The sequence below is a fragment of the Antechinus flavipes genome, chromosome 5, assembly GCF_016432865.1.
Source record: "Antechinus flavipes isolate AdamAnt ecotype Samford, QLD, Australia chromosome 5, AdamAnt_v2, whole genome shotgun sequence".
Taxonomy (NCBI): domain Eukaryota; kingdom Metazoa; phylum Chordata; class Mammalia; order Dasyuromorphia; family Dasyuridae; genus Antechinus; species Antechinus flavipes.
The window spans coordinates 85,663,232-85,735,320 of record NC_067402.1 but is presented as its reverse complement, the minus strand read 5'-3'; the positions used below and the strand labels follow the sequence as shown (position 1 = coordinate 85,735,320).

The window sequence follows — 72,089 nt, the reverse complement described above, 5'->3', positions numbered from 1 at the left end:
GGAAGACAATCAACTAACCTTCAGAGCTTCTGGAGGGGAATCTTTTTTTTTTTTTTTTTTTTTTTTTTTTAACTAGTGATTACATAACATAACTGCTGGTGGGGAGTGAGTTTTGGAACCCCCACTTTTACAGAAAATAAAACAGAAGCATATTTACTTGACTCAACTAAAAGCACATGGTCATTTAATGGCCAAGCTGGGATTAGAACTCTGGCTGAACTGCCATCCATTTGCCTGTCTCAAGCTTCAGGGAGGGGGGGCGGCGCGGGGAGGGGGGCGCACTTGGAGATGTGTGCCCCATGATTCATTTCCTCTCTTTAACACTCTTCCCCTTGCCCCCCAACTTCTGAGGAAACATCAGATCCTAGTACCACAAGGCTAGTTTGAGAGAGGCCCCGGAGTCCAAGTTCTTACTCTCAGCCATGAGGTCATGAAGACCCAGAGAAGGTACGTGACCCTGGTCACAAAGATAGTGAGAAGTGGGGCCCATGACAGATTCAGGTCTGCCTGATAAAGTGTTAAAGTCAAAGCCAAAAACTAACCAACCAAACAAAAACCAGTGGCCAGCTGTTCAGAATTAGCCTCTGTTTAGCCAGTTCTTCAAAATTCAATTCAATTGAACAATCTTTTTTTTGTGACTACATGAGATGCAAAGACAAAAGCAATAATTTCTACTCTAAAGATTACTTTCTCCTGGAGCTGGAAGGGTGGATGTAGAGGAGATAGGACTTATTTGCAAACGAGAAATCCAGATGAAGTGCTTTAGGAATATTTGAAGAGGGGGAGAATCCTCTCCGATGGAGGGATCAGGAGCACTGTCACCCAAGCAAAGCATTGATGAGTATATTCTGAAAGGTAGAGCTGAGGAGGACAATGTACTCTAACCTGAGGAGTTGGGGGAGGAGGAGGACAGCTCCTGAGAACAAACAGAAGTAAAAGCTAGGACACTGAGTTTGAGAATAATTTACTAGCCCAGCAGGAGAGCAATGTGAATGAAAGTTTAAAGTTTAAAAGTAGGTTGGAACCAGCCACCAATTACCCTCTAGAGTTTATTTTACTTAAATGACAATAGAGAGCTACTAAAGGTTTCTCAGCATGAGAATGGCATAGTAGTGTGTCTTAGTGAAATTATTTTGGCATCTCTGTGAAAAGTGGATTGGAGCTGGAGAGAGATGGAGGCAGGGAGATCAATGCGGAAGGGTGATAATGGTTAGAAAAGGATGGTTGAAATGTTAGAGAACATAAAAGGTGTGAAAGATATCTTTAAAGTAGAGGAGACCGAACCAGTCAGTTAGTTGATTAGATATGGTTTGGGGAGCAGGGGGAGTCAGAGACCTGGGCGATTGGGAGTATAGTGGTGCTCTCAAAAGAAACATCAGTACTTGCCAGCTAGGGGAGAGGGTGAGAGGAAGGGAGGGAAAAAATTTGGAACACAAGATTTTGCAAGGATCTTGCTGCACAAGAAAAGTTAGATCAAAAGGGGGGGAAATGAGATAGAAAATAAAATGCAAGCACACAACAACAAAAAGAGTGAAAATACGATGCTGTGATCCACACTCAGCTCCCACAGTCCTCTCTCTGGATGTAGATGACTCTCGTCATCACTAGGTCATTGGAACTGGCCTGGATCATCTCATTGTTGGAAAGAGCCACATCCATCAGAATTTATCATCATGTAATATTGCTGTTGCTGTGTACAATGATCTCCTGGTTCTGCTCATTTCAGTTACATGCAAATGTTTTGAAAATAAAAAGGCTTTAATATTAAAAATTTAAAAGAAACATCATAATTTGAAGGAGGACTAGGTTTTTGTTCTTTTGGGGGGAAGAGGGAGGTAGAGAAATGACAAACTCAATTTTAGATATGTTGAAATTGAATTAGCAAGGGGCAGCTAGGTGGCGCAATGGATAGAGCACCAGCCCTGAAGTCAAGAGGACCCAAGCTCAAATATGATTTCAGATCATTTCTAGCTGTGTGACCCTGGACAAGTCACTTAACCCCTTGCCTCAGGGAAAAGAAGAAGAAGAAGAAGAAATTTAATTAGCAAGCAGAATAACGGGTGAAGCTGTCTAGCAGGCAGTTATCGATGCAAGACTAGGGTTCAGGAAAAAAGTAGGACTATAGTTCTGTGAACCAACTGTATAGAGGTTCAAATTGAATAAGTGAAATCAAATGAGAAAGAATGAACATACTTGTAGAAGCAGATAAGGTGTCAGAAGATGAGAAAGAGGGAGAGAGGGAGAGAGGGAGGGAGGGAGAGAGAGAGAGAGAGAGAGAGAGAGAGAGAGAGAGAGAGAGAGAGAGAGAGAGAGAGAGAGAGAGAGAGAATGAACAAGAGAACAAGAGAACAAGCTACATGAGCCATGGCAAGTCTCAGTTTCCTCATTTATAAATGGATGCTCACTCAGCTTCCGAGGTCCCTATCAGCTCTAAACTTATGATCCTATGTTCCTATAAATAAGAGATGGAGCAAGTTTCTTATGGAAAAGAGAGAGATGGGATCAAAGGCAGAAGTATAGAAGTGGAAAATCCAATACATGATCCATTACTGGAGCCCATGCTCAAATTCTTTCTAGCTTGGATCTATCAGAACTGTCGTTCTGCATTCAGACTTCCAGAACGTGGTTATCCCACCACAATGATGCATCAGAACATTACTAGAGTGGGTAGCAAACCTCAACTAATGTAGTGTGGAGGGGTTTATCTACTGTTCTGCATCAGTGTCTATAAAACCATGGATGCTTCAAATAAGAGAACAAAGGGACTTATCTTCTTTGGCTCAGCACCTTGTGAGGACTAGAGGGCCAGACTTGTAGTCAGAAGGATCTACCCCTAACTGTGTCACTAGTTGGGTGACCCTAGGCAAGTCACCTAATCTCAGAGGACAGTTCCATATTGGAAAGTCCCTACATTGATATGGGAGGTGGGGAAAGGGAACAAGAATTAACTAATCACCTAGTCTGTGCTCAACACAGTGTTAAGCATTTTACAAATATCAGCCCTATTTCAGGCTTAAACAGATACTCAGTTCTAATACTTAATTCACTAATCCCTGAAAGAGAGATCCATGTTTTATGAAGATTGTCAACAAGGGTGGATCTCCATAAGGTTTCTAGATGGCCCCAAGTTAATCCAGAAGATTCAGTTAACCAGAATTTCCTATTTCCCTTCATTATAATTAGCCAACCAAGATGTGACTATACAAAGGAAGTGGGCCATCCCTGGAAAGACTGGTGAAACTGTGACATCACTTGGAAGATTGCAGATTAATCCCAGTGCTGAGATTTGAGGGCCCACCACCCCCTATGTGATGCTTCTTCCTCATTTCTTTCAGGCACTTTGACTGTAATTTTTCTATGATTCTTAGTTCTTAGAGCAAAGGCATGGAAAAACAATGTCTGACATTGCTTTATTTTTCCCCACTGGCCCAAGCCATTAATCAGTCAAATCAAATCAACAAACATTTATTAAGTGCTTCTAGTGAATCAAATAGCACTGTTTGAGAGGCTAGAGAATGGAGGAGCATGTTAGAGATCTTGGGGAATGGGAGGGTTGGGCTAGAGCTTAAACTCTTCTTCCCCACTTTTATCCCTGGAGACACAATCTTAAGCATTCCAGCTGCATTCCTTCCCCCACACCTTTCCTCTTTTCCTTTCCTTCTACTTCCATGTCAACCAGTCTCATGTTTCCCATAGTCAAAAATATCAGACTCAAGAAAAAGAAGAAATGAATCAACAAGCATTTATTAAGTTCATACCATGGAGTATACACTGCACTTTGCTGAGGAATATAAATAAAAAATGACACAGTCCTTGCCCTCAAGGAGCTTACACTCTACTGGAAGAATATGTGTGAGTAAACGGGTATATACATGCAAGTAATTACAAGATATATACTAAATAAATATATTGTGTTGGAGGATGGGATCCTAATAGTGAGATATTTAAGAAAGGACTCTCCAAGGTAATGGCCCTAGAGCTGAGCTTTGAAGGAGCCTGGGAGCTCTGAGAGGTAGAAGTAAAGAGTGAGAGCACTTCAGGGATGAGGGACAGATGGCCTTATGCAAAGGGGATGGTAGCTGGAATGTCCGGTTCAAGGAAGAGCTGGCCAATGAGGCCGGAATATGGAGGAGTCTGTGAGATGGAATAACACGTAATTCACCAGGAAAGACAAGCAAGAGTCAGGTTGTGCTTTAAATGCTGAACATGGGAGGCTGTATTTTAATTTAATGGTGCTGGGGATCTTGGGAAATTTCTTGAGTAGAAGAGTGAACTAATCAGACCTACACTAGGAATATCAATTTGGCAGCTGAATGAAGGAGGTTTGCAGAGGGGAAGGGCTGGATCCAGAGAGGCCAATTAGGAAGCCATTGCAATAATCCAGGTGAAAAATATTAAAGTCCCTGGACTAAGAGGATTACGGTGTGGGGACACAGAAGCGACTGAATGTGAGAGGAGACATTGAGGAGTCAGAATCCAGGAGACTTAGCAACTGACAGGATGTGGGAGCTGAGTCAAGAAGGATTCCGAGGTTTCTAATTTGGACATCTGGAAGAAGGGTGGTGTCCTTGACAGAAATAGGGAAGGAAGGACAGAGGTGGGTTCAGGGGAAAGGAAACAAATTCTGGATAATGTGAGTCTGAGACTCATAAGGGACTTTCAGGTGAGATATCAAGCCGGCAATTGAAAACGTGGAACTGGGGAAGAGAGATGAGGGCTAGATATGTAGATTTGGGAGCTGGCTATATATTAGAAAGGATTCTTGAATTCTTGGGAGCCGATGAAATCACAGATGAGCAAGAGAGAAGAGGAGAGTGCTCAAGATATACACACTCACAGTGGGTAAGATGAGATCCTACCAAGGATTCTGAAAAAGCAGAGTGCAATAGATCAAAAGATAATAACCATGACCAAGCACTATAATAAAACCCATGGATGTACAGGGACTGAAGTAGTTAGCTCAGAAATAGGAAAGGAGAATGATTAAAAACAGCCAACTGAGAACTATTGGACACAATGGACAGCAACAGAAAGGACCTTGGATTTAGACTTAGAGGATCTATGTTTAGCCCTTCACTGACTCAGAGACCTTGGGCAAGTCAGTGTTCCCTGCCTTCATTTCCTAATTTTCACAATCATAAAGCTCATATCTCAAATGGTTGTTGTTATGAATTAGGTTGTTCTGAGTTAGTATACATAAAACAAAATGAATATCTAAACATCAGCAGTCACCATCATCATCCTTGTTTGAAAAGGCCCACCAGCTACTATTCACTCTTTATACTCCAATTGAGGAGTTAAGAGAGGGGGAGCTGCAGAGTGAAGGGAAAGCCTGCCTTGGAAGCAGGAAGCCTGACAGTATAACCCCAGGCAAGCTATTTGACTTTACAGTGTTCTGGGCAACTTTCAAAGACTTTAAATTATAGAGAAGTTGCCAATCCAAACTGGTAGAGGAGAATTCTTTCTCTGCTCTGCCTACTGATCTCAGTGACTGCTATTCAGTCCCAACTAGAGTCTCATCTTTTTCCTGGAAGCTTGCTCCAATTCCTCTTAATTCTCCATGTCTCCCTTCTCTTATTTACATATACTGGACTAGTTTACCATCTCCTTCTCCAATGGATTAAGGCAAACAGAGATTAAGTGACTTGCCCACCATCTCACATCTAGTAAGTGTCCAAGACTGAATTTGAACTCAGGTCTTCCTGACTTCAGACCCCCTACTATCCTCTGAGCCCCCTAGATGATTCCTATGGTTTACATATGGTCTCCCTCATTAGATTGTAAACTCTTTGAGGGCAGGGTTGTCTTTTGCCTCTTTTTATATCCCCAATGCTAGGAGTGCTTAATAAATAGTGATTTTGATTGGTGGGAGTTTCCTCAACCAATGAAATCACAGGCTTACTGCCTATTGCTAACCTAGGGCAAATGTGAATGGCCTCCGGGGAGTTGGTAACCTCCAAAATCAAATATCCTGCTAGATTTAGAACTACTGTGGCCATTTTTTTTTTGACCATGGAAATGTGTTACTGATTGGCATTTAAGGAAAAATATTACATAAATAAGCATTCACAGCTTTCTGGACTAAGACTTCTTTAAGGAATTAAAATAAACTGCTCCATTTAGATTAAGTAATACCAGTGAGAAAACTCTTGCTTCATAGCCCTAAATGAGGCTCACTTACTAATGGGTCTTTTCAAATCTCCCAATCCCAAGATTTAAGACCAATGCTGGGTGACAAAACTGGTCCACTCTAAAGAGAAATCTCTCTTAGCCACTGGCCATCTACTGAGGTCTGGCTCCGATGCCTAATTTTGACTAATCCCTCCCAACTAACAGTGTTCTCCCCTTCCTCTGATTATCCTAAAATACCTTATCAGGATCCCTTCTTTCACCCATCAGAATTTGTTGTCATTAAGTTGCTTCAGCTACATCTGACTTTTTGTAGGGGTTCTCTTGGCAAAGATATTGGATAATGGTTTGCCATTTCCTTTTCCAGCTCATTTTACAGATGAAGAAGCTAAGGCAAACAGGTTTAAATGACTTTTCCTGGGTTATAATGCTAATAAGAATCTGAAGCCAGATTTAAACTTAGAAAGAGAAGTTTTCTTGACTTCTGGCCCTTCTTTTCATTTTTCTTTATTATACTCATTTAAGTATCTAACACAGCAAGGTGTTACACTGGATAGAATCCTAGACCTGCAGTCAGGGAGATTTGAATTCAAATCAAGCCCCACTAACTTTCAGGGCAAGCCACTTAACTTGTTTGTTTTGTTTGCCACATCTATAAAATGAAGATAATTATAGCATTTACTAACTTGGGCTGTTTAGTGAGAATAAAATGAGCTAATATTTGTCAAGCATTATATGAATGTTAGCTATTATTATTCTGTGAAACCCTGTGTGAGGTTCTGGAGATACAAAGATAAAATCATTCACAGTCCTCATAGAGGACTCCATCTCAGGGTATCTTGGGCACTTAAATGTTTACTGAATTACCAAAAGCTAGGATATCAAGAAATTATTGTTGTTTGTCCTTCCTTCTCAAAGAGGACATGACATCAGGGAGGAGATGCTATGACATGCAAGTGAGCTGGATTTATGGGAGGAAGGGCTGGGCAAGGTCACCTGCTGCACTTTCCTCCCCAGAACCATCTGGGTCCACTGACCAGAAGTAGATCAGGACAACTGGAGATGGTCTCAAGCAGGACCAAGAGGGAGCTTAGACCAGCAGAGGTCAGCATCCTCTCCTTGGTCTTCTCTAGTAGTATCTCACCCCTGCCTTATGTAAAATAACTCAGCCACTACCCAAGAGATTTCAAGTTACTCCCTTTTTTTGGCCCAGATTTAAAGAATAAAACCTTCTATCAAGTGCCTTCTCTTGCCACTCCCCTTCCACTATGTAATTAGGAGCCTTTATCAGTCTCCTTTCTTCTGAACCTAGGCCTACATTGTTAAAAGGGGCTGGGAGGGACCTGAGAGGCCATCCAAATTCTTCACTGTTACAGAGGAGCAAGCAAATGCAGAGATGAAGTGACTTGGGCAAGTTCACACAGAACTCAAAATAGCTGAACTTTCTCATGAGCTTCCTGGGTCCCCAGGAAGTGTCTTCCTGGTCCCTAATTCACCCCTTTTGGCCTCAGCCCTACCAGCCACCACATCCTTGATGTCCAAACACAGAACAGCCCCAGCAATCAACCTAATTCAGTTTCTTTGAGCCTCCCCATATCACAGAACCTTTTTCTATCCAGTTATTTTTCTTACTACTTTTCTATGTCTCAGTTCCAACACTTAGGACCAGCTCAGCCCCCTTCATCTCCCTCAGTGAGCTGGATGACTCATTTAACCCTGTTTACCTCAATTTTCTCACCCATAAAATGAACTGGAGAAGGAAATCCCAATGGAAAGGAAACAACTGAAATTAACACCCTCAGTGAACCCAGTATTTCACCAAAACAAACTATTTCTTGGGAGGGAGAAGTTAAATCACACCAGCTTACCTTATCCACCCAGTTGAAATGGGGTGCTTTCATCATATGAAAGAATGAGGAAGTAATTTTTATTGTTTTCTTTTAGATTAAATATATGTAATTTAAACATAATTTCATTTTCCATGTTGTGAAGAAAAATCAGACCAAAAGGGGAAAAAAACTAAGCAAACAAACAACAAAAAAGGTGAAAATATTAAACTTGATCCATATTCAGTCTCCACAGTTCTCACTGGATGGGGATGGTATTTCAGGAAGTAATTTTTAAAAGGAGTGACAGAGAAACCTACAGAGCAAATGGAAAATAATTACCTCAGTGGAGCAGATCTGGTTTGGAAAGACCTCCTACAGAAGGTGGTCAAGTATGCAACAGGTAATGATGAAAAGCGAGAGCATTTCAGGCTTAGAAAGCAACCATGATGACAAATGAAGTTAGGAGCTGGAATGTCAGCTCTGAGGAACAACAAAGATCCTAGTGATTAAAATACTTGGTGGAGAATGAAGAATTAAAATATTAGAAAGGTAGAAAGAAGCAACTTATGAAGGGCTTCAGATGTCAAGCAAAGAAGTTTATCTTGGATCTTGGAGGTAAAAAGGAGGTACCCTGGGAGTTGGGGAAGGGGAAGGCTGGGGAAGAGGGAAGGAGTGGGGACAGATGGGTGGCCAGATCAGCTCTTTAGGAAAAGCACTTTGTTTGGAGATACCGAAGTTAGGGAGGAGGGCCTTTGGAGAGAAGAGTAGGACTGTGTGTCTGGGGAGATCTTAAATGACCAAACTTTGCAACAATTGGATGTACTATTTCTTTTCTTCTTTGTTTCTACTTCTTCTCTTCTTGCCTAAAGAATCTTTGTAAAAGATGGCCTAGGTGGTTTTATAGATACCCTTAAAATATTTTTTATTCTTTCTTTTTTTGTTTTATGAATCATGTTGGGAGAGAAAATCAGAGCAAAATGGAAAAACCATGGGAGAGATTAAAAAACATTAAAAAGAAGTGAACATAGTCTGTGTTGATTTATATTCAGTCTCCTTAGTTCTTTTTCTGGATGCAGATGGAATTTTCTGTCCAAAGTCTATTGGGATTGCCTCGGATCACTGAACCCCTGAGAAGAACCCAAGCCTTTCATAGTTGATTATTGCACATTCTTGCTGTTATTATGTACACTGGTTCTGCTTGTTTTCCTCAACATCAGTTTGTATAAATCTTTCCAGATCTTTCTAAAATCAGCTTGTTCATCATTTTTATACAACAGTAATATAGTAATAATAATATTCCATTACTTTCATATGTCACAACTTGTTCAGCCATTCCCCAGTTGATGGACATTTATTTATTTTCTAATTCTTTGCTACCTGAAAAAGAGCTGCTACAAATATTTCTGCATGTGGGTCCTTTTCCATCCTTTATTATTTCCTTGGGTACAGACCCAGTAATGACACTGCTAGGTCAAAGAGTAGACACAATTTTAGAGCCCTTTGGGCAGATACCCTTAAAATATTTTTTAAAAAAAAGTCACTGGATCTCATGAATTTGTTTGCACTTTATACTCTTCAGATTTAGCTTGGCCCTATCCCATGTCCTACTGCCCTGCCCCTTGATGTCCCCATTTTGACCTTGTTTCTTAGAAAGAAAACACAAGTTTCTGTCTAGAGCACTTGGCTGCCTCAAAGCAACATTTTAAAATCCCCCAAGTTGTCTCAGCATCCTCATTACTGTGGCTATAGCTCTGGTTGGTGCAGAAATCTATCACACTCTTTCTGAAGCAGGTTTTGCCTATGTCCTATAATAGATGCTATTTCTTTTAAGGATATGGTGTAGGTCTGGGCCATTTCTGGTATCACATGTGCTGTTCCTGGAGCATTGCCCCTTCTGTTCACTTTTCTGTCATAACTGACTCTGTGACCCTAATTGGGGTTTTATTGGCAAAGATACTAGGGTGGCTTGCCATTTCCCTCTCTAGCTCATTCTACAGATGTGGAAACTGAGGCAAACAGGGTGAAGTGATTTGCTCAGGATCACACAGCTGGTAGGTGTCTGAGGTCAGATTTGAACTCACGAAGATGAGTCTTCCTGTCTTCAGACGCAGGGTAGAATACTGGCATAAAAGCACAGACAGAAGTTTAGGGTTGGTCCCAATATGTTGTTTGTCTCTTAACCTTGTGATGGGACAACTGTGTCAAAGGGTACTTGCCATGGAGCGGTGAGCTGACCACTCAGACTTTAAAAGGAGAGGCAATTTCTGGTTTTATTCTCTTCTGAATGTGTGGTTTGGGACTCTCTTAGATATTCCATGACAGGAGGAGAAGGGCTCCCCCACAGACCTGGCAGCTAGCAAGGCTCTTTATACCAGTTAGTTAAAGTATGCTGGCATTTAGGGGAGCCTGAAAGTGGATCTCAGGGCCCCGGCTGTCTCCTCTTCTGTTTTGTGCTGCCCTCATCCCCACCCCAACCCACATGACTGAACAGCAATCCTGAGATGCACAGTTCCAGTTTGAGTGTTAGTTTTATGGACTGAGAGGTCTGCAGTCTCTGTCCAGTTCAGGACATGCATCCCAAAGATATACAATAATTTCCAAGAGATGTTCATTTGCAGGAAGACAACTCAGAGCCAGATAAAATTATATGAAGAAGTTGCTTGGACAAAGCAGAGCCAAGATAGGTAAAACAGTTGCTTAGAAAAACCATAAAATGTTTCAAGTTTTGATGTATAAAATATCATCCTCCGGGGAAGTGCCTTATAGGAAGTATGGGTTACTGTTTCATGTTTTAAGTCTTTGTCAGTATACTTTGCTTTTCTCTTTTGTGGGAGAGGAAATAAACAGCTGCCCTATTTCTCTACCTTGTATAATGACTGCCTTTCTAGAAGAAATTCTGATAATCTTCTGGGGAAGACCAGACAGAAGGCAAGCTCAAGCCTGGTTTAAGGGATCATCCTTATCTTCTACCCCTACTCTGGGGAGGAGGAGGGAGCCAGAGACAAAAGAGAAAGAGCCAGTCTCCTTGCGGACCCAGAGCTGGGGAAAGGAACACCAAATAGCCTGTGGCCAGCCTGTCCCTATTATATAGGGATGGCTGAACTGAGGGTGTAGGAAGAGTTTGTGGAAACTGAAAACTGCAAGACACAGAGGCCCTAACAGACGAAATTTCCTAGCACATCCCTGGGAAAGGAAATACCTTCAAGTTCATGGTCTCATTCCTCTTAGGCTTCCCTCGAGTCCTTTAGGCCCCTCTGCCTATTTTCAGAGCTGGCTAAGTGCCATTTGGGGCAGGCCCAGGTGTTCTGGACCCCTTCCCATTTCCTGCTTCTGTTCTCACTTCGTCAGCTCTCACACCCTTCTCCTCCCCCAGTGGCCTCTTGCCGTCCACTGCTTTACCCAGATTCCCCGTGCTCAGTCTTGCCTTTGACCCAAGGGCAAAGGCTCTGGGCCAGATTCTTTCTGTTGTTTCTAAATCCTCTGGCAATTCAAGGGGTGGAGCTCAAAACAAAGCATTTAAAGTTTAAACCTCCGAGTGGCTGGAGCCCAAGGAGCCAGAAGAACGTGAGGGTGCTACTGTGCTACTGTGCAGACGCCCATCCACATTCTCAGTTGTCTATGGCGGAAGTTCCTGGCTCCTTCTGACAGACCCAGGTTTAGCCACCTATCAATTCCCCTGTTCCCTGACTTTGACTCTGTGTTCCTAGTCTTTACACTGTCCAGATCTTGATTGTAACACCCTCTGCTGTTTACTCTCAGAGTAAAATCTTTGCTATTATTCATGTTGATTCTCAAATCCAGGTTCTTACTTTTCCAATCAGAAACTGCAATCCTTTCTCTAGAGGTACATCTCAAGCAATTGGGTGTTGGTAAATGTTTAGTGACCTATTGGAGGGGAATCTACCTAGATATGTTTTAATTTAATCTGCATAGGATGAATACAAAGAGACTTGGAGAGACTTACATGAACTGATGCTAAGTGAAATGAGCAGAACCAAGAGATCATTATAAACTTCAACAACGATACTGTATGAGGATGTATTTTGATGGAAGTGGATTTCTTTGACAAAGAGAAGATCTAATTCAGTTTCAATTGGTCAGCAATGGACAGAAGCAGCTACATCCAAAGAAAGAACACTGGGAAATGAATGTAAACTGTTGGCATTTTTGTTTTTCTTCCCGTGTTATTTTTACCTTCTGAATCCAATTCTTTCTGTGCAACAAGAGAACTGTTTGGTTCTGCACATATCTATTGTATCTAGGATATATTGTGACATCTTTAACATGTATAGGACTGCTTGCCATCTGGAGGAGGAGAAAAATCGGAACAGAAGTGAGTGCAAGGGATAATGTTGTATGTAAAAAATTACCCTGGCATAGGTTCTGTCAATAAAAAGTTATAATTATTTTAAAAATTTTAATCTGCATAATTAACATCATTGCCATGGCTTTTTAAAAAAAAGTTTAGACAATCAATAAACAAGTCAAGCCCAGATTTGTGACATTTGCTTATTTCCATACTGTAAATGCACACATTGAACATTTAACAGTTGACTCTTGGGAGATGTCTGAAGTGGCTCCAGGTGCAAGAGGTGCTCAGAAGTGAGAAAATGCACTTTTCTTGATACTTTGTGGAGGTGAGGAACAATAAGTGTAGAACACTGCCTACATTTTCAGCCTTGTTGATACATTAGTTTTGAGCTGAATTATTTGTTTGTTTGTTTGTTTTTTATTCTTTGTTACAATGGATTGTTCTTGCGCTGAGGAACTGGAGAGAGAGAGATATTGAAAATGAAAATGGTGTAAAAGACAAAAAAAATTAATTAAAAATTTAAGGAATATTTTTGTGTTATCTATTAAAATCCACATTCCCAATTCCTGTAGATATATTTTAATACCAAATAAAAGCATTTCTTCTGGTATTTAATGCAAGTTATCAAGGTAAATAATCAGGGGTCACAACACTCACACACCAAGAACTACTGCCATCATCTTCCCCCTTCAATCCATCCTTCCTCCAAAATTTCCTGCAGGCATGTCTCTCTCCACTCTTATCTACACTCCACTCAGCTGTCAAAGTAATCTTCCTAAAATTGGTTGGTTAGTGGTTGTTCTTCATTCTTTTTTTTTTTTAATTTAATTTTATTCATTATGAACTTAAATACAAAATGACATAAAAGCAATAGTCCTTCATTCTTGAAGAGGACCAAAATGAATCATTATATTGGAGTCAAGTCATAGTTTCTTCTGAGCTTATTCAATTCTGCTTTGTTCACAGAACACAGCCCTTTCTCAATGAGGATATGCTTGCCATGCTGGGCAGTCCTGTGCCAGTATCTCCCATATTATACAATCAATTCTAAAGTTCTTAAGGCAGACCTTGAGAGTGATCACCTTGTGAGTGCTCACCCTGTGTAAGTTTTCTATAAAATAATCTTTTTTGGCAAGCGTACATTCTAACAATGTGACCAGCCCAATGGTGTTGCTCTCTCTGCAGTAAGTTGGAATGCTTGGCAATTTAGTTCTAGAAAGGACCTCAGGGTCTGGTCTCTTATCCTGCCAGGTGATCTTCAGAATCTTCCTAGGACAATTCAAAAGGAAATGATTCAGGTTCCTGGCATGGGGCTGTATCCTGTCCAGGTTTCACAGATCAGCACAAAGGCTCTGTAGACCTTCAGCTTGATAATCAGTCTAATATTTTTCCTCTCCTATACTTTCCTTCGCAGCCTCCCAAACACTGAGCTATCTCTGATAATGCTTGGGTCGGTCTCATTGTCGGTATGGTCACCCTGGAAAGTATCCTGCCGAGGTAAGTGAATTTATCCACAGCATTGAAAAGGGTATCATTTGCTGTAACTGATGGTTCCACAAATGGATGGTGTGGGGTTGGCTGATGGAGGACCTATGTTTTCTTATTGTTAATTGTTAGGTCAAAATTAGCACAAACAGCAGAGAATTGATCCATATTTTGTTTCACCTCAGCTTCAGGAGTCTCTATTGAGTATACAATCATCTGCAAATAAAAAATCATGCACCAACACTTAATCCTAAAGTACAAGTCTGATCCAATCACCTCCCTCTCCAATAAACTCCAGTGACTCCATATCACCTTCAGGGCCAAATACAAAATCTGTTTGGTATTCAAGCTTGTCCCTACCCTCACCTTTCTGGTCTTCTTAACACAAAAAATCTCCTCCCACCTTTATCTTCTCCCTCATAAGACGCTTTGTTCTCATTCCAGACATTTTTCCCCTCCTCTTCTTATCTCTACCTCCTGGCTTCCTTCAAAACCCTGCTAAAATTCTACCTCCAGTAGGAAGCCTTTTCCAACGCCCCTTAATTCTAATGCTTTCTCTTTGTTAACTTGTATCTAGCTTGTTTGTAAATACCTGCTTACATGTTGTCTCCCCTATTACAGTGTGAGTTCCTTGAGAGCAGGATCTATTTTTTGCCTTTCTCTGTATCCCCAGCATTTAGCATAGTGCCTGGCACATAGTAGGAATGTAAGAAATATTTGATGAATGACTGAATCATTAAAGTTAAATACAAAAATACTTAACAGCAATGCTTTTTGTAGTAGCAGAAAAGTGAAACTGAAGTATATGCAATTAAGAATAGATCAACAAAATAATGATATACACATATATGTATATAATGAAATACTTTTGTGCCCTAAGAATACATGAACATAAGGAATTTAGAAAAATGTGGGAAGGACTTTATGTAAAAACTAGAGCTGGGAAGTAAGCAGAAAAGTAAGCAGAAACAGGGGGAAAAATATATTTAAAACTCTCCTCTGAGTGTGTGTATATATCTTTATCTGTCTCTCTCCCTCTGTTTTATTTATATACATATATATCATATATACAATAATTTGCCTTTAAGTATAAGCTTTTAAATGTATATTTAAAATAGATATTAAATTATAATTAAATGTATTGGGATAATTATTAAAATAATGTGTAAATGTATTTCAATATATATTTAAAAGCTTATAGTTAAAGACAAATGAATTAATTGGTTGTATAATTTTAGACCTGAAAAACAGATGTTGCAACATACTTCTTTTTTCTTGGTAGAGAAGGAAGAAACGAGGGATGAGGGATCTGCTCTAACCTGTTACATGAATTTACAGTTTTGGATATTTTTGCCTACTTTTCTTCCACATAAAGGAGGATTGACCTAAGGAGAAATGAAGGTTAACAAGGCATTTAAAAAATCTTTTTTTTTTTTTTTAAATGTTAAGACTTCTTCAATGAGACTGTAATCTCCTTGAGGGCAGAAATAACATCTACTCTACCTCCCCCCCCCCCCCAACAATGCCCAGCATAGAACTCAACACATAGATCATATATCTCAATAACAATAAAAAAAAATGTGATGAATTGAATTGACTAGATCTTATCATTATTATTCTGTACACCCACAAAGTGCTTTTTAATGTGGTTTTCCAATTTGTAGGAGCTGTAACATTCAGCTACGTGCCCAAGCCTCTGGGCCTGTGTAGAGTGAGAATACTATTAGCCTGTTAGGAACATAAGGGATCCCCTGGTCTATAAGAGCCTCCCAAGCCAATCAATCAGGTCAGAGCCTGTTTGAACAGATGGGCCTATCTCTGTGGCCTGAAGGGCAACAGACTCTAACTCGAGGAATGAAGGAGAGGGAATTGGAGAGAAGAGAACTTAGTCCTTCAGAATGCCCTACAGGGCTGGAGAGTCTGTTTCTTCTTGCTCTTCGATATACTGTATTATTCCTGAAATAGCACAGCAAAAGAGTTTGCCTTCTTTTGGGTTTTATTTTCTTCATAAAACTTTCATCAGCTTGTTTTAATTGAAGACAAAAGACCAGTGTATTCCAAAAGAAAATTGTTATTATTGTTGTTATTATTAGGGGTAGAGATGGGGATTGAAACAGTGATTTCATTGCTATAGGGAACTTCCAAATATGGGAGTTTTCCCTACCAATGCTGATTGACATCTCCTCTGCAATTCATAATCTTTGAAAATTGCCTACAGCACTGAGAAGTTGAGAAATTTGCTGAGATTCAGACAACTCGAATGTAAAAGGCAAGATTTGAGCTCAGTTCTTGCTGTCTTTGAGGCTGGCTCTCTTTCCACAATATTATTATTTTCATTACTGCCACATAATAAAATAAGCAATGTAAGCTGTTTGCCCTTAATAAAAAGAAGGAAGGAGTATGGTCCAGTAGATCGAGTGTTGGACAGAGAGCTTGGAAGAACGGGGGAATTCTACCTCTTAATACTCACTGATTGAATGTACATGGTCAAGGCATCAAACTTTTTTGAGCCTCAAGTCTCTCTCTTGAGTTCTTAAGTATGGATGATTTTTATTTACTTCAGTGAAAGGGTTTGTCACGACCTCTGCAGATGAAATTATACATCCTTAATGTTGACTTAAGATTTAATGATAACTTATGTAAGTGTATGTAATGTTTTATATACATCCAAAGCACTTTCAAAAAATATTTTATTTGATCATAGGAACTATTCTGGCAAATATGTCAGAGGATAGAAAATAAAACATCCCTCATTTTTAGCAGAGTGCTGAGGGATAAATGCATACAATGAATACTGTTTATACTGTCAAACAAAGTCCTCTGATAGGTTCTGTTTAAATTCTTTTTCTTTGTGACAAGGATGGATTCTAATTGGTGAGAAACGGAAGAAAAGAATATGCAGGAATTGTCTGTACTGTAAAAAATAAGCAATTTTTAAAAGGGCAGATTTTATTATCCCCATTTGACAGATGTGAATATAAAGGCACATAAGATTGAAGAGACTTTCCTAATACACAATTTATTATAGGTGTAGAGGGCCTGAACTCTGGAGAAATATACTTGAACTGAGGTGTTAACTCAGTGGAATTGATGAGATGATGGTTCTCTAGTTTACATATATACTTAGTACTTAGTATGGTGATGTAATGGTTCTCTAGTTCACACATATTCAGAATGCAGTAATGATGTAATTGTACTAAGGTATATAAGAGCTGGGAAGGACTAGAAATGAGTCATTCCATCTCTGACCAGCCTTCATCATTTCTCCTTTAAGACCAAGGACTAGGGCTGACCCCGAGGTCCTCCAGAAAGCTGTCTCGAACATTACACATGGGTAGGATGGAACCCAGGCCTCCAGTTTCCAGATTGACACAAATTTTCTTAACTGCAATCAGGAATAACCTATGTGGACATATCCAAAAAAAAGTTTTAGAATTAGGGATAAAGTATTATTAGTAAATTATTATTATTAGTGTTCCCAATAAATAGCACTGTTTGAACTTACAATAAACATCATTCAATTATGGCATTTAGGAGTTGAAAAAACCTAAGAAGTCATCTAGTCCAGGGATTCTTAAACCTTTTCCACTCATGATCCCTTTTCACCTGACAAATTTTTACAAGACCTCGGGGTATATATATATATCCCCTATACATAACATTCAGTTACAAGACCCCATATAAAGTCTTAAACCACAGTTTAAGAAGCTGAGTTCTTTCACCCAATGCAAAAATCTTTGCTACAACATTTCTGCCACATGGTCATCTAATCTCTGAATAAATACCCCTACTGACAGAAAGTGCACCTATAAGGCAGTAAGCATATTACTGGATATCTCCAGCCATTAGAAAGTTCATTATTATGTTGAGCTGAAATTTGCCTTCCTGTAACTTCTCTCCTTTGGTCTTGTCACTCTCCCACTCAATAAAAGTGGCTCCTTTTTGTCTGCAGCAGCAAATATGAAATGGTCTGCTTGCATTCAAAGCCTTTCATAACCTAGTCCCCTCCAACCTTTCTGGTCTTTTTTTTAGATCTTACTCCCAAACATACACCCCTGGCTGTTCCACAAACAAGACACCAGACCTCTCAGTCCTAAGCATTCTCTCTGGCTGGGCGCCATACTGGGAACACTCTCCCGGGTACTCCTCAGACTACTGACCTCCCTGAATTCTTTTACATTCCAATTAAAATTCTTGTTGCTGTTTGTCCTTCATTTTCAAAGAGTATCAGTGACATCATGAGCTGATGTCTCAGCTTATGCATGAATTGGACTTAAGTGAGACAGAATTGCCTCATTGAAATCTGGTGGCAAGAAAATAGTCAAGACTTTTTCTTTATGACAGTCACATAGAATTGTGTGAATCTTTCTTTTCTCCTTTAAGTCTCTTCTTTTCCAGAAGAGGCGTGCTCATGGCTAGGTCTTCTCAAAATAGGGCATTTCAGGCCTGGATTCAGCAATCATTGAGTTTAATTTCCAGAGTCAGCTCCAGGGGACACCAGGCAGCGGTTAATGGATTTACAGAAGAACCTTTAATTCTAAAGTACAGGGGAACTTTCTCAGGTTGATTCAGCCTCTCTGCAATATTCTAGCTTTTAACCCCACCAAAGAGAGATGCATTCCCTAGCATTAGTTTCCCATGGAAACAATGTTACACTGTAGTGCTGAGAATTGTTGTTCAGTTACACTGAGTCTATTTAATCCTTGTTCCTCACTGAGTTTCACTACTCTGGGACTTCTTGGACTTCTCCCCCATTAGATGTGTAAGACTCTTGAAGGGAGGGACTGCTTTCCTTTGTTTTGCTTGTATCCACAGGTGCTTAATAAATATGTAACTATTGACTATTTCTGAGTTAAATATGCCTTTGAGGGCTGCCTTCAATATCTTCACCATCATTTCTATTTCTCCTATAATAAGGAAACATTCACGTTAGGGTACAGTTGATATGTATGTTTAAATATAATAAAACAGTGAAAAGCATTACAAACAGGGCATGAATAAGTTCTCAAAAAAAAAAAATGTATAAATGTTTCAGCCAATAGCTTTTTTTTTTTTTTTTTCATAAAGATCTTTTCCATTTTCAGGGAGCACTGAACTAGACCATAGGGACTCTCCAATTTTTCCAGTGAAAATCATTTATAAATCTAAATGCTTCAGACACACAAAGATTTGATTTCCCCCAAACTCCACAGTTAGTGACAGAAGCATGAGTTGAAGCCAGGTCTTTCCTGACTCCAGCTCCACTGATTTGTCCACTAGGTCTACACACACAGGTTCATTTACCAGAAGGTTGGATTCCAGGTATAGAAAGAAAGAAAAAATCCTTTATTAAGCACCTATTTTACAAATATGATCTCATTTGAAGTTCACAACAACTTTGGGATGTAGGTACTATTATTACCTCCATTTTATAATTAAGAAAAGCAAGGCAGGGGGTTAAGTGATTTAGTCAGAAATTAAAGGTCGCATAGCTAACAAGTATCTGCAGTGCTATACCAATCAGACTCCCAAAAAACTACTTTGATGAATTAGAAAAAATAACAACAAAGTTCATATGGAAAAACAAAAGGTCAAGAATTTCAAGGGAATTAATGAAAAAAAAATCAAATGAAGGTGGCCTAGGTGTACCAGATCTAAAATTATATTATAAAGCAGCAGTTACTAAAACCATCTGGTATTGGCTAAGAAATAGACTAGTTGATCAATGGAATAGGTTAGGTTCAAAGGACAAAACAGCCGATAACTTTAATAATCTAATGTTTGACAAACCCAAAAACCCCAGTTTTGGGGATAAGAATGCATTATTTGACAAAAATTGCTGGGAAAATTGGAAATCAGTATGGCAGAAACTAGGCATTGACCCACACTTAACACCATACACCAAGATAAGGTCAAAATGGGTTCATGACCTAGGCATAAAGAATGAGTTTATAAATAAATTGGAAGAGCATAGGATAGTTTACCTGTCAGACCTGTAGAAGAGGGAGGAATTTATGACCAAAGAAGAACTAGAGATCACTATTGACCACAACATAGAAAATTTTGATTATATCAAATTGAAAAGTTTTTGTACAAACAAAACAAATGCAAACAAGATTAGAAGGGAAACAATAAACTGGGAAAACATTTTTACAATCAAAGGTTCTGATAAAGGCCTCATTTCCAAAATATATAGAGAATTGACTCTAATCTATAAGAAATCAAACCATTCTCCAATTGATAAATGGTCAAAGGATATGAACAGACAATTCTCAGACGAAGAAATTAAAACTATTTATAGACATATGAAAATATGCTCCAAATCATTATTAATCAGAGAAATGCAAATTAAAACAACTCTGAGATACCACTACACACCTGTCAGATTGGCTAGAATGACAGGGAAAGATAATGTGGAATGTTGGAGGGGATGTGGAAAAACAGGGACACTGATACATTGTTGGTGGAATTGTGAACACATCCAGCCATTCTGGAGAGCAATTTGGAACTTTGCTCAAAAAGTTATCAAACTGTGCATACCCTTTGATCCAGCAGTGTTTCTACTGGGCTTATACCCAAAGAGATACTAAAGAAAGGAAAGGGACCTGTATGTGCCAAAATGTTTGTGGCAACCTTGTTTGTAGTGGCTAGAAGCTGGAAAATGAAAGTATGTCCATCAATTGGAGAATGGTTAAGTAAATTGTGGTATATGAATGTTATGGAATATTATTGTTCTGTAAGGAATGACCAGCAGGATGAATACAGAGAGGACTGGCGAGACTTACATGAACTGATGCTGAGTGAAATGAGCAGGACCAGGAGATCATTATATACCTCAACAATGATACTGTTTGAGGATGTATTCTGATGGAAGTGGATCTCTTCGATAAAGAGAGCCTTAATTGATCAAAGATGGACAGAAGTAGCTACACCCAGAGAAAGAACACTGGGAAATGAATATAAACTGCTTGCATTTTTGTTTTTCCTCCCGGGTTATTTATACCTTCTGAATTCAATTCTCCCTGTGCAACAAGAAAACTGTTCGGTTCTGCACACATATATTGTATCCAGGATATACTGTAACCTATTCAACATGTAAAGGACTCTTGCCATCTGGGGGAGGGGGTGGAGGGAGGGAGGGGAAAAATCGGAACAGAAATGAATGCAAGGGATAATGCTGTAAAAAATTACCCTGGCATGCGTTCTATCAATAAAAAGATATTAAAAAAAATAACAAGTATCTGCACCAATGATACTAGCTCAGTGATTCCAAACTCAGACTCAAACTTCTATCTACTGAGCTATCTAACTGATGAATTATACCGGATAGCAACCTTTAAGGAGGACAGCCTTAAAAAGAAAGTAAAGTAAAGAGAAGTGAGCTAGTTGGAGTGAGAAGACTTGGTTCTTAATTCTAGCTATGACATATGACCTGTATGACAATGTTGGCAAGCTGCTTTGCTTTTCTGAGCCTTAGCTTTGTCATCTGTAAAATGGGCATAATAATATGTATACTTGCCTACCTCACTTGGTTGCTTTAAGGAAAATGTTTCATAAACTTTAAAGTTTTATATAAATGTGAGTTTTTATTTTAAGAGATTACAGAGGGATAAGGGATGCTATGAATCATCCCATCATTCAGTTTTGCAGAAATAAGCAGGTAAGAAAATCATATCTGGTCATGAGTAAACAACTAATTTTTTTTTCAAAAGGTATAATTGTGTTTTTTTAGTCCTCGAGATCCAAAAAGTTCAATTACTACAGAATTGTTAAAATGGCATCTCATAGATAGATGGGTGAAAGGATGTAATAGACTAGAAGGGTCCACAGTAATTTACTATTCATGGCCTTTCATCATTTAAAAAAGAAAAGTATTCCCTTCTACAAAAAAAAAAAAATAAATCCTATGACCTAATTATAAATCCTCACCTTTGATCAATCTGTACTTAAAGAAGTCTAGAGTTCAAAGTCCTCTCTAATGATGTAGCAAATTATACAGGTGAAAAGGCCAATTATTAATCATGGCATCTTGAGGTGGTAAAGTACTTTAGAAATCACATAGTTCAAATTCCTCATTTTACAGATGGAGAGTTTGAGGCCCAGATTTGTGAAATGACTTGCCCAGGGTCAACTAACTAGCTAGTGACAGACCTGTCTTTGGATTCTCAGTTTCACTCTTTTTTCTCTGTTCTACTTTGTTTCCTCTATTCACTTCTCTCACTACAGCAGAAACTTGGAAGACTGCTTACAAACAAAGAAACCTAGCAACCTAAGATGCTGAATAGGGATGTGAAGGATGAAAGAGACAGAGAGAATCAAAGATTAGACATACACATTTTTCACTCTCTCTCTTTTTATTTTCCCTCCCTCCCCCACTTCATATACATTCTCACAGATATGAGTATGAACTTACTGAATCTTACTCTGTCCTTTGGTATCTATAAAATATTATCAAAGAAAGGTGGAGTTGCATTATATCAGAGTGGCCTATCAGCTCATTAGCCTAAGACTTTGAACTCCATGATCTTATAAATCTGAGCTTATAAATTATATATTAGTATCTTCCTTTTAATTAAAGTGAATTATCTCAACCTCACATTTGTTTGGTTTGTCTTTCTTTAAGTCAAATTCTTTAGCATTATCTGTAACATGAAGAGTTTTCAAATAGTAAGTGTACCTTCACTATAGTACTGTTCCAGAAAAAGTTATCTGTAAATCATATCATAGCTTCATAATTAAATGAACCCTAGAATGAAGACTCCTCCACTGTAGAAAATTACCTACTGATCTATCTCTTTTAACAGAATCATAGAGATCTTCTAGTTCAACCCCTTCATTTTTAGGGATGAGAAACACGTTGCTTCCTTCCAGTTTTCAAAGAGAGGCTATGACTCATGTAGTATAATGGATAGAGCCTGGAACTTGGAGTCAGAAGCTCTAGGCTTTAGTCAGAAGCTCTAGGCTTTAGTCAGGGACTGTCTGTTTGACTGTAGGTCATTAACCTTGGTTTCCTCATCTATAAAAGAGGATAATAATAATGTGCCTATAATGCTTTGGTTTACAAATGTGAGTAGCTACTTTCCAAGGTCACACGGCTATAGTTATTAAGGTTTGTGTTAATTTAGATGTTTATATAGCACTTAGCATGAAGCTTTCTACATAGCAAACACTCAGCAAACATTTTCTAAACAAATGAATTTCAGGATTCCATAAAGCAAGTTACAACTGCATTCTCTGAATTTGTTTTCGAAGAACTGTACTGAACAGTGTCTCCCAAGCAGGCTGGCAAATGCCTAGGATATAAGGGTACCGGAGAGTTTACAGGGTTGGCAGGATACTATGGCTCCCTTCCACTGTCCTAAATAAGTACAAAATGAGCAGATTATCCAACTGGCTCCTGATCAGGTAGTCAATTAGCAATCAACAAGCATTTACTAAGTACCTTATATGTGCCAGTCAAGCCAAATGAATGGTGGAGATATAGACAACTGGCCCTCAATCAAAAGGAACTGACATTCTAGTGTGAAAGGGTAATAGTGAGTAGAGAATAAGACATCTATAAGACTTAGAGAGGTTTGTATGAAATACATACAGAGTAGGTGACATAACTTTATAGAATAAGGCCCTAGTGTGCTGTGTTTGTCCTTTGTTCTCAAAGAAAATCCTGACACCAGAAAAATGAGCCAGGATTTAAATGCAAAGTCACCTACCTCACTTTCTCCTTCAGAGCCATCTGGGTCTAGCGGGATGACTGGAGATGGCCCTGGATGCAGTGAGAGACCTTGGCCTTTTTAAGCTAAAGTCTTTAACAGGTTGAGAGAAAGCCCAATCCGTGATTAAGATTAGGTAATAAATGAGGCAGAAAATGGCCTCTTTTATCTAGTTTAAAAAAATTATGCACATGCACATCTATCTATCTGTTTGTCTATTTGTCTATCTGTCTATCCATCTATCTTTCAATTTGGGATGGGAAAGACTCTCAGGATTTCTGGCCAAAATACAAACAATTGCTATTTATTTTCATCCTGAACTAATCAGGGCCCAAACAGTGACCAAGAGGGGACCTATTGTTAATCAGTCAGTGACAGCCAGATTGATTTGGGTTTAAGGCATGGTTCTTAAGAAAAAAAAGAAAAAAGCTTAGCCCATAAATGCCAAGATACTTTGGGAGGTTTCAGGGATCAAAATTTAAGTTCCTTTGGACAGAGCATCCTTGGGTAAGTGTATGATATCCTATGTGGACTGAAGAAAGAGAAGGGAAAGAAGAAAAAAAGAGAGGAGAGATGAGAGGAAGAAGAAGGGAGAGGAGGGAAGCAGAGGAAACTAGTGTCTATGGGGACTAGGAAAGGCCTCTTGTAGGAGAAAAACTAAGCTGAGTTTTAAAGGATGTCAGCAATGTGAAGAGATAGAGGTGAGAAGGGAGAGTATTTCAGTCAGTATGAAAGCAGACTTGAAGTAAGAAGACAAATAATCTAATCAAAAGGTGAAAGTGAGAAGGGTTGAGGGCCTGAAATCGGTTAGTAGTTCTGTGAGTAGAGAATAAAGCATCTATAAGAAATATTTTGGAGATAGAAATTGCAAGATCTGGCAGTGCATTGGATACTTGGGATGAGTGAGAATATGGAGCTGAGGATGACACCGAGATTTCAAATGTGGGTGACCAAAAGGATGATAGCTCCTTGATGCTAAAAGGGAAGTTTAGAAGAAGGGTGGATCAAATATTTAGTTGTTCTCTGAAGTGGTCTATCCCTTCCTTGGAGTAAGGTAGGGTTTTTTTGAAGTTGTTCCTGACAGGATCCCCATTCCTGCCATTAAAGTAATTCCCATTATGAATCATTATTACATTAGAAGGAGCAGACTTCTAAGCAAAAGGAAGCTATGAAGGCAGGCTACCCAAGAAAAGAGGAGAGATTAAGGATTAAGGAGGCAAGTAGAAAGATTCTGGGAAAGACCCCAAACATTTGGGAACTATTGGGAACACTATTGGGAACAGTAGACTGGTACAGTGGGAGACCTTGGGCAGCATTAGGTAATTGAGGGAATTTATTGATAACCTAGGAGGAAAAGGGAATTTGAAAATGTCAGTAGCTCATCAATTTTGCTAGAACTGACTCTATGTATTATGATATGTATGAACTATAAAACCTGGATGATTCAAACTGATTTTGGTGGGGGTGGGGAGAATCAGAATTAGCTGAAAGTTTAAGTTCAAAAACTCTTTCTTTTTTTTCTTTTCCTCTATAGTATTTTATTTTTCCAAATATATATATAAAGTTTTCAACATTCTTTGTTTTAATATTCTAAAGTGAGTTCTAAATTTTTCCCCTTCCTCAGTATAGCAAGCAATTTGATATAGATATATACAATCATTTTAAACATATTTCCATATTAGCCATGTTGTGATAGGAAAAGCAAAAGAAAAGGGGAAAAATATGAAGAATAAACAAACGAAAACAAAAGGTAAAAACAGTATGCTTCGATCCATAGTCAGTCTCCATAGTTTTCCCTCTGTATGAAGATGGTATTTTTTATCCTAACTCTACTGAAATTGTCTTGGATCACTACTCTCTAAGAATTAGTTGAAGAAACTAGACAGAAGTTTTCTTATCAGAGCCAAGATCCTACTGTTAAGTCTTTGAAAGACTTTTACTTGGAAGAAGAATGAGAATTAAAACAGAACTGGTAGCAATGGGTAGAAGTTGTGGAGAAATGGAGTTTGGCTCCACCAATTAGGATTGCCTAAGAGAAGAATGAATTAATTTCTATGAATAATGGATTCTCCAGCAGCCTTCAAATAAATAAAATGATCAATGATACTGTACAAAAAGGGTTCTTAACTTTTTTTGTATCATGGATTGCTTTGTTCATCTGGCAAAAGCCATGCATTTTTTCTCAGAATAATGTTTTGAGATGCATAAAATAAAGTTTCCAAAAATTTTTTTTAAATCAATGGATCCCAGGTTAAGAATTCCTGCTATAGAAGGTTCAAAGGATTATAGTTTTAAGACTGGAAGTGACCTTAGAGATCATCTAGCCCAGGGCTTCTTGAACTTTTTCTACTGATGACCCTTTCACTTGAGAAATTTTTGTGACTATGGGTGTATAGGTATATAAAATAGGTACACAAATCAAATATTTACTGATAACCCACACATTCAGTTTTGAGGTCATGCCTCACAGTTTAAAAGCTTTGATCTAACCTAACTTCCTCATTTTATAAATGAAAAAAAGTGAGGCTCAGAACGACTTGGGTCATTACAGCTGAAAAGCTATGCCAGTAGAGGGCAAATGTCAGCAGGTCTTACCAAGCTAGACGGTCTTTAATTATGGACCCAGGCTAGGTACTGATGACAAAAATAAAAGTCCTTCCCTTTCAAGAAGCTTGTATTCTATTGGTGGATATTCTAAGAGTGGAAGTTTTCTTTGCCCTACAATCATATCAGTCGGTCAAGAAACATTTATTTAGCACCTAGTATGTATAAGGCACTGTGCTAAGCACTGGGGAGAGATAGAAAGAAAAGCCAAAATACTTAAAGCTTTTCAGTGTCATTTCACAGGATCGCTGATTTAGAAAGAAAGACTTAGGTCATTTGGTCTTTAAATTTACAGATAAGGAAACAGGGAAAGATTTTCCTTGATACTCTTTTCTCTCTTGGTTTCTGAGACACTTGTCCTAGCCAGTTCTGTTTTCTTTGCCAGATCTTCATGCAGATTATGCCCTTTAGCTGGGAGTGTCCTTCATAGCTCTATCTCAGGCCCTCTTCTCTTTCCCCCCACTAATTCACTCTCTCATCAGCTCCTGTGGATTCATTTCTCATCTCTAGGCTAATATTTGTCACATCCACTTTCCAGTCCTAACCCCTCTTCTCCCCCCACCTGGATCTCCACTATCCACTGGACATCTTTAACTCAACATATCCAAATATGTACTCATTATATTTTCCCCCAAAACCATCTCCCCTTCCTAACTTTCCTATTTCTATGGAGGACACCCCCAAGTCACCCAGGCTCATAGACCAGGCTTCATTTTGAACTTACTCTCTTACACACACCATCACCCTCCTCCCCAGTCTGTGGCCAACAGCCATTGATTTTACCTTTTCCTGGGCTATTGCTAGGGGCTTTGGTTAGTTTTTCTACCTTGGATCTTTCACTCCTCCAGTGCATCCTCCACTCAAGCTATCAAAGAGATCTTCCCAATGCACAGATCTGACCAAGTCTCTGGCCTATTCGATAATTATACTCCACTGGTTATCTATCACCTCCAGAGTCAAAGATAAAACCCTATTTGACATTCAAGTTCTTTCACAACCTGAAGTTGTGTCTGACTCTTCATGAGACTATTTTGAGTTTCTTGGCCAATATCCAGGAGGGGTCTGCCATTTTCTTTTCCAGTGGATTAAGGGCAAACAGAAACAAAGTGACTTGGCCAGGGTCACACAGCTAGTCTGAAGCTTAAGTCTTGTGGACTACAGGCCCAGGGCTCTCTCCACTGAGACCTTTACCTGCTTTACCCACTCCTAAAGATTGTGTTATCCAACAACACGGGCCTCTTTGGTGTTCCTCAAACAGGATAATGTATTTTCCAAGCCCACTAACTCTCCCCCAGTGCTCTCCCTCCTAACTTTGCTGGCTTCCTTCAGATTCCAGCCCCAATGCTACCTGCTACAGGAAATCTTTCCCAGTCCACCCCAAAGCCACTGTCTTCCCTCTGATGATTTCCTATTTCTCTGTATATAACTTGTTTATAAGTAGTCTTTTATATTCACAGCATTAGACTAAAGACTCCTTAAGAAGTTCCCAGCTACTACAGTCTATTAGAATCCATTGTCTGCAGATGAATACATCCAGAGTCCAATGCACAATGTCATTCAGTCTGGAGAACTGACAAGATGAGTCAGCTTAAGAAACTCCAGCACAAAGAGCCGTCTGCCCGACTCACTTCAACACAAAGTCCCTCGTACAAAGCCCTGACTATGACTCAGAGGAGCACACAGCACTTACCTGCCACATCAGAGGTCAGGCCAGCCCCGAGCCCAGACAGAAGCAGCGCTGCAGTTCCAAGCCCTGTGGTCCTCTCCACGGAGGCCCGGACCCAGGTCACTAACCCCCAAATCCCCATTTTAGGAACTAAAAGTTGGCTGGCCCCTAATTCCCTCATTTCACAGATGAGCAAACAGAGAGGTCACATCTGGGATTTGAAGCCTGGGCCTTGGACTCTAACCCAGACTTTGCTTCTGATCCCTAGGGGCCCCTCTTAGGCGAAAGTTCTGGGAGGAGAAAGGTCCCAGCCTTGAGGAATCCTTGGAAAGTGTGAATCCCAGGACTGGAATAATCCTTCAGAATGAAGAGGTTTCTGGGGTCATAGCAGAGGAATCTGGACTATACCTCGGTGAAGGAGATATTCAAGAAACAAGGAACTGTGAGCAAAAAGACCAGTTAGGAGGCTACTGGAGTAGTCAGCACAAAATGTAAAGAATTACATTTGGATTATAGTGGCAGCCACGGAAATAAAAAATACAAGAGCTATTTCAAGAAAGACAAGTGGAAGAAAGATTGGGTGAGCCATAGTTACAAATCAATAATTTATGAGAAAAGAAGAATTACATTAATTACATTTTTTAGAATAAGAACTCCTAAATGGAATAGAAATACTAAAGTACACAAAATTTCAAGTTAGGACAGACTCGGGCCAGAGACTTTATAGAAACATGTAAAGAAAAAACAATAGAAACTTGAGTTTTAAGTTTTTAAGAAATTAATAATCAATATCTGTGAAATAAAGTCTGCATTTCCCTACCACCAATCCTTCAAACACATAAACAAATATTTCTCCCATGATTATTACAAAAGGTGATAATATTACATGTAAGATAACAAAAAATTCATGAAAGCGTAGATAGATGGAAAGTGTAATTTTGTATTTGACTCTAATAACAACATGAGGGTAAGAAGTGGCTTTATATTGATACTTATACACAAAGCTGGCTTTTCCAAAATTGTGATTCAGGACAACTTTGTCTTCTGTGCCTTCCTACCCCTCTTCCAGAGACCTTCTTCACTTCCAAAAAGCAAACACCATCATCTCCTTGAACTTGGACAACCGTAATAACTGCTCAAGTGTCTGCTCACTCCAGTCCATCCTCCATTCAGGCACCGAAGTGATATTCCTACAGCACAGGTCTGACCATGGTGCCCCCTACTCAATAACCTCCAGTGGCTTCCTTTTGCTTCCAGGAGCAAATACAAAACGCTCTGTTCAGCATTCAAAGCCCTTATGATCCAGTCCCCTCCTACCTTTCCAGTCTTATTACACCTTACTCCCCACCCCATCCTCTTCAGTCCAATAACATGACCCCTTTTCAATTTTCACAAACAAGACAATGCTCCATCTCAGCATTGGGCATTTTCTTTGGCTATCTCCCATATCTGCAATGCTCTCCCCTTTTATTCCGATTACTGATCTTTAAGTCCCAACCAAAATCTCATCTTTAGCAAAAAACCTTTACTAACCCTTTTAATATCAATCAATCAATCAATATTTGGTAAGTACCTAGAAAGTACCTGTCATATAAAAGGCCCTAAAAGTGGCTTTTTTCTCTTAATTATTATTTCTCCTGCATATAGCTTACTTTGCATTGACTTATTTGCATGTTAACTCCTTCATTAAACTGTGAGCTCCTAGAGGGCAGGAATTGTGTTTCACCTCCTTTTGTATTCCTAGTACTTGGCATGATATCTGGCAAATGGAAGGCATTTAATAATGCTATTTAAGGATTTGTAATTATATTATTCATTTACAGAACAGCTAGGCCAACTGAATATAGAATGCTGGGCCTGAAGTCAAGAAAACCTGAGTTCAAAGCAGACCTCAGACATTTCCTGGGTGTCACTTTGGGCAGTCACTTTAATCATTATTTGACTCAGTTTTCTCAACTGCATATTGCATTTACCTCCTAGGGTTGTGAAGATCAAATGAGAAAATATTTATGAAACACTTAACACAGTGTCTAGCACATAATAATGCTTAATTAATGCTTATTTCTTTCTAGGCTTCTGGAAAGTGGGACTTTCTGGACAGATTGCTTGGACTTTTTTGTAAATATTTGTGCTTTCACCTTCTAAGAAAGAAGGGGCAATCCTCAAACTTCAAGAGAGGTACTATAAGTATAGCATAACTGTATAGGTCCCTGAGGAAATAGGGCTCATCCGAGAAGAAAGGAGAGTTGTCCCGATAATTTATGGGATTAGTGATAGGGGAGGGCAAAGGGAAAAGGGACACCACCTTTGTATTTCTTGTTAAGTTATATAAAGCCAGATTTATACTTGATGCTTTGTTAGCTCTAGTATTTACATGGGAACCAGAGGCCCCTTATCTTTGTTGTAGAAACTCAGCTATAAGCTAACTTCCTTGACTAAATCCTGAGTGGGGGATGGGAGTGGGGAAAATCTCTCTCTCTCTCTCTCCCCTTCCCTCCCTCCCTCTCTTTCCTCTCTCCTTCTACCCCCTCTCTCTTTCTCTGTAAATTACTTTCCTCACATTTTATTGAGAAGATAGAAACCATTCACTTGTGAGTTTCCTCTTCTCCCCTATTCTATGTCTCATCTTTACATTCATTTCAGTTCTGCAGTCCCTTGAAATCATTTTCAATTTTCTCCTTGACAGCTGTCTCTGATGAAGAAGTATCACCTTGCCTTGCAAAGACCAAATCTTTATGTGTATACTTGATTTCATCCTCTCTTCTAGCAGATGTCTAGCAATAATCTCACATTGCTCCCCACCCATCCACCCACCAACCACCAATCTTCCTCTTCCTGTGAACCTTTTACTCTTGACCTGCATGAGTATCCAGTTCAAGCCCTCAATGCCTTTCACTTATCCCCTTGTAGCAGCCTCCAAATTGTTCTCAGGTCTCTTTCCTTTCACCCATCCTCCACAAATCTGTCCAAGTGATATTCCTAAAGCACAGCTCTAACCATGTCACTCCCCTGCTCAGAAAGCACAAGTGGTCCCTTATTACCTTTAGGATAAAATATAAAAAACTTAAAAAAAAATAACTCTTTGCCATTTGCTCACAACTTTCCCCTCCTTCCTAATTCCTGCCCTTATCGGAGGGGATATCAGTATACGTATTAATTCTTCCTTAAATAACCTAACCACTCAATTCCTCGACCTTTTCATCTCCCAGAAGCTACTTTTCCACCCCACTCCAGCCACACATACTCATGATTTTGCCATCAGACATCAATGTACCACTTTTGTGTTTGGGAATCTTGAGGTCCCATTATCCAATCATAATTTATTAGTTTTCCAATTCTCCCTCTGCCTTCCCTTACAAAATCCTACTGCTCTTCATCTATTTTATAGCCTCAGTTCTAAACCAGGTCATCTCTCTTACATCAACCATTCTTTTTTATTCTCCCCATTTTGACCATTAGAACCAGTTCAACTCTACACTGTCCTCCTCTCTTGATTCCTATCCCTCTTATCATTTCACTAATTCAACCAGCCAGCCTCAGTCTCAGATTGCTCCCACCATTCTTTCTTATATATGTACTGCTGAACAAAGGTAGAAAAAATCACACAATGATTCTGACTGGGTCCAGCTCAAATTTATGAATACAACCTCAACTGAGCCTTCACTGCTGCTAGACAATCCTACCATGTTTCTCTTATCAATTAACTATCCCACTCTCTACAAAGGCTCTTCCAAACCTTTCATCCCTTCTCAAACCTCTTACAGGTCCATCTCTCCCCGCCACTTGCTCAGCTAAGATCTTTGCCTCCTATTTTACAGAAAAAATTAAGACCATTTGCCATGAACTCCCTTTTGTCTCCTTTTTCTCATTTCCTATCATTATCATTCTTCTACTGCTTCTTCCTTCACCCTTGTCTCACATGATAAGGATACTTTCAAGGTTAACTCCTCTACTTGTAAAAGAGATCCCATTCCAAGCTATTTCCTCCAAAAGATTGCTGCCGTCTCCCTCCTTCCTTGTGATCTCCACTTTTCTTTCTCTAGTTTTCAATCTCTCCCTCTCTAAGGACTCATTCCTGGGTGGTACAGTGGATAGAGCACTAGATCTATAGTCAGAAAATTCATCTTCTTGAAGTCAAATACGTTCTCAGACATTAGATGTGTGAATATGGACAAGTCATTTAGCCCTCATCTATAATATAAACTGGAGAAATGGCAAAATCCTCCAAGTCCCCTTTCCTACTGCCTGCAAACATGCTCAAGTGATGTTCATTCTGGGGAAAAAAAAAAAAAAAACCAACTTTACTTGATCTTTTAATCCCTGCTAATTATCAACCTTTGTCTCTTCTGCCTCTATCACTAAACTCAAAAAAAATCTCTCTCTTCTTCTTCTTTTTTTTTTTTTAATGTTGAGGCAATTGGAGTTAAGTGACTTGCCCAGGGTGACACAGCTAGGAAATGTTAAATGTCTGACATCAGTTTTGAACTCAGTTCCTTCTGACTTTAGGATTTGTGCTCAACCTATTGCACCACCTAGCTGCCCCTTCCCTCATTCTTCTGAAGCCCTCACAATCCAGCTCCCAATCTTACCAAATTGCTTTCTAAAAATGTTACTAAGGATCTTTCAGTTGCCAGACTCAATGGCTTTTTCTTCTGATCTTTATTCTCCTTGATTTCTCTGTATTCTGACACTATTGATCACTCTCTCCTCCTTGATACTGTCTTCTAGGCTTTTAGGATGTTACTCTCTGCTGGCTGTCATATATATTGTTACTCTCTGCTGGCTGTCATATATATATATATATATATATATATATATATATATATATATATATATATATAGCCACTTGTTGTCTCCTTTGCTGGCTCCCGCTCCACATCACACCCTCTAAATATAGGGGTCCCTCAGGCTTCCTTCCTGGGTCCTCTTCTCTTCTTTCATACCCTAGCTTCTTAAACTGTAGTTCACAATCACATAAAGGGGTCTTATAATTGAACAGGGTCATGAAATTTATGATTTACGGTAAATGTTTGATTTGTATACTTATTTTATATACCTACGTACCCAGGATCATATAAAAATTTCTTGGGTGAAAAGAGGTCTCAAGTGGACAAAGTTTAAGAAGCTCTGCTCTATACTGTTTCACTTGGTGATCTCATCAGCTCTCATGAACTTACTATCATCTCCTTGCAGATGGTTGTCATAGCTACCCTTTCTGACCCTCTCTCCTCTGACCAATCTTGCATTTCCAACTGCTTTTCTAACATCATATGTCCAGGAAACATCTTAAATTCAATATGTCCAAAACTGAATTCCCCTTTCCCTCAAATTCTGCCCATTTTTACCTTTGCCATTACTTGGGAGGGCAACATCATCCACCTGGAATCATCCTGAATTCCTTACTCTTCCAAACCCCATTCTGAACTGTTTCACCTTTTCAACATCTCTCAAACATACTTCCTTCTCTCCCCTGACACAGGCCCCCAGCTCCTCCTAACTGGATTATTTCAGTAGACTGCTGGTGAGTCCATATGCCCCAAGTCTCTCCCCACTCCAGTCACTGAAATGATTTTCCTGAAGCGCAAATCTGATCATGTCAAATACCACTCTCTCCCCATTCTGCACTTCTACTCAATAAACTCCTCTGGCTTCTTGTTGCCTCCAGGAGCAAATAGAAAATGCTTGCTCCTTCCTACCTTTCCAGTTCTTTTACACCTTACTCCCGAACACATACTCTGATCCAGCAACACTGTCTTGCTTCCACAAACAAGATACTCCATCTCTCAGCTCTAGGCATTATTTTTAAATTTTTGTTTATTTTTAATACACATTGCTTTATGAATCGTGTTGGGAGAAAGCAGAGCAAAAGGGAAAATTCATGGGAGAGATTTTAAAAAAACAAACAGAAAAAAGCAAGTTAACGTAGTCTGTATTGATTTACATTCAATCTCCTTAGTTCTTCTTTTGGATGCAAATAGCATTTTCTATACAAAGTCTATTGAGATTGTTTTGGATCATTGAACCACTAAAAACCACGCCTTTCATAGTTGATCATCGCACATTCTTGCTGTTATTGTGTACAATGTATTACTTGTTCTGCTTGTTTTGCTCAGCATCAGTTCACCTAAATCTTTCCAGGACCTTCATAAATCAGCTTTTTGTCATTTTTTGTAGAACAATAATATTCCATGTGCCAGAGAATGTCCAGCCATTCCCCAGTTGATGGGCATCCACTCCTTTTCCAATTCTTTTTTAACACAAAAAGAGCTGCTACAAACATTTTTGCACATGTGGGTCCTTTTCCCACCTTTATGATTTCCTAGGGATATAGACCTAATAATAACACTGCTGGATCAAGGGTATGCACCTTTGGGCATAGTTTCAGATTGCCCTCCAGAATGAGTTGGATCCTTCCACAATTCCACCAACAATGCATCAGTGTCCCAGTTTTCTCACATCCATTTTGACATTTATCATTATCTTTTCAGCTCTAGACATTATTTCTAGGCTGTCCCCCATGACTGCAATACTCTCCTTCCTCCACTTCAATTACTGACCTCCCTGGTTTCCTTTAAGACTCAACTAAAATCAAACCTTCTACAAAAGCTTTCCCCAAACTCTTTTAAATACAATGTCTTTCCTCTTATTAATTATCTCCTATTTATTCTCTAGATAAGGTTTTTGTATATATTTGTTGGCATGTTTTCTTTCCCATTTAGATTGTAAGCTCCTTTAGGGCAGGGGATGGTTTTTGTCTCTTTATTTCCCCAGTGCTTAAAACAGTACCTGGCACATAGTAGGCACTTAAGAAATGTTTATTGATTGATCTGGTTGTAGTTTACATATCCAGACTTTCCCCCTCACTGTTCATGGATTCTTGAGTCCAGCCAAACTAGCCTACTTCCAGATACAACGTCCTCCTCATCCCATGCCTTTTCATAAACTGACCTCCATGCCTGGAATACACTTTTCCCTCACCTCCATCTTTTAGAATTGCTAGTTTCTTTCAATGATTACTTCTACATGAAACCTTTGCTGATCCTCACTCTTAAGGCTGCACCGTATCCCCTTAAAAATTCTTTGTAATTTCTCTGTATATATAATTTGAATTTACTTGTATATTTATGTATTATTTGGATGTACCAATTCCATCCTTCCTCACCGCATATAAGCCAGCTAGCTGAGGTCCTTTAAAACTGAACAGGATGATACATATGGTAGAAGATGACTTCTTTCCCTCCAATTGAATAAAAACCTCACTGATTTGGATCAATTTGGAAGGTCAATCTATATTTGAGAAAAGTAGAATAAAATACTTTCAGGGAGATGGAGTTCTTTTATTTTTAAATTTTATTGATTACCATGAAATGTGGCATTTTGAATATATCCTCTGAGCAAGAGATGGGAAGCACATAAATAGCAATCATATAAGATGAATGGACAATGATGGCCTGTGACATGTACCTTTGGAGGAAGGAACTACTTCCAGGAGGTTATTAACTTGTTATTCTTCAAAGCACTGCTAAATAGAGATAGCTCTGAACCTATTTAAATAATAGATGAGAAAGATTTATAAATTGTGGTTTTATGAATGAGAGGTATCAGTAAAATTCTTTATCTCTGGGGTTATTGCCCATACCACATCATTCATGGCCCATTGTTAGCTTTTTCCAATCCAAGTGGTGTTACTTGCCAACACCAGTTAAAAGGGTTAGATAGAAGGCTTTTTTTGTGCTAGAGCACAATGACTTTGGGCATGAAAATAGGCTGCCTGTAGAGTTTTTAAATTATGCAAACAGAACCCAAATTTGGTCAGACAATAATTTATTAGTATTTGATGAGCACTAAATTGGATGCTACCAACCAATAAAAGAAAAAAAGCAATACCAACCACCTATTCCTGGGATGCAGTTGCTTGGTACCATAAGTTTTTCACATTAGACTCTCAGAGGTTGATAGAAGAAAATGACAGTGACTTGTGACCCAGAGAGGGCAGAACCCCTAACAAAAGAAACTCAATCAAGTGTTTAGGACTTCCTCCATGGAGTGTATCATTACTGAAGATGAATTTTGTAGCTTTGAACCAATTCGTCTGATAACTGAAGCCCCAAGTAAAGTAAAGTAAAGCTGTTATTCTGTGAATTCTTCCATGAATCTTTAAAGGAGGTGGCACAATAAAGGTCAATTTTCTTTATGCCGAATACAGTTAGAGGACCTATCCCTTCCTCTACCTGGGCCAACAGAGATCAGGATTCTGCTAACTTGAATTCAACTTAGTCTCCTCTTGAGCAGGACCTGAAACACCTCATGCAATCTAGGTAAATAATAGACTTCCATTTTTACCTCCTGCCTAATCACTCCATTATAGGAAATTAGGTTCTTAGGGATAGATCAGAGTCTCTGGAAATAGTTACATTTCAAAATAATTTTTAATGTTATAATTACTTTACCAAGTACCTGTCAAGTCATCTCATCTGATCTTCACAATCCTGTCTTAGCAACAATTGTGTACTCTCATGAGAACCAACTGTTCCAGAATACCACAAAATCTTCTCAAATATATCCATGATCACCTCTAACAATTCACACAGGAAAAATCAAATAGATGATGAAATCTTATGTTATCCATAGGAAATCACTGAAGATGGGAAATCAGCTAGGTTTATAAGAGAACGGGAGTATCGAGTTGTATTGTATTTGGAAAACTGAAGAATGCTTTAAATGATCCAAAGCTACTCCAAGGTACAGCTTATCTTTTAAAAACCAGTGTTCTTCTAATTTAGTTTGGCTTGTAGCCTTTTCAGGTTGAAGAATTTACCATCAGTTCATGTTTCTCCTCATTGAAGATGTTTGACAACATGGCTAAGAAGCATGGAAGTAAGCCCACAGCCTTGTTTCCCTCCACTGGTGAAAGCTCCAGAGCACTGTGCATCGTCCAGAACCCGGAAGGCCTGCTAGCATGAAGTGGGCCTGCCCCGGTCAGACCTACAGATGTTGTGCACAGACCTCTCTTATGCTGCTGGCAATAACCCTGAAGGCTGCTTATGGACCAGGACCTGGGGTGCATTAGCTACCGAGTGCTGATGGCGCCACACTGATCAGTGATAAGGATGTGATCCTAGAGAGATGGGCTGACCGCTTCCAGTCTTCTCAACAGATGGTCATCAGCTAATGCTGAAGCTTCTGGCCATTTACCTCAAGTTGAAATCATTCCCTCCCTCGCTGAAGTTCCAGCTGCAGAAGGTTTTGAACGCTGTTCGGCTATTTTCATGTGGTAAAACCATGCACACCGATTCTGTTCCAGCTATATTTACAAGGTGGCGGGGCCAGTTGTTCTTATAAAAGCTGACTGAAATAATTCCAGATTATATGGCAAGAGGAGGTTATGCCCCAGAAGTTCAAAGATGCCTCCATTGCCATCTTAATAAAGATAAATGTAATAGATTGTCTTATAACAATCACGGGACTAGGGCAGTGTCTCTCACTCTCAGTCATCGCTTGCAAGATTCTTGCCAGTCCTATTGAACAGGCTAACCATACACCTGGAAAAAGGTCATCTACTCGAGAGCCAGTATGGCTTCAGAAGAGGCTGAGGAACAGTCTATGTGGTGTTTGCTGCCCATCAATGTAAGGACAGATCAGTGGAGAAATTGTGGTACGTGATTTTTTGTTTGCAGATGATTGTATATTCAACAGATCCTCCAAAGCTGAGATGCAACAAAGGATGGATCAGTTCTCTGCTGATTGTGCTAATTTTAACCTGATAATTAACACCAATAAAACATAGGTCCTCCATCAGCCAGAACCACATCATCCATTTGTAGAACCATCAGTTAAAGCAAATGGTGAAGTTTTCAATGCTATGGATAAGTTCACTTACCTTGGCAAGATACATTCTTTAAAAAAAACTTTTTAAAAAACATATACACAGATAATTTTTCAACATTGACTTTGTGTTCCAAATTTTCTCCTTTCCCCCACCCTCTCCCCTAGATAGCAAGCAATCCAATATATGATATATATGTTAAAATATGTCAAATGAAATATATGTAAATCTATTTATACAATTATCTTGCTGCGCAAGAAAAATCAGATCAAAAAGGAAAGAAAATGAGTAAGAAAACAAAATGCAAGTGAACAATAAAAAGAGAATGTTATGTTGTGATCTACATTCCTTTCCCTCAGTCTTCTCTCTGGGTGCAGATGGCTCTCATCATCACAAGACCATTGGAACTGGCCTGAATCATCTCATTGTTGAAAAGAGCCACATCTATCAGAACTGATCATGGTATAGTCTTCTTGTTGTCATGTACAATGATCTCCTGGTCATTTCACTCAGCATCAGTTCATGTGAGTCTCTCCAGGCCTTTCTGAAATCATCCTGTTGGTCATTTCTTACAGAACAATAATATTCTATAACATTCATATACCACAATTTATTCAGCCATTCTCTAAGTGATGGGCATCCACTTGGTTTCCAGTTTCTTGTCACTATGAAAACATTTTTTGACAGGATACTTTCCAGGGATGTCCACATTGACAATGAGACTGACACACACATTATCAGAGATAGCTCAGTGTTTGGGAGGCTCTGAAGGAAAGTTAGAAGAGGAGAGGAATTAGACTGATTATCAAGCTGAAGGTCTAGAGAGCCCTTGTGCGGATTTCACTGCTGTGAAACCCGGACAGGATACCAGCCCCATGCCAGGAACCTGAACCATTTATATCAGAATTGTCTTAGGGAGATTCTGAAGATCACCTGGCAAGATAAGAGACCAGACCCTGAGATCCTCTCTAGAACTAAACTGCCAAGCGTTCCAACTCACTGCAGAGAGAGCAATACCATTGGGCTGGCCACATTGTTTTCCTTTTGTTGAAGAGGATCAAAATGACATCACTACGTTAGAGTCAAGTTATAATGTGTCCGACCGGGGCTGATCAGACCATTATGAGCTTGAAATGCTCTGCCTCAGGTTAGATACAAAGAGCTTCCAGGAACATTTGGGGTGGACTCTGTACTCCATGCTTCTTCTGAGCTAATTCAACTCTGTTTGGTTCAAACACTACAGTGTCTTCTCTGATGAGGGCACTACCTGCTGGATGGGAACAATGGATGACATTTTGCCCGTGTTATAAGACTGTTATCAGACATCCCTCTAAGCAGTTGTAAGCGTGTAGATTAATGGGTTATTGCCTGCCTGTACTTGTAATTAAGATCTTGCTATATATGGATGGGTTTTATTTAATTCATTTTTTTTTTCATTATCACAATGGAACATTCTGTGAGATGATAGTTTATCAAGAAAAGATTGCAATAGTCAAGTTGAGTCAACAAGCATTTATTAGAACTCATTACATGGCAGACAGTTCTAAGAGTTGGGAAGACAAAGCAGAAAGAACTGTCCTTATCCTTAAGGGGCTTATATTTTGACAGAGGGAGACAACATATACAAAGAAGCTGAAAAAGAACAGGAGAGTTGGAAAGGAAAGGAAAAGTAATACCTATATGGAGACAACAAGGCAGAGAAAGTCCTAAAAGTCAAGAAATGAATACATGACTTGTCTTGGCACTTTCCTTAAAATGGAGGTTCTGAGAGGAACCAGTCAGGCAAAGAAAAGGGCACAGGGGTGGAGTGTTAACAAATATTAGAGTTAACTTCCAGGACAAAGTGGTTTGTGTGATCTAGGGTCAGAAGGAGAGCTTGGAAAGGGATGAACAAGAGGTGGGTCCAGGCACTTTGATGATCTAGAAAACTAATGTTTCAAAAAAATTTTAGACAAAGCAAAACATTCTAAAGTTATTATTAAGAAAAAAGATGTTCAGAAAAGGAGAAAGGGAGGCAAAATGTATAAAGTACAAAAGATAACAAATAGGTTACCCATGATACCCAAGAAATGTTAAAACTTTTAAAAAGACTGCCAGTTCTGGGATAAGAACTCACTATTTGACAAAAATTGCTGGGAAAATTGGAAAATAGTATGGCAGAAAATAGGCATGGACCAACCTTATACCCTATACCAAGAGAAGGTCAAAATGGGTTCATGATTTAGACATAAAGAGTGATACTATATGTAAATTAGGAGAACAAGGAATAGTCTTCCTTTCAGATCTGTGGAGAAGGAAAGAATGTATGGCCAAAGGAGAAGTAGAGAACACTATGAAATGCAAAATGGTGATTTTGATTATTATATTAAAAGGTTTTTGTACAAATAAAACCAATGCAGCCAAGATTAGAAGAGAAGCAGAAAACTGGGGAAGTTTTCACATCTAAGGATTCTGATGAAGGCCTCATTTTAAAAATATGTAGAGAACTGACTGGAATTTAGTATTCAAGGTGTTCTCCAATTGATAAATGATCAAAGGATATGAACAATTTTCAGATGAAATTAAAACCATATGTCATATGAAAAAGTGCTCTAAATCACTGTTGATTAGAGAAATGCAAATTAAGACAATTCTGAGCTACCCCTTTCAGATTGGATAAATGTTGGAGGAGATATGGGAAAACTGAGACACTAATATATTATTGGTGCAGTTGTAAAATGTTCTAGCTATTCTGGAGAGCAATTAGAAAATATCTAACTGTGCAGTGTCTCTACTGTGCCTGTATCCCAAAGAGATCATAAAAAAGAGAAAAGGACCTACACGTATGGATGTCCATCCACTCAAGAGTGGCTGAATAAGTTATGGTATATGAATGTTATGGAATATTATTGTTCTGTAAGAAATAACCAGCAGGAGGATTTCAGAAAGGCCTGGAGAGACTTGCATGAACTGATGCTGACTGAAATGAATAGAACCAGGAGAATATTGTTCACAGCAACAACAAAATTAGGTGATCATCAGTTCCTATGGATTTGATACTTATCAACAATGAGGTGATTCAGGCCAATTCCAATAAACTTGTGATGGAGAGAGCCATCTGCATCCAGAAGGAGAACTCTAGGGACTGAAAGTGGATCACAACATAGTATGTTCACCTTTTTTGTTATTATTTGCTTGCTTTTTTCCTCTCTTACTCATTTTTTCCTTTTAGACCTGATTTTCTTGTGCAGAATGATAAATGTGCACGTTTAACCTATGTTGGATTGCTTGCTGTCTTGGGAACAGGGGTGAGGGAAAGGGAGGGAGAAAAACTTGGAACACAGGGTTTTGGAAGGGTGACTGTTGAAAACTATCTTTGCATGTATTTTGATAATTAAAAGCTATTATTAAATAAAAGACTGCCCGGATATTATGTAAAACCTTTATATGTATTTCTAGGAGACATGAACAAGCATCATAAGAAATAAGAAAACTTGGGCTGGTTTTGATCTGGTCTCTTAAAGAGAGGACCACATTGATGCTATAATAACTGACATCAATATAGGACTTGAAATTTTACAAAGTGCTGCAGCATTTGCAAAGAGCTTTACATTTATTATTATCTCATTTGAGAGAGTCCATATCTGCTGAAATATTGAAATAACTATCCATTAATAGCTACCAAACTAGGGAAAGTCAAGTAATGCTTTCAAAAGATATCACAGAACAGACAGACAAAAGAGAAGAAAACAGGATTCCTTTCCTCAAGCAGCTTAAGGTACCTTTAAGGAGATAAAACTAACATGAGAAGATTAGGGAACAGATGAGAACTGCTTAGAGGAGGAGTTAAAACAGATCTCACTCCCTTGGGTCAATTAGCATTCCAGCTTATATGTAAATGAGCATTTCTAAGAGGCTTGAAAGCAGGTTGCATAGAAAATGCCCAATCTGTGTAAGACCACCAATCTTGTTTCCTTCAATTGCTTAGCAAATCCCTTTTTTCAAAAGTAAAGTCTAATAATAAAACCTAAATTAATGAGGCATTAGCCTATTAAGAATGATCATAGGTGATGAAAAGTATTCTGGGGACATGTATATAATATTCTAGCAGGGATTTCCTGTCCACTTAGAATCTCCATTAAAAATTTTCTGGCTTGTCAGCCAACCTTTTCCTTTTTTGTTTTGTTTTGTTTTGTTTTGTTTTTGGATACTTCACCACGTGAGTAAGAAAAACATTTTCCTCAAATAGCTTTGTATTAAAGAGACCGGAATTCCTTGACTTCCTCTGTTCAAGCTGTCTCAGAAATGTTACTATTAGATTCAATGACTAAATCACTGTCTAATAATATTTATGTTCTTCCCAGAACTAAAAAAAAAAAAGACAGAGATTACTGGCAATCTTTTAGTCTGTAAGGAGACCAGCTCAGTCCCAAACTGAAGTAAAGGTCTTATTCTATAAATTCTTCCACAGCATTTTTTGGTAAAGGTTGATTCTCTTTACATTAAATATAGATAGAGGACCTATCCCTTACTCTATGTTTCCCAACAGAGATCAGGAGTCTACTAGCCTGAGTTCAACTTAGTCTCGTTTTGATTTATAATAAGAACTGAAATACCTCACATAATCTAGTTAAATAATGGGCTTCTTATTTTTAACCCTGCCTAATCACTCCATTGTAGGAAGTTAGTTCTTAGGGACAGATCAGCATTTTTGGAAATACAGCTACATTTGAAAATAATCTAATAAGTTTTTAAAATATTGTAATTCCTTTACAAAATACCTGCCAGATCATCTCACTTGATCTTCACATCTATGAAGAAGGGGGAGGAGGGCTGGAGAGAGGAGTTAACACTTTTATTCCCCTTTGACAGAAATTGATTTTTTTAAATCTACATTCTTTGAATTTAACTTTAATCCAGAAGTCTATGGCTCATGGGTTTTATACATTTTAAAATTCTTTTACAAGATATGAACAGAAGGACAAGGTTAGATCATCTTTGACTATGAAGACATACACTTTGCTTCACAAAAATCAACTTCTTTTTTTAAAAAATGTTTTCTTCTGCTGAATGAATTGTTGTTAAAGATTAATGAAAAGAAAGATATATTGTTCCCACCAAAGTTCAGGTTGCAAATCTTTGTTCTAAAAATCTGCTCCTAGGGAAAGGGACTCACTCATATGTTCAAAAAATGTTTGTGGCAGCCCTTTTTGTAGTGGCAAGGAACTGGAGACTGAGTGGATGCCCATCAGTTGGGTAATGGTTAAATAAGTTATGGTGTATGAATGTTATAGAATTATTGTTCTATAAGAAATGATCATCCGAATGATTTCAGAGAGGCCTGGAGAGACTTACATGAACTGATGTTAAATAAAGTGAGTAGAACCAGGAAATCATTGTACACAGCAACAATAAGATTATATGATGGTCAATTCTGATGGAGGTGGCTCTCTTCAACAATGAGATGATTCAGGCTAGTTCCAATGGTCTTGTGATGAACAGAGCATCTGCAGCTACAGAGAAGACTGTGGGAACTGAATGTAGATAACAACATAGCATTTTCACTTTTTTTGTTGTTAAAAATATTTTCTTTTTCCACAGTTACATGTTAAAACAAAATTTAAAAGTTTTGACTTCCAAATTCAATCCCCCATCCTCCTTCTCCTCCTCACTTTCCTGAGATGGTAAGCAATATAAGTTATACATGTGTGATCATGTAAAACATTTCCATGTTAATCATCTTGTACAAATAGATTCAAACAAATGAACCAAAACCCCCCAAGAAAGTGAAAAAGAATATATTTCTTTTCTTTCTTTCTTTCTTTTTTTTTTGCTGAGGCAATTGGGGTTAAGTGATTTGCCCAGGATCACACAGCCAGTCTCTCTCAAAAGTAGACCATAAAGCCAGCTCTTATTGAATTCAAGAGAGATTAAGCTTTCTATCCACTATGCCATACTGTCCCTCATTTGTACGTATGTGCATACATAAAAATATTAGATAAGTTGCTTATTGAATTAAATGTAGACAGCTTCAAAATAGAATGGGTTTTAACATTAGTTAGTCCTATTATTCTTATAGATTTGGGCCATTGGCTGCTATTAGTACTTGATCTACATTCCAATGGTATCTGTGGGCAGGTTCTCCTGTGATTCTGTATAAATGGATGTCGGGGCTCCCTCCCTCCCATACTGAAGGTAAAGGTTTTTTACCAAATAATCAGAATTCCTTTCTCTCCAACAATTCAATACAGCAAGTGTTGCCTTAACTACCTATCAGGTGCACAGCACTATGCTAATACACTTTACAGTATTTAAAAGATAAGGCATGGACTCTGCCCTCTAGGAGCTTACAATCTTCTGGCAGAGATAAAAGGTATATGATTGCAGGATGATCTAAGTGAGGAAAATCTTGGATTTGGAGGAGGATCTGAGTTCAAATTCCATCCCATACACCTGGGTGACTTTGGGCCCGTCATTTAATCTTAGTGGGCCCTGATTTTTTTTTTTTTTAAAGAATGAGAGAGTCACACTAGTTAGCTTCATAAGTGCTGTCCAGTTCTCAATCTATGAGCCTGTAATCTTAGTCCTCTGTGAGTTCCCCAACAACGAGGCTAAATTTTGGATTCCTTCAACTGTGTATTCCTTTCAGAATTATTTCTCTAGTGATGAAAATGATATTTTGACAATGTCCAAACAATCTATTTAAAAATGAAAATTTTAGTCAGTCAATTGAGAGTTTACTCAGATGTCACTTAGCACTTTGTGCCTCCCATTCACAAATAATTGTAATAAAAAGCAATACCCACACAAATGTCATGCTTCCCTAATAGACTTTAAACTCCATGAGGCCAGGGATTCTGTCTTGTCTAAATTTTCTGCCTTCTGATATATATCCAACATTATGCTATCCCTATAGTAAGTTCTTAATAAGTGAATTAAACTGAACTTTAGGCTTGACCCTCTTTAGAGTATTACTGAGATCTTTTTCTTCTCATTTCCTTTCTAAATTTAAGAACATTTTAATTGATATATTACATTTTTATAGACCCTTCATTTTGCAAACAAAATGTTCCTTTTTTACTGAGCCTTGTAACAAAGAATAGGACTGAGTCTGACAGTCTACATCTACTGATATTACCCCCTCTGCATGATGGCAGAAAGGTGTTTTTTCTCATTTATTCCCCACGTCCAAACCCCGCCAAGACCTTATACTATCAACATAATACAACACAATGCACACACACACTCAATACACCAGTCTAGGCTATAAGGACAAGGAAAAGCACCTGGCACAACACACACACCATGGGAACTCTGTAAATATTTGGTGATGGCAAGGTGTTATGAGTCATCAACAGCATCCACCTGTGCTGAGCGCTGCGCAGTTGATGAGCCAATGTCATAGATACCTATCATTCACCTAGGAGCAGGGAGCAAGTGCCGACCAGTCAGCCTTAGAAACTAAATCCAGCTCTCCAGGTCCCCAAAGTCTGCAAGTTGAGCCTTTGATATTCTGATATCTGCCACAGCTATAATTGCTGCTGAATAAGTTTGACTATTCACCCACATAATTCCATATACATGCCCATCACCAATCACACAAAATATGGCACTAAGAAGTAGGAAGTAAAGGAGCAGAAAGAGAAACTTGTTCACAAATTTTACACTTTTTGCAATGGATATCACTCTGTAATATGGCCTGGTATAGCTGGCACTTTTTTGTAAATTATCCAAGGGCCTTTAGTTGCAGGAAGTGCATGAAAGATCTCAGTTTAATTTAATCTCACCTAAAACACAGCCATGGAATGGCCTCTATAAGAAGGGTATCATAGAAGGGCTCCAGAATAGTTGTACTTGGTTATCCCAGTGTTTTGCATATAGTAGGTGTCAGTAGATTCAGTATTGCTGAATCAGAATACCTTTTAAATCCCTGAGATAATTTTCCTGGGGAAAGCAGGGAGCAGGTGCCAACCAGTCAGCCTTAGAAACTAAATCCAGTTCTCTAGGTCAAGGAAGTTTAATAGACAAATAGTTTAGGGAAGATGCTACTGTAGAACTTGTTTTGTTTGTAGTTGTTGTTTTATAGTGTTAGGTATTATAGGTTAGGTATTGAGATATAATAATATCTCAAACTTCCTCTAGAAAAATGAGGCTAGAATTTTTCAAATTTGGCTGCAGCCATCCAGCTCCTTCTTTATGCTTTACCCATGTCTAGGCAATGACATATTTGGAAACCATGAAAGCAATTATGTTTAAAGAAAGAAAAATGGCTGTTAAGGCCCTAAGTGTCCTACCTCTTCAAAATCTTATTCTGTGCTACTTGTTGGCTAGTTCACCTAAAGAAAGAACACTGAATTAGAAGACTTGGTTCTGCTCCTAAATATTTAGGTAATCTCAAAGCTCCTTCCTCTGTGCTAATCCTTAATTCCCTAATATAGTCAAATGAGATGTTTGGATTATATAATCTCTCAGGTCTCTCCATAAATCAGTCTCTCGAGACATTTCACATTTTTCCTATTTTTTGGTTTTATTGTATTGTATTTCTCATAGTTATTTGCTTAATTCTTATTACTAAGGAATTATTTTCCTCAGTGAGCTTTTGTACCTCTTTTTCCAATTGGCCAGTTTTGCTTTTTAAGGCATTCTTCTCATTAACTGTCTGTATTTCCTTTTGCCCCAATCAGTTCTTTTCCTAACTTTGCCTCTATCCCTCTTAGTTGGTTTTCAAAATCCCCTTTGAGCTCTTTGGTGGTCTGAGTCCAATTCTTACTTTTCTTGGAAGCTGACTTTGCTGTCTTCTTCTGAATGTGGAGTCCAATTCTAATTTTTCTTGGAAGCTGATGGTGCTATCTTCTCTGAATGTGTTTTCATCTTCCTTGTCACCATGGTAACTTTCTGTAGTCAGGAACTCTGGTGTTGTGGGCTCATTTCCCTAGCCTACTACTCAGCTTTTAACTCTGTGAAGGGCTCTGTTTTCAGGGAGGAGGTGCAGGCTCCCCAGCTGTTTTCAGAGCTCCCTCGAGGGGCTGACCACAAGCCCTCCTTCCCACCTTGGAGCTGGTAGGAGTGCCCCGCCCACCGGAGCTGTCAGGTCCAGGGGGCTAAAGCAGCAGAGTCCTGCTGGGCTGAGGCTGGGGCTGGGAGGGCCTGAGCTGGGAACCTTCCAGGTCCTCCTTGGTGTCTCTGGGCTGAAAGGTCTGGGCCTCCAGGACTGTTGCTGATTCATAGGTCAGGGCTTGGCCCCTCTGGGCTTGCGCCAAAACTGCTGCAGACTCCCACCCTGGCGTCATAGACCTGCAAATGTTTTCCTCCATCCTTCTGGGCATTCTGGTGTTCTAAAATTTGTTTGGAGCCATTATTTAAGGAATTTGGGCCGTTTGGGAGGAGAGGTTGGGTAATTTTCTGCCTTACCGTCATCTTGGCTCTGCCCTCCTGTCTTTATCCCATCAGTCTTTATCTCTGAGAAGCATTCCAGATCTATTGATTCAGCTTCAGTCTCATTCCTGAGCTACAGGTTTGCTTCATCAGATGCCTTTTAGACATTCCATCAGCATCTCAGACTCAAGGTGTTCAAAACTAAGCTCATTATCTTTCTCCTTGAAGCATTTTCCAGACTTCCCTATTATTATGGAGGGTACCACCATCTTCCTAGACCCCCATACCGCTAATATCAGTGTCACCCTCCATGTCTTGCTTTCATTCTAAATAGCTAATTTTGGCTACATTGTGCTCTTTCTCAACCTTCCTCATATGTCCCTTTGTCTTCACTCATGAGCAGCCATCCTAGTTCAGGCCCTCATCACTTCTTATGTGGATTATTGCTATAAATGTTCTCATTGGCTTCCTCATTCAAACATCTCCCCACTTCAATTCATCCTCTCCTGTCAAGCTGTCAAGGTGATCTTTCCAAAGCCTAGATCTGACCATGTGACCCCTCCCTGCACAAAGAATTCTTGCGAGTCACCTCCAAGATCAAATATAAACTCTGCTGGGTAGCATTTACAGGTTCTCCATAAACTGGCCCCTTCCTGCCTTTTTAGTCTTCTTATGCTCTTGAGCTCCATCTCGCCATTCATTCTACAACACAGCTAAACCGGACTCCTTGATGCTTCTCCCCTTCCTTGGCCTTGGAGAGCCTGCATCCCATACCTGGAAGGATGCTTCGTTCCCCTCTTAAATTTTCTGGCTTCCTTAAGACTCAGCTCCAATCCCACCTCTACGGAAGGTCTTTCCCACTTTGCCCATCTGAATGCCATCCCTTTTGGCTATGAACCTAGCTAATCAGTTGTCTTTCCTATTAGGCTATCAACTTTTGCAATCTGGAATTATGCCCAAAAAATTATCAAACTGTGCATACCCTTTTATCCAGCAGTGCTACTATTGGGCTTATACCCCAAAGAAATACTAAAGAAGGGAAAGGGACCTGTATGTGCCAAAATGTTTGTGGCAGCCCTGTTTGTAGTGGCTAGAAACTGGAAAATGAAAGGATGCCCATCAATTGGAGAATGGCTGGGTAAATTGTGGTATATGAATGTTATGGAATATTATTATTCTGTAAGAAATAACCAGCAGGATGAATACAGAGGGGCTTGGAGAGTTACATGAACTGATGCTAAGTGAAATGAGCAGAACCAGGAGATCATTATACACTTCGACAACAACGATATTGTATGAGGATGTATTCTGATGGAAGTGGATTTCTTTGACAAAGAGACCTAATTCAGTTTCAACTGATGAATAATGGATAGAAGCAGCTACACCCAAAGAAAGAACAATGGGAAATGAATGTGAACTATTTGCATTTTTGTTTTTCTTCCCGGGTTATTTATACCTTCTGAATCCAATTCTCCCTGTGCAACAAGAGAACTGTTCAGTTCTGCAAACATATATTGTATCTAGGATATACTGCAACATATTTAACATATATAGGATTGCTTTCCATCTAGGGGAGAGGGGGGAGGGAAGGAGGGGAAAAATCAGAACAGAAGCGAGTGTAAGGGATAATGTTGTAAAAAAATTACCCTGGCATGGATTCTGTCAATAAAAAGTTATTATTAAAAAAAAAAAAAGTAAGAGGAAAACTCTAAAAAAAAAAAAAAAAAAAAAAAAAAAAAGAAAGAAAGAAAGAAAAAAAGAAAGAAAAAGAAATGACCAGCAAGATGATTTCAGAAAGGCCTGGAGAGACTTACACGAACTGATGCTGAGTGAAATGAGCAGAGCCAGGAGATCATTATATACTTCAACAACAATACTATATGATGATCAATGTTGATGGACCTGGCCATTTTCAGCAATGAGATGAACCAAATCAGTTCTAATGGAGCAGTAATGAACTGAACCAGCTACGCCCAACGAAAGAACTCTGGGAGATGACTAAGAACCATTACATCAAATTCCCAATCCCTCTATTTTTGCCCGCCTGCATCTTTTGATTTCCTTCACAGGCTAATTGTACAATATTTCAGAGTCCGATTCTTTTTGTACAGCAAAATAACGGTTTGGACATGTATACTTATTTTGTATTTAATTTATACTTTAATATATTTAACATGTATTGGTCATCCTGCCATCTGGGAGGGGGGAGGAGGGGAAAAATTGGAACAAAAGGTTGGCAATTGTCAATGCTGTAAAATTACCCATGCATATAACTTATAAATAAAAAGGTATTAAAATTAAAAAAAAAAAAAAGACTATCTGTAATGCCGGAGAAACTGAGGCAGGAGAGAGATTAGAGAGTTTTAATATTTTTATTAATGGGAGAGTAAGATTGACTGGACAGGACTCTCGTCTCAGATTATCCAGTCAGACAGAGATAAAGATATACTGGGACCAAGGAATTCATGTTGGTCCCAGAGCTGGAGAAGTCCAGCACACAACTGCCAGACGCCATACTCCAGCAATGAATGGAGGAACCCCAACTTCTTAAATACCTTTTTGGAGACAAAGAAGAGAAAGGGAGGGAAAGTTTTTTATCAGGGAGGGGAAGCCATAAAACCTAAAAATTCCAGAGACAAAGAAGTAAAGATATCGTGGGTTATCTTGGAATATTCTAAAGGAATATTGTAAATCCATAAAAGAATCAGGAGATCTACTCTTTTATCTTGCTAATTTATAACCCGAGAGCGAATAATCCTTAGTTTTACTGGGTCAGAGACAGAACAGTTAAGGAAACTGAGACAGGGAAACTGAGTCAGGACAGTTAAAGAGAACTATGGCATAACATTCCACACTCTCTCTCCTAAATATTCAAACCTTTGAATCTTAGCACCTTCCTCTAGATACCCAGGAGGTCTTTGTCCCACCTTATGTAAAGCAAATGAGCCAAAAATAAAACTAGAAAAAATGTAAGGACTTATATAACAAGAGCAAGTCTTTCCCTGATAACCCCAGAGTTAACAGCTGTACAAAGGCTCCCTTGTTGCAAGCATGTCAGGTCCTCTATAGTTCTGGAGCACCACCTCAGCCAGAGAATCCAATTTGAGATGGACAGTTAGGTCTGTGGTCATTTGTGCACTTAACTCAGTCTCTGCTTACAAAGCAGCAGGGTCCAAGGCCCAGTCGGAGAGGCAGCCCTCTCCATGGGGGAAGGATGAAGCTTGTAGTACTCCACCTGTCCCCACCCAGAGAAACAGGCAGGGCTGCTATTAGAATACAGATTTCTGAGCAGATTATGCAGTTAGACCATCACGGCAGGCAAACTCCAAATTTTTTAGGTGCCTCAAGCCAAACTTCAAGGTCCTTTGAAATCCTGAAATACTTAATGAACTGGGGTTAGAGGAATGGAAAAACAGATCAGAGAGACTGCCAGTGTCACGACAGGTGTCTGATTTCTAAAACTTTTGTAAAAAATAATCCCCAAAACTGAGTCTGCCAGGGAAATTTTAACAAAATAAGGGATTCTAAAACTAAAGCATCCACATTCAATCTGAACTAGTGAGGTAGGGGGTGGGGCAGAGATGCCTAAGGCAAAATAGGAGCTAGGGGTTCCCATTCTTTTTGGTATTTTGAAAAAAATATACCAGTTTCCCCAATGTTCTATCTCTACCTCCCCCCTTTTTTTTTTCTCACGGAAAGGAATTATCAAATGACCATTCCCCATATAAATTCCAAGAGCAAATCAAAATCCCTATACATAACAGACTAATACAGTAGCATTTCCTAAAAAGCCCTCAAAACATATCAGCAATAATTACACAGTTTTAACAAATCCCATCCCAAATCTTAAACACACAGTAATAGATGATCCAGGTAAGGTTTAACAGTCAGTCATCAACCATTCCCAAGGTCCCTCATATCAGTCCAAAGTACACTCAATGCAGGGTCAAGTCCATGGTCTCATTTTAAAACTGCTGCTTCAGGCTGTGAAGTGATAGGAGGCTCTCATTCCTTGCACAGTGGGTGCGTCATGCTGACAATCAAGGCTGATCAAAGCTGATCCAGGTTCCAGAAGCAAGTCAATATCTGTAATTTGACCAAAATCTAGAACAAAAACACAAATCTAACACATAAAGATTAGATCAGTCTCAGATAGACTCAGTTCACCAGACTGTTGCAAAACATGAGGAGGCCAAAATAAATTGGCCAGCAGTTTCCTGTGTGAAGAGACGAGTTTGCTTTACAGGCCAAGCAAACGGCTGCAGTCTTACAGACCCCTGTTAATTGTCCACTTATCATGTAGAAACCTTAAAGGAACAAAACACAAATATCCAGTAACAGACAGATGACCAGGCGAAATAGTTGCCCAAGCATTTAGGATACAATGATTACATATGACCAGACTGAAAATAGCAAGGCATGACATAATTGAATTGCATTAACAATTCTATTGACCATTGCTCTGATCAGAGAGAGATCAGTTACAGAAGGAAAATTCAAGAACATAACTATAATATAACATAAGCAGTTGAGTTTTAACAGCTTATCAATCAATTGTCCCAGTAACTGTCAGAGGGTGGAGCTTTAAAACTCCCAAATAGCATTAGCTAATTAACTCTAAGCCCAAAACTTTTACCTCCAATAACAAATGTCATTAATCAAATTTCTGATAAATCTTAAACAAAGAGTTACCATAACCTTACAGTAATAACAGAAAGAAATTTCGCCTCAGTAAGTTCACAACTTAGAACAATTATCATATCTAGGTAGATGTTACATGAGTGAACATTATACATACAAATCCTTTTGCTTTTAAAATACCCAATACATAGAAAAATATCCCAAATTGCATATTGTCCATAACAAACATTTTCAAAAGGACAAAGAAAAAACTTATGTCCAGAGGCCGTTTAAATAACCTCAGAATGACCCAATACAATCAATTTAAACTTATACAAAAAACCCAATTCCACATAAAAGAATGCAAGAAGGTTTTTAACATAGCAATTAAACTAGAAATACTTGGACCAAAGTATGGATCACATTTATGACCATATTCCTCAACCAAGAAAACTTCTATCTATCAAAACAAGTATTCAATCAATTTAACCTAAAAGTAAGTTTGTCCTTAAAAATCACAGTTAGCTGCACTGCCGCAATCAGATAAGAAAAAAAACGGCAGGAACATACTCAGGGGGGTGAGGGGAGGAGAGGATTCCACATGGCCACCCTTCCCCCACTCCTGACCCCCTAGAAAAAAAATTTCCCTTAGGTTCCCCACTCAAATTTCCACATGGGGATCCTTTTCAAGATTTAACCCATCAGTTTCCCAATATCAGGTTTCTTCCCAAATCCACCCATTTCCAACTTTCTCTTTCCTCCTGACTACATACTTAAACAATCTCCTTAAAGAACTTTCCTTCCCAGATGCTCCTTTGGTAAAGTAGCAGAAGGCAGTGGGGGTGGGAGGCTCCCTCCCCCACTTCTTCACCTACTCCCAAAAGTCTTTCTTTCACCTTCCTAACACCATGCGAACCTTTAATTTCCCTTACAAATCAGTCCTTCCTAATCGCCTGCATTCCTCTTTCCTTTTCCCTTCAAAAACCTGTAAGATTCACCCTATAGTGAATAACCCAAACCTCCACAAAACCCACACATGTCCAGCAGAGCTGGATTTAAATTATAACTTAAGTTAACAAATAACTCAATATATTTCAAAAGGTAACAAACTGAATCAAACTAATACAGCTGTTTTTAAAAGTTTTTTCTTCTGCCACATTTCTTCTAACAGCTACTAGCATCTTATCTCCAGAGCTTTTTGCCAGGCCAGGCTAAGCTTGAATTTTATTGCTCTTTACTCTAGTAGGCTTTTCCTTAAAAAAATTTTTAAATCACAAGCAAATTTTCCTTAATCATTGTTCTTAAAACTTAACAAAGCTTTTAAATCAGCAAAAACAGACTAGGGGCTTTTTCCAGGATTCCCCACCCCCAGAGAGAGGTATGTTTCACCTTGAATTCCCTTTTCCCATTCCAGAATCCAGAGGGGCTTCAGTGAATTTCCAAGCCCATTTAGTGCTTTACTCTGCCTTCACAGAGAATGCCTAGATATTCCATTCAAACTTCTTTCCTTTAAAATGTTAGCACACTGCTCTTCTCTCTATATATATATTATAACTTTCCGAACTTTCAAATCCCTTTCAATCTATTTTTTTTTTTCCTTTTTTTCTTCCTTTCCCTTTTCTCCCTTTTTCTCACAGGCTGCTGCAGTCAGCCAGAGACAGAGAGAGAGAGAGAGAGAGAGAAAGATTTTTCAAATTTCTTGATATTTTCTAAGCCTGCAACACAGAGGCTGAATCCTTATCTCTTACAAGCTTATTTTAACTTTTAACACAGACACACACAGACAAACATGGACCTCCAATTTACTATGCACAGTTGCAACGTTGTTTTCCAACCAACAACATAACAGACAAACCACACAGAACATAGAACATATATCACACAGACTACACAGTTACATTAAGCAAACATATACCCAGAGGATATTTTCCAGCGTCCCAGAAAATACCCATCTCAGAATTTTTAAACCCGTCGGTATTTATTCTGAGACCACAGGTTGCTAGCAACAGAACAGACCAGAACCAGAACCAGAACCAGATGATACCCCAAAAGGTACCCAGACAGACTTACTCTCCCAAATGCCGAATCAAATGCCGAATCGATTTCGTTGTCCACTGTAGGCCAGACTGGGGCTGAAGAACTGCTTCCTTTTCCTAGGAGGCTCTGGGGGTAGCCAGAGTGCTGGTGACCCAGGTCCTGAGCCCCCCTCAGGCCTAGGTGGAGACCGAGAGGTCTCTAATCTCTAATCCAGTTCTCAGTTTCTATTATCTCGGCGGGACCTCCAAATTGTAATGCCGGAGAAACTGAGGCAGGAGAGAGATTAGAGAGTTTTAATATTTTTATTAATGGGAGAGTAAGATTGACTGGACAGGACTCTCGTCTCAGATTATCCAGTCAGACAGAGATAAAGATATACTGGGACCAAGGAATTCATGTTGGTCCCAGAGCTGGAGAAGTCCAGCACACAACTGCCAGACGCCATACTCCAGCAATGAATGGAGGAACCCCAACTTCTTAAATACCTTTTTGGAGACAAAGAAGAGAAAGGGAGGGAAAGTTTTTTATCAGGGAGGGGAAGCCATAAAACCTAAAAATTCCAGAGACAAAGAAGTAAAGATATCATGGGTTATCTTGGAATATTCTAAAGGAATATTGTAAATCCATAAAAGAATCAGGAGATCTACTCTTTTATCTTGCTAATTTATAACCCGAGAGCGAATAATCCTTAGTTTTACTGGGTCAAAGACAGAACAGTTAAGGAAACTGAGACAGGGAAACTGAGTCAGGACAGTTAAAGAGAACTGTGACATAACATATCAACTTTTGAAGGTGTGGATTTTTTTTTTTTTTTTTTTGCCATTCTTTGTATTCTATTCTTTCCCCACCTCAATAGTATTTTGTTTTTCTACTCACATATATAGTTTTCAACATTCATTTTTGTAAAATTCTCTGTCCTGAATTTTTTTATCCTTTCCTCCTTTCCACCCCCTTCAAAACAGCAAGCAATCTAATATAGGTATACATGTATACATGTATACATCCCACTTAATGCAGAGCCTGAAACACAAGAAGCACTTAATAAATATTTGTTGACTGACCTATGTTCCATGTTTCTATGATCAACTAATCTGTATCTATGTGTTAGATTCATGGCAATCATAAAATCTAGAGAACCACAGGAATGTTGAGATAATAATAGCTTTTTGAGGCACTTTTAAACCTTTAAAAAAGGATGTTCCTCACAAAAATCCTGAAAAGTAACTTAATGATCATTAAGTCCATTTTACAGATAAGGAAAATGAGGTCCACAAAGGTGAAGTGACTTCTCCAAGGACTCCTGGGGCCTCGAAAACCCTCTTGTGCAACCCCTGCATCTTGCAGTGGAGGACTGAGAAAGGGTGTGAAATGCGGCAATTCACCAAGCCATCGAGAGGGACCTTGAGGAAGTGCAGAGCCCTTCACTGTGGGGAGGCTGAGTGCCATGGGAGGTGGAGGGGGCTGGGGACAGGGAAGGTTATCCTGCCACCTCCAAGGGATGGGCCGCACTTACTTGTGCCTGGGTGGATCCAAATGAATTTGCATTGCCTCCCATGAAGGAGATCCACCCCATTTACACATGATTTCCAGTCAATTAATTAATTAATCAACATTTACTAAGCATCTAATGTGTGCTAGACAGTACTAAGAACTGGAGACAAAAAGGGGTAAAAGAGTCCCTTTCCCCAAGGAGTTTAAAATCTGATGGAGGAGACAAGGTACAAACAAATGTGTACAGAATAAGCTATAGATAAGATAAATAGGAAATCCTTGAGAGAGGGGAGGTCCTGGAATTAAGAGGGCGTGGGGAAGCTTCCTGTAGAAAGTGGAGTTTTAGTTGGGGCAGGAAGGTAGGGAGGTCATTAGTCCAAGTGGAAGAAAGAAAGCATTCCAGACATGGAGGAAAGCCAGAGAAAATGAGACTCCCTGTATGAGAGAGTAGAATGAGAACTTAATCTGGAGTTAGAGGACTCTGGTTGAAATTCCAGTTTTGCTACTCACTACCTGTGGGTTTGTGAATATGATATTTTGCCTCAGGCTTTGTATTATAAAATAAAGGTATTATACCAGAACTTGGGGATGCTGGACTTTTTCTGTGTATGGACCATTTTGGCAGTCTGGTGAAGCCTAGGGATTCCATTTAAGAATGATGTTTTAAATGCATAAAGTAAAGTAGATAAGATCACAAAGAAACCAATCATATTGAAATATTGTGAATGTTTAAATATTAAAAATGTTAAAATGTTTAAAAAAAAGTTCACAGAATGCAGGTGAGAAATCTCCACAAATAATACCTGCTATGGTCTTGGCACTATGGGCTCAGACTAATAAATATGGAATTCTCAGGGAGTATTGAGAACAGTAGTATTAAGGATCAATATTGTCCATCACTCATCACACACCAGAGAATGCTCCTGGGGGTAATGGTGAGACCCCTCTGACTCTCAGAGAGCTGGCTACCCCTCTTTTTGTGAAATGCAACACTGGTCTTTGTGGATAACTAAGGCTTCTCTTTGGTCTTACATTCTCTTTGTCACTATGTGCTTCACTGATTCACTTCCAAAACAGGTGATCCCTGAGAACAACAGTGATGACCCAGCATAGCTGCCCCCTCAGCCCTTATGATCATCTTCACAACAGGTGCCCCAGATGGAAGAGCTGAGCGAGCGCTGCTGCCAGCCAAGATCACTTGGAACTAGCGCTCTGTCCCCCCTGATGCTTCTCTTACAGAGGGTCAGTGCCAGTACATTAGGATGAGACTCGGGGCCTTTTTGTTGGTTTCTCTCTCTAGAAAATCAAAGCCTCCAGCAGCCATGAGTGCTGCAGTTTTCTCCCAATCTGAACTGAATCTGCTCAGCTGCAGTACCCCCGAGTTCCTTAAGTGCGGCTCAAGACTGTGCCCATGTGATTGCAACGGGATTGTTATGAATCTACCATCCATGACATGGAAAACAAGCGGGGCTTGGTGCTGGGTCACTGGGCATTCCTGGGACACTATCCGAAGTGAGGCAAGGTCTCACAGCAGAGAGCTCTTTCAGAAGTTAGCTGCCCAGTAGCAGTTCAAGGGCACCTCTTAGGAGGGTTCTCTCATCCCCTCTCTTCTTCTATAACAAAGGCAGCAGACCCACCCAATGTCTGTTTCCATCCAGGCAGGTGGCAGAATGAGCGCCTTATTGAAACACTCTCTCTCCAGATCCCTCCTACCACTGATCAGCTCAGAAACCGTGGGCCCCAAATCAAAATTCCATGGGCTCCGAAATAAAAATGTAGGCTCCTTTCCTATAGTTAACTGAAAAACTACTATATGACTTTTATATAAGTGCACATGCGTAATCTATGTCTGACTGCTTACCTTTTCAGGGAGGGAGGGTGGGGAAAAAGGAAAGAAGAGAATCTGGAACTTCAAAACTTTAAATAAAAATTAAAAAAAAAAAAAAAAAACTATGATATCCCAAGGAGGTTGAAGACAGAAAGGTACCACATTCCAAAATATTTTTAGCATCACTTTTTGTGGTTCCAAAAAAATAGAGACAAAGAGAGTGCCCATTAGTTGAGGAATATTGTAAATAATGTATAATATGAATGAAAAAATATCATTTTAAGAAATGTTTTTATAAGGAAATTGAAGGGTTCTGAGGAACATGGAATAACATGTTAACTAACACAGGGTAAAATTAACAGAACAGAGAATAACATACATGATGATAATAATGAACCAAAGGAACACTGAAAAGAAATCAAACTTTGATTAATTATAGTAGATAATATTAGCTTTGGAAACCTGATGATAAAATACACCTGCCTTTCAGTAGAGAGGTGGTAGACTGAATGTAGAATATGTTATCAGTCATAATCATTGTAGATCTTGCATAAATGTTTCTCTTTGTTATAAGGGAGAGTTGAAGATGTTCATAAAAAGATATCAATAAAACTTTTTTTAAAGGAATGACTGGGTCTGCTCTATCTTCCCTTTGTATTATAGGGTATCTGAATGTCATTTACACTCAGAGAAAAAAGGTGGCCTCTTACTCAGTTTGCTCAAGATAAATTTATCATAACTACAATCTGGAGAAAGGACCAGTAATCAAAGGTCACTGAGGGAATATCCTTCAAGTATGGAGAGGGCTTAGCTAGAGAGAATTGAATATAGCCAAAGTAGATCACATGGTAGATAGATTCCTCCAATTCCAAAATACTGTGATCTACAATCAGATCCCAGAGTCATAGATATACCACAGATCTACCCCACACCGCTCCCATAGATCAAACCAGGAGAGATTAAGTCTATTCATTCAGCAATTTCTGTATGTTTAAAACCGTGCTGTGTCCTGCAGGGATAGGGGAGAACAGAGAGAGAAACGGGAGATAGAGAGTATTCAAAGGGGCAGCCAGGTGGTGCAGTGGCTACGGCGCCAGCCCTGAAGTCAGGAGGACCTGAGTTCAAATTTGACCTCAGACACTTAACGTTTCCTACATGTGTGACTCTGGGCAAGTCACTTAATCCCAGTTGCCTCAGGGGAAAAAAGAGTATTCAAGAGAACCTAGTTAAGGACATGAGTTAATTTATGAAGATACATTAGCTCCCTCCCACCTAGAAGAATCCAGAATGATCTCGCTTGCTATCAATTACCTGGCAGCAACGAGAACCATCCCTTAATCTTACTAATATTGGTATCAATAACCATGATATCACTCTGCAAATGAGCATAGGAAACTCTAAGGGAATAAGATGTAACATAGTTCGAAGAGGACCATGGGAGAAGTAAGAAACATGGGACACTACCCCACCCGAGGCACAGCACACAGTGGGCTACTCGGAGTATCAGGGAGAAGGGGACACACGCCACGGGGGAAGACACCACGGGGGGGGCACGCCACGGGAGAAGATGCCACGGGGAAAACTCCACGAGGGGGGGATGCCACGGGAAAAGACGCCAGGGGGGGCACGCCACGGGAGAAGATGCCACGGGGGAAGACGCCACGAGGGGGGGATGCCACGGGAGAAGATGCCACGGGGAAAACTCCACGAGGGGGGAATGCCACGGGAGAAGACGCCAGGGGGGGCACGCCACAGGAGAAGATGCCACGGGGGGGGGGGGCACGCCATGGGAGAAGATGCCTCGGGGGAAAACTCCACGAGGGGGAGCAGGCCACGGGAAAAGACGCCATGGGAAAAGACGCCTCGGGGGAAGACGCCACGGGCCGCTGTGGTCTCTTTTGCACTTTGACCCAAGTCTGACCCCCCCCCCCCCACACACACACCCCCTCAGGGGGAATGAGACGGCATTGTTTGCCCTCCATTTTCAAAGCGGAGCCATGACTCCTGGACGAATGGGTTTCGCGGAGGCAGAGCAGCATGACGTGGTCTGCCTCGTTTTCTCCTCCGGTGGCGAGACCACGTAGGGACAGGCGGCGCTGGGCCGGGCCGCAGGCCCCGGGGGATGGGCGTGGGGTGGTCTGCCCAAGCTTTCCCCAGCTCCTCTCTCAGCCACCGTCCCGGCCGCGGAACCAACTGGCTCCTGTCGCCATGCTTGGGCGGGCGGGTCCCTAACTCAGAGCCAGGCCAGGGCCAGTGCGAGCACGGGCGGCCACCGGCTCCGGCGCAGCTTCTTCGGGCCGCAGCTGCGCGGCGCAGCGTCAGAGGGGATCCTGGCCCTCATCCCGGAGGCGCCCGCCCCTTGCTCGCTCCTTCACCCCGTGGCAGGAATGAGGATGCCCTGGCTAGCTGAGAAACAATGGCGGCCCGTGCGTGGATTTGTTATAGGCGGTGAAGCTGGAGATGAGCTTTTTGTGCTCTGGCCCACGACCTACGGGCATGGGTGGGATCGCCGGACAGGACTCTGGGCCCGGACCAGAGAAGACCACTTGCTCTTAGAGGCTCAGCCAAGTCTTCGGACAAAACGGGGTGTGACTCAGCCTTTCCCCGATTGACCCAACATCCTGGGCCAGTCGGTCTGCCGTGGTTAGGGTAATGCCCAACAGCATCTAAAATATATTCTGATTTATTTCCTAAGATGCAAGAACTGTTACACAACTGAAAGCAGATAGGAATAAGCAGATTAGCAATCAGTCCGGGTACTAACAAGTAAACTTCAAGGTGAATCAAAGGGCAACGAGAGAAAGCAGGTGACCAACACCATTTCTGAATTTTCTACAATTCAGTGCCCTGATAGCATCTGGAGAAATACTCACAGCTCCGAAAGAGGCTTACACTGTTGCCCCAACTCAAATTTCATGGGTGAAGTCATGCAAGGGAGTGGGCAGGGTAGACACTGGAGGAGAGGGAATAATTCACTGTGTTATTCCTGCAAGCAGGGTTCTAAAATAAAAAAGTCTGCAGTTGTCCTTACCCTCGAGATAAAGAAAAACTATTCTCAGGGGCCTTGATTCAGCGTTCGATCTGCCTTGCCCAAAGAACCCAAAGCGAGTGGCACATGTTTAGCCTTACTGTAAGTTGTTAAAAAGAAAGAGGCAGTCATGGAGGAGTGGGAAGCACAGTTTTGAAACAGTGCCCTAAAAATGCACACTCGGAAATAAATAACCTATTGCAACATCAACACAGAAGAGGAGAATAGATCATGTGTTTCATTCTCTAACCTTTACCCTGCATGTTAATGTTCCAATTTGCAGCAGTTATGGAGAAGTTGCTGACCGTATTAGAGATGTGAGAGCATTAACAAAGCTGTCACTGTGAACCCACAAGCAGTTGCAAAATTAATTTTTCCTTCATTAAGAATATCCTAATTTGCATGATTAAAATGTCATACTAGATAAACACATGTGGCTATAAATTGAATCACTGAACAAAAATGCCACCTGCTGAGCAGAAAGAATAAGACAAATAAATGACTTGCCACAGTTAAATGAGCATGAGATAATGTATTCCTTCAAAACAATATTCTAAATACTCGAAATTGGACTTTACTGGACTAAATATTTGAGGAGAACCAGAGAGACAAGCACTAAAGAGCGGTTATATTGAAAGATTAGCTCCTGGAAATACATAAATATCTAGCGTTAACAAATTTCACTTTTGAAAATTGCTTTTCTATAGTTTCTTTTGCCTGCTCTCCGTTCTACCCAGTTGCTCAGCCCTCCCTGGCCAACAATGAACTAGGACTTTGGACCTGACCTAGACTATACATGTCCTTGTTCAAGTCAGGTGTGTTGTTCAGTTACCGCGATCCTGACTATTCTTGCAAAGATCTTGGAGTGGTTTGCTGTTTCCTTCTCCAGCTGACTTTACAGCTGAGAAAACTAAGGCAAACAGGGTGAACTCACTTACTCAGAGTCACACAGCTAGTGAGTATTTGAGGCCAGATTTGAATTCGCAAAGATAAGTCCTACCGACCCCAGTCCTGGAGCTCTATTCACTGTGCCATTGAGCTTCTTTCAGCTGTAAGCACACTACAATATTTGGAGGCATCACCTGTGCCCATTTAGAGGCACACAGTCTGCCCCGGCCCTCTCCCCACAAATCACTTAATTTTTATTTGCCCCATAGCTGCTGTGGGGATCCACACTATAACTTTCCTTCACTGGGGCCATGTACCATGCTCAGACTACCAATACTTTTACCAACTTCCTCTAGGCCAGAAGTCACAGCTTAATTCAAGTTGTTAGTAATGAACAAGGAATAAATGAGGGGAATCAGGCAAAAAAAAAAAAAAAATAGCACCATACACAACTGCAAATCAATCTCAATAATCCTTTCACAGCTAATGGAACAAAACAGTGATATGAGGGGCAATCTTCAGCTTACAGGGCATTCAACAACCTAGAAAATAAAAGAGGAATTGTGAGAATTCATATATGTGTGTGTACATATATACACATATATATGCATATATGTTTGCTTATATGTATATATACACAGGAAGATGAAGTTTAAATACTTTGGCTACATAATGAGAAGACAGGACTCCCTGGGAAAAACTGAAGGCAAAAGGAGAAAGAGACAGCAGAGGATGAGATGGATGACAATGTCATAGAAGCAACCACCATGGGCTTGGATAGACTGGAAGAGACATGGAAGATAGAAGGGTCTGGCATGTGATGGCCCATAGGGTCACAAAGAATCAGACATGACTGAACAACAATACATGTATATGTAAATATAAGGTGCTATATGTGATTTACTGTATTGCAGCTACATAATATGGACATATACACACATGTATGTATACACATATAAGAAAAAAACCATTTTTCTGGAACAGGCTTTTTTTTTTTAATTGATGTTTTTATTATAGTATGTAGTCTATAAAGGATATATTTATTTTTGCCTTTCAACTTTTATTTGTATTCTAGCACTTAATTAAGTTCTATTCAATTACCATTTTTCCGGAGACTATGTATTTTTTTGGGTGGGTGAGGTAATTGGGATTAAGTGACTTGCCCAGGGTCACACAGCTAGGAAGTATTAAGTGTCTGAGGTCACAGTTGAACTCAGATCCTCCTGACTTCAGGGCCAGTATTCTAATCATTGTATCACTCAGCCACTCCAGAGACTATATAATGTTTTTATTGTTTATTTCAAATCTTTTTTGCAACAGTATTTTCAGTCTTTGTTTTCTCTTGTTTACCTTTCTGCTAGATTATCCTGCTCTAAAGAAAAAACATTAAAATATCTTAAAGTCATTGCATTGCTGAGTGGGACTTGTTTTTAGTTTCAGTTTTGCCTACAGCTATGTGACCTTGGATAAATCATTTATAGCATCTAAGCTTCAGTTTTCACATCTCTAAAGTGAAATGGTTTTATTAAATAATCTCTGAAGTTCTTTTAGCTCTAAAATTTCAGACTTGGAGGATTTCTTTTAAAATATCTCCTCTGATACTATCCATGTGTTTAAAATTCCTCAATATTAGTTAGTAGTACAACAAAGAAATTAAAGAAAGATGTGATTTTTGGCTTGCATTAAGAAAATAGTGCCCAGAGTGAAAGCAGTGACACTCTTGCTGTACTTTGCCTTACTAAGTTTTTGGCAACACATTTTATGACAGGATTCAGAATAGGGCAAATAGAATGGAGAAAAGCATTAAGATCATTTGAACAAAATAGAAATATTTAGCCTGGAGAAAAGAAGCCCTAGAGAGATATGATAGTCAACTTCAAGTATTTAAAGGGCTGTCAGGATTAGGCTTTTCTGCCTTTTTCTAACAGACAAAACCAATGTACAATGGATATAAAGAATAAAGAAAATGGGTTTGGACTTGGCACAAAGAAACCTCTAACAATTTGAGCTACCTTATGGTGAAATGGATTGCCTTGTAAGTTAATGAATTCCTCCTCATTTGAAATATCCAAACAAAGACCAGATGATTCCAGATGACTTCTCATTGGAATTACTATCGATTGGAATCTAAGAACAATACTGGTTGAAACAGAAGAACTTTCAGTATCCTTTCAACTCTGATTCTGTTATAAAGTCAAAATTCCTTAACCAGCAAAGTTTTCTATAATCCTATATTCCAGCCACTATTCTCCTACAGGAACCATCTCTTCCAAACCCAAAGAATTCATTTACAGGTCCTCAAGACATCCTAATGTTCTCTTGCCTCCGTCTCTTTTCCCCCCACCTTTCCTGGGACCAAAATATTCTCCTTTCTATCCAATCAAATCCTTTAAGTTACAGCTCAAGTTCCCTATTCCAACAATCTCATCATATATTATCTGCTAGTAGATCTTATATTGTTTTAGTTTTGTCATTTGGCTCATATACACTTATATATGTGTGTGTGTGTATATTTATATATATACATACACATATACATGCATATATGTATGTGCATGTATATATATGTATATCCTATCTCTTTAACTATATAGTATGTTCCTTGTGGGCCCAGCTCCTTAACACAGTAAAAGCTTCATCTAAAAAAATCTATTAACATTTGTTGATGAATTTTCACAGTCATAGTTTATGACTGTGACTAGAGCTTGAAGCAAAGCATAACTAGTAAATGGATTAGATGATCCCTGACTTCCCTCCCAATCTGAAAACCCTATGATCCTAGAAGATTCTCCTTTCTGGGTGGAATCCCTTCCCCCACCTTTTAGTTTTTTATTTCCACTATCTTCTTATTTCCCATTTTAGAGATAGGGAGAGAAAAAGAAGAGAAGAGGACTTTTTGCTAAGATGGAGGCACACTTTCCAGTTACCAAAGACCAATTCCAACAATACCCTGCAGATTACACCAAATGAATAATGATCAAAAAATGCAATGAGAAACTTCTACCCCAAAACTATATGAGATATCACCAGAAGCTTAGGAGTACATCAGTGATCAAGATCCAGAATTCTCACATCAAAGAAATAGATTTCCAAGCAAGAATATCTTGACTTGAAAAGTTTGAGTATTACAACTCTGAGATACCACTACACACCTGTCAGATTGGCTAGAATGACAGGGAAAGATAATGCGGAATGTTGGAGGGGATGTGGGAAAACTGGGACACTGATACATTGTTGGTGGAATTGTGAACACATCCAGCCATTCTGGAGAGCAATTTGGAACTATGCTCAAAAAGTTATCAAACTGTGCATACCCTTTGATCCAGCAGTGTTACTACTGGGCTTATACCCCAAAGAGATACTAAAGAAGGGAAAGGGACCTGTATGTGCCAAAATGTTTGTAGCAGCCCTGTTTGTAGTGGCTAGAAGCTGGAAAATGAAAGGATGCCCATCAATTGGAGAATGGTTGAGTAAATTGTGGTATATGAATGTTATGGAATATTATTGTTCTGTAAGGAATGACCAGCAAGATGAATACAGAGAGGACTGGCGAGACTTACATGAACTGATGCTGAGTGAAATGAGCAGAACCAGGAGATCATTATATACCTCAACAACGATACTGTATGTAAATGTATTCTGATGGAAGTGGATCTCTTCAACAAAGAGATTTAACTCAGTTTCAATTGATCAAGGATGGACAGAAGCAGCTACACCCAAAGAAAAAACACTGGGAAATGAATATAAACTGCTTGCATTTTGTTTTTCTTCCCGGGTTATTTTTACCTTCTGAATCCAATTCTCCCTGTGCAACAAGAAAACTGTTCAGTTCTTCACACATATATTGTATCTAGGATATACTGTAACCTATTCAACATGTAAAGGACTGCTTGCCATCTGGGGAAGGGGGTGGAGGGAGGGAGGGGAAAAATCAGAACAGAAGTGAATGCAAGGGATAATGCTGTAAAAAATTATCCTGGCATGGATTCTGTCAATAAAAAGTTATTAAAAAAAAAAAGAAAAGTTTGAGTGTTTTACTACAAGGCTAACGATGGAATTTTAATAGAATAAAGCACCATCAAACATTTCTGATAAGACTAGAGTTGAGTAAAAATTTTGAAATATAAACAAGTCTGAATAACCCTAGAAAAGTAAGTTTATTTAAACAATTGGATGTGTATATTGTAGCTGTATACAAAAAAATTGTATAATGATATAATGCTAACATTAGGGAGTAAAGAAACAAGTGTCCCTTTAGAAACTTAATGTCTTCAAAGGATATTGTTTTAAATAAGAAAAACAAATGTCTTAGAGTTCTGAGGGTTTGTAGAGAAAATGAGAAGGGAGAGCAAAAGGAAGAATAGAATAATGAAGAAAGGAGGAATAAGGGAGTAGAACTTGATATTTCTCATAATTGGAGTATGCAAGAAAATATAGATAAACATAGAAAAAGATGCGGAGGAAATAGGCAACAGATGAATCTCATTCTTATCTGAAATAGAGGAAAGGGGTTTAATAAATATGAACACAGTAATTTATTTATTTATTGCAGAAATTCATCACACTCAGCAGTGAAACAAGTGGAGATAGAAAATTCTCATAATGTTATTAAAGAAGAATGATAATGGGGGAATCATCACAATAAAACTTGCTTCCTGAAACTGGGGGGAGGATTAAAAAAGAGAATAGGGGGGAAAGAAAAGTAAATAATTAAGATCTAAAGGGTTACCTTAGCTTGCTTTTTAGGTAACTGGGGAGGGGCTGAACTAATTGTGATATATAAATGTAATGAAATAATATTGCATTCAAAGAAATTATGAGAGAATTTCAGAAAATCCTGGATTGTATAAATGGGTATATAGAGTAAAGTGAGGAGACTAAGACCAATTTATACAATTTATTAAAAACAACAACAACACTGTGAAGAAAAGCATCTCTGAAAAACTTAGCATTGTCAATGCAATAACCAGCTGTGTCTTGAAAGGACCTATGATAAAATATGTTACTCATCTTTAACAGAGAACACAATGTATAGAGAGACATATTTGCAGATATGAAAATAATATGTAAAACTGATTATTTACTTTTTTGTTAGAGGAAGTTGCAAGAAAAGAAGATTCACAGTTCCATATAGAATCCTCTTTTTGTGTTCTAAGCTTCCTTTCAGGTTTGGCCCAGTTGCTTTATTAGTGATATAACTACTCTACTATTGGACACCTGAGGGCTCATCTTCCATCTCTTTTATCATTTTAGTCCTGTCGATAGGGTTTTCTTGGCAAAGATACTGGAGTGGTTTGGTTTTTTGTCAAAACTCTCCACTCTGACCTGTCCATCTTGGACATCATAGGCAAGCCCCTCTGCCATGACAAGGCAGGGACGGGGTGAGTGAATGGAAGAATGCCAGCCATCAGAGATCCATAAATATCAAGAAAAATTCATACAAAAATGGCCACAATAAAAGACAAAAACATCAGGGATTTAACAGGAGCAGACGAGATTAAGAAGGGGTAGCAAGAATATACAAAAGAAGTATACATGAAAGATCTTAACATCACTGATAAACTAGTATAGTTACTGATTCTGAGCCAGACATCCTGAGAATGAAGGCAAATGAGCTTAGAAAGCACTGCTAACAAGAAGGCTGGAAGATATGATAGAATTCCAGGTGAGCTACTTAAAACCCTAAAAGAAAGTTTTGTTAAAGCAATATGCCAACAAATTTGGAAATATAACAATGAAAAAGAAAAGATTAGTTTACTTCCCAATCCTAAAGAAGGGCAATGCCAAGGAATGTTCAAATCACCAAACTGCATCCATTTCACATACCAGCATAGTTATATTTGATTCTGCAAGCTAGGTTTCAGCAACATGTGAACCAGAAATTAAAAAAACCAGACTGGTTTTTGAAGAAGCAGAGATACTAGAGACCAAATTGCCAACATTTGCAAGATTACAAAAAAAGTAAAGGGGTTTCAGAATAACATTGATTTCTGTTTCATTGATTACACTAAAGCCTTTGACATTGTGGATCACGATAAAATGTGGCAAATCCTCAAAGAGATGAGAGTACCAGTATTTATCTCCTAAGAAACCTGTAAGTGGGCTGAGCTGAGAAGCAACAGTTAGAATTGAACATGAAGCAACTGATTGATTTAAAATTGGAAAAGAAGTACAACAAGGCTATTATATATTGCCACCTTATTTATTTAATGTATATGCAGAATACATCGTGTAAAATGCCAGGCTAGATGAATCAAAAGATGGAATTAAGATTGCTGTGAGAAATATCAATAATCTCAGATAGACAGATAATACCATTCTGAGGGCAGAAAATGAAGAAGAATTCACAAGAAAGAAAAGAATATAAAAGCTGGCTTGAAGTTCAACATCAAAAAATCTAAGATCTTGGCAAATGATCTTATCACTTCCTGGCAGAGGGAGAAGAAATGGAAGCAATGTCAGATTTTATATTCTTGGGCTTCAAGATCACTACAGATGGAGACTACAGCAATGGATTTTAAAGATTCTTGCTCTCTGGGAGAAAAGCTATGGCAAATCTGGACAGCATGTCACCTTGCCAACAAGGGTGCATATAGTCTAAGCTATGGGTTTTCCAGTATTAATATATGACTGTGACAGTTGGACTGTGGGGAGAGCTAAGAGTCACAGAATTATGGTGCTTTTGAATTGTGGTTCTGAAAGACTTTTTAGAGTCCTTTAGACAGTAAGGAGATCAAATCAGTCAATATTTAAAGAAATTAATTCAGACTATTTGCCAGAAAGTCAAATACTAAAGCTGAAACATAAATACTTGGCCACATAATGAGAAGATAGAACTCACTGGAAAAGATCCTGATGTTGGGAAAGATTGAAGTCAAAAGTAAAAGGGGATGGCAGAGGATGAGATGGAGAGATAGTGTCATAAAAGAAATAAGCATAAGTTTGGACAGACTTTGAGAGAGAGTGAAGAATAGAAGGACCATGGGTTCCTGAAGAACTGGACATCACTGAACAACTGAACAACAACTCTTTTACTCTAAGTCTGACTGTAGATAATACATACAACTAGGGCAGGGGTTCTTAACCTTTTTGTGTGTCATCAACTTACTTGACTATCTGATGAAATCTACTGACTGATTCTCAAAAAAAAAGTTCTTAAATGTACAAAAGAAAATACAGAAGACACAAAGGAAACTAAGAGTTAGTGAAGATAAGGATGTATTTTCCTTCCCATTCAAATTCATCCCTGAACTAATAAAAAATGCCTTTTTTATTGGCATTATACTAGACCTGGTTCTATATATTGGATTTGTTACAAAGTTATTTATTACGCTTAATAATATTCACATATAATCTGCTGCTGATTAGAGCATTCAAGCATTCATTCTAGTCTATGGGAGAATCTCACATATTTTCCTTCCTGCCTGGTAAGAGCTTGGCAATAGGAAGTATTCTAATAAGACTCATTCACAAACATACCAAGCAAGAATATCAATCAAAAAGGTGAATAAAAACAAAGGCATAATTTTTTCCCTCATCATAGTTTAAAGACTTCCTGAAATAGGTCCCAGATTAAGAACCCATGAATAAGAGAACCTGAACTTTTTTTTTCCTGATGTTTTATCAGACCTTGTAGAAGGCTGAAACTCTGAAAAGGTGTTGAATTGACAAGAGAGATGTAAGATAATGGCTCTATATGTATGTATTTAGATGATGGCTCTCCTCATGATTGGGGCTTGCTGAATGCTTGGTGGTGAGGTAATGGTAGGCAAAGATTGGAGAGCTGTCCGGGAGAGGTCAGGGTCACTTGGCTGTAGGATGAGGAGAAGAGAGGCTGGAGACTCCGGACTCCAGAATCCAGGATACATCTTTTCAGAGTTTCAACCTTCTACAAGAGTCTATTGTAGGATAAATATTGGGCTCTGTACTCAGGACACAAATGCAAAAGTACAACAAGAATTCTTTAAGGAGTTTACATTCTAAATGCCAGCTCAGTACAAACACAACTGTCACTGGAGAGGAAACTTCTAAAGTGATTTTTAAATGAAATTTTAAAATATATATGTAAACAGCAACAACTATATGTATATAACTCATGAAACAGTGGTCTTATAGTTTAATGAAACTCTATACAAAAATAATAACAAAAACAATGATTAAAATAAAGAAGATATAAAATAAGTTTAAGACAACAAAATAAGATTTCATATAACAATACAAAAATTATTTGCCAAATGAATTGCTTAGTCACTAAATCCTAAATTTCAAAGGAAAAGATCCCTTCAGGCTGAAGAGTAGAAAATAATAATTAAGCAGCACATGAAGTGAAAATTTAACTGATTAGATATTCCTAAAGGTATTCTAGCAATCAGTAAAAGCTTCATTCCAAAGATAAGAAAAACTTAGGGTGCTTTATTTTTGCATCAAATAAATCTGATCCTTTAACTAATTGTTCAAAATCATAGTAACGTGCTCTCAATGCTTGCAGGTACCACCTTCCTCCTTGTAAATACATAACAGTTGGGGAGAGAGGAAATGATAAAGATGAGACTTTGGGACTATAAAATATAATTGAATAGATCTCTCAGCCTAGACTTGCTGAAGATCATCAGTATTAACAGTCTATGAAAAAGGAATGATTTAGAATGCACTCATTCACCCAAAGTGCACCTCAGTTGGCCCATAAACAAGAAGATTAAAGTCTTGGTACTCAACTCCAAAATTTAACTAAGGGCTTTCACACAACTGGGTTCCTTCATTGCCAGCTATTTCTGATTATTTTGATTTATGACGTCACCAGGCAAGTCTAGGCATGCCCAGTTTAGATAATTTGGAAGCACCTTGAGGAATTTGTGGAGTATATCCAGATTGCCTATAATGAGAGCTATTGCTAGCCTTCTTTGATTCGCTCCCTGCATCTTCATAACTGAGAGAAGAGATTACTTCTTTCTAGCTCTCACTAAATTCACCCAGATCTTCACAGGCACAGGGCATTAATCTCCACCAAAGAGAAGTGTCCCATAGCAATAGGCTTTGGATTACATTTAATTTCTCTACTATTTACAAATCATGTATCAGGAAATGTCTTCAAGTAGGATAGGGCCCAAGATTAATCTGAACACCATTTAATAGGACCGTATATCCAATGTCTATTTTTTTAAGTGTCACAGTGATAACAAATTGGACTTCTGCTTTTGATTTACATGGCAAAGACAAAGATCTACTACCTTCATGCTTACTCCTAACTCCTACAAGATTTAAAGACTTTTCTAAAATTTAGAGAAGGCATTAGCTGACCTGATGAAAGCTGAATATAACAACCCTGCAAATGGAAAACTATTATTAATGAATCAAAAAGCATTCATTAATCACCTACTAAGGGTCAGACATTATGGATACACATACAAAGAAAAAAGCAATCTTTCTCTTAAGGAAATGTTCTATCAGAAACTTTGAGGCAAGAAACAGTGGAATAACTGGGAAACAATCCAGAAGTAGTTGCCAAGATAGTAAGCCCCAAGAGGAATCTGGTATGGGGCAGAGGTAAAACTAGAGAGAACAAGCCAAATTGCCAAATAATAACTCTAGTGAAGAGTTGTACTGTGGTATTGCTCAAGAACAGAACCCCAAATGGGACTATAGCAATCCCAATCGCCCATCTAAATTGCTACATCATCAGTCACTTATACAGTTGAATTGCTTAAATGGATGGGCTACAGCTAATCAAGCTTTCAGGTTCTTCTGTGTAATACTCCAGTTTTGCCTCTATATTCAAGATCAGATTGGTTCTGGACCAATATGATCCAAATTGTTTCCCTTGTTAGGAATGCCTTCCCATTTCTACCCTTGAAAGGCCCTTTTCTTCCTTGCCCTTCATTGGGGTCTCTCAAAGCCCCTACTGCTGCAGCCCCCTCAGAAGATAGTGTGTCTGAATGAGAGCAGAAAGAGCTCTCCAGAGTCACTGACTCTGCTCTCCTTACAGATGGGGAAAGTGAAGCACCGGGAGAGGAAGGGACAGTAAGTGATGGAGGTGGGGTCTGAACTTGCCTTTCTGACTTGGAGCCCAGTGCCTTATGGGCTACTTTGGGCTGATATGAGAGGAGGGAGAAAGGGGCTGCTGGGTAAACTCCAGAAGATCTATGGCAAAGTCAGCAGTTGGAGCACAGTGACCTGGAAGTAAGAATTTGCAGTGTCTTGAGAGATGGGGACAGTGAAAGCAGAAGCCAGGTGTGTAACATAATAATGGATCCAAACAAATGGCCTTGAATCATGCTGGAAAATAGAGACACCAAGAAAGTTAGGAAACCATGATAAGTTGTCAGAAAATGGGTAGCATTTTATAGGATTTCTGAAGTTAATACTGCTGCCTGTAAGCCATCATTTTCTTTTCTTTTCTTTTTAATAATAGCTTTTTGTTTTTCAAAATACATGTAAAAATAGTTTAACAGTCACCCTTATAAAATCTTGTATTCCAATTTTTTCTCCTTCCCCCGGACAGCAAGTAATCCACTATAAGTTAACCATTTGCAATTCTTCTAAACGTATTTCTACATTTATCATGCTGCATAAGAAAAACCAAATCAAAAAGAGGGGGATGAGAAAGAAAAAATAAGCAATAAGCCACCATTTCCAAATCAACCTATTCTTCTTTCTATGCCTTGTGTTTCTGGTATAATACAAGTACAAGGTAACAGCTTGATAAATAAGATACCTTTAGTAAATAAAATGCTTTTAGGAAACTCATGATCTATTTGGCAAAGACAAGATAGACCCACATAAAATGCTGAATAATAACTTTTAAAAGTAAACCAGAGTTTGCAACATGGCAGATTAGAAATAGCCACACAGCTGAACACTTTCAACGTTGGCCTCCAAACAGCTTTAAAACTACACTTTAGAGCACATTTTGGAGCAGCAGAGCCAACAGAAAGTCAGAGTGAGACACTGAAGGGCCTAAGACACATTCATGGCACTGGGATGGAGGCTTATCTGGAGGCTCCCCAAGCAGCAGCCACCGCAGCAGATGCACAAACGTCAGCTCTCTGTCCAGGGAGAGTAAGGGGCTGGAGAATTAGTCAGGAGGAGAGAGGACCCTCTGCTGGCACGGGATCAGCAGGAACTGATTGGCCGCTCTGTATACAAGTCCAGCTCACAGTTCCAGGGCGTAGAGAGATCTGAGAGTTCACAAAGAAGCAGGGGCCTGGTCAGGGTCACCAAAACAAAGAGAGCGCCAACATTTATGGTGGCAAGGGACCAGGAATCCTTCTTGGAGAAAGGCTAGAGAGCAGCCAGGAGGGCAGTGA

General features: G+C 39.2%; 1 long non-coding RNA gene across 1 annotated transcript; it reads right to left on the bottom strand.

Moving 5' to 3' along the window:
• Window positions 1-16,755: 16,755 nt before the first annotated feature.
• On the bottom strand, window positions 16,756-27,916 carry LOC127564305 (uncharacterized). Its single transcript, XR_007954227.1, has 2 exons — window positions 27,739-27,916; window positions 16,756-17,157 (listed from the first exon to the last, which is right to left on the bottom strand). It is a non-coding gene; the product is annotated as an uncharacterized LOC127564305 (long non-coding RNA).
• Between the last annotated feature and the right edge of the window lie 44,173 nt (window positions 27,917-72,089).